General features: G+C 33.1%; 2 protein-coding genes across 3 annotated transcripts; one reads left to right on the top strand and one right to left on the bottom strand.

Moving 5' to 3' along the window:
- Positions 1–17,183: 17,183 nt before the first annotated feature.
- Positions 17,184–47,087, top strand: LOC105343610 (zinc finger protein 569). 2 transcript variants are annotated; one of them, XM_066071461.1, is made up of 2 exons: positions 17,184–17,377; positions 44,216–47,087. In XM_066071461.1, the coding sequence occupies exon 2, from the start codon at positions 44,262–44,264 to the stop codon at positions 46,833–46,835; it is 2,574 nt and encodes an 857-aa protein (XP_065927533.1). In that variant the 5' UTR covers positions 17,184–17,377; positions 44,216–44,261; the 3' UTR covers positions 46,836–47,087. The 2 variants fall into 2 exon arrangements, with proteins under 2 accessions (XP_065927533.1, XP_065927532.1); XM_066071460.1 differs by lacking the exon at positions 17,184–17,377 and adding an exon at positions 17,406–17,541.
- Positions 28,053–30,084, bottom strand: LOC136271506 (jerky protein homolog-like). The gene has a single exon (XM_066071640.1). The coding sequence runs from the start codon at positions 29,995–29,997 to the stop codon at positions 28,243–28,245; it is 1,755 nt and encodes a 584-aa protein (XP_065927712.1). The 5' UTR covers positions 29,998–30,084; the 3' UTR covers positions 28,053–28,242.
- Positions 47,088–52,713: the final 5,626 nt, after the last annotated feature.

Below are 52,713 nucleotides of genomic sequence, written 5' to 3'. Positions count from 1 at the left end.
ATCATGAATTGTCAATTACATAGTGTAATATCATATCCATAGACTATCTAACCCCTATGCTACACTTCGAGATAACCTGCTTAAACTAACCCAGTTACTAAAGCCCTCTCAAAGCGCCTGCCCATAGGATGTCATTGGGGCCGAGGTTTTCGTACAATTAAGGTGGTATAGGACACCGAACGATAATAATGTGGATAAAAATATATACTAGTTAACTAATTAGAATACATTTACCATTTTAGAATTTTTGAATATTGCAATATTTTACCAATAAAATTGGTTTTAAATTTTTTTTGAAAGGTGAAAAGTATACAACAGAAAAACGTGACATGACAATTTTACCAAAAAAGACCATTAAAAATAAGACTTCACCAAAACATCAGACTAGAATCATATAATCATAGATATTATGAAGAAAGGCTTATCTAGACACAAGATATATATAGAGGTCAAATACAATATGAAGAAAAGTATAATGAAAAATAACACAAGAGGTCCATGGGCTACATTGCTCACATGAACTACAGTTCCTTGTATCATTTTATATTAGTATTTTTGAACATTACCGATACATGTGTATTTCTATGTTAAACTTTAAACACTTAGGGCCCAAGTATTAGTCCAAGGGCCAGAATTTTAACAATATAGAATCTACATCATCTTAGGATGCTTGCATTGTAATGGCACAATTTATACCATTGTAGTTCTTGAGAAGAAGATTTGTAAACTTTTTACAGATAGATATCTACGTTCCACCTTGACCCCTTCTTGGGACGTCAGTAATAGTCCTACCGTCACGATTTTAACAATTTGAAATCTACATCATTTAAAGATGCTTGCACAGAAATATCACAAATAAGAGCATTGTAGTTCTTGAGGAGAAGATAATTAAACATTTTCCTATATCTTTCTATGTTAAACTTGAACCCCTTTTGAGGCCTCAGTATTGGTCGAGGGGGGTGGGGGGCGGATGTATCAATTTCAACAATTTAGAATCTTTATTATAAGAGGATGCCTGCTTAGTAATCTCACAAATTGTAACATTGTAGTTCATGAAAAATATTTTTAAATATTTCCCCTATATATTTTTATGTTATTCAATTTCGTGGAAACACATATTGATTCTTTTTTCTAGGAAGCCCCTAATGGAAAAGATGTCTCCTGTTCCGAATAGAAAAACTCATACATTTCATACGCAATGATTTGCCGTTTTAAATATACTTGTTATGCTTTTGACGAACACATAGATTAAGCAAAATTCCTAACTATGCTGTGTACAAAAACGTAGATTAAGTCAGGTCTCAAATACACGTGATCTTTTTCAGTTTCTCAAAAACAAATTAATTCTCTGTAAGGGTCAATATATTACTGAAGTGTTCGCGTTTAGAGAGTTACTCTGTAAACTTACAAGATTAATTTAAAAGGAAACAACATAAACTAGCTTATAAAGGGGCATGATTACAACTTTTAGCTATAATTTTTCAAATATTATTTTAAGGTCTTCCGTTTGCAACGAAATATCTTATTGTGATTTTTAGTGTTTTTTCTTTCTTTCTTTTTTCTACTATCTTACCAGAATTTTGAAAAGATGAAAGGATACATTTTCTTGAATCATTTAAGGGATTACAGATAATTCAAATATCTCGAGATGTCCTTTTTTATCTTTACAAAATTCATTTCCGTTCGTCCGTTTTCGGCCCCGAGCCAAAAATCCTTGTCCAAACGAGATCTCATGAACTTAAAGAACTAAACATTGTGGGATAAGAAACCTGTGTATGTGAATATTTGTAAATTGTTTTCTTTGATTCGGTGTAACTTCCGGCTGGCACAGAAAGTTCTCCAGAAACGGATTTTTTAAATTATTGTTATTTTACGTGGAATCCTTTTTAAGTTCAAAGGATTACATATGAATCTTTGCGATGTTAAATGAACAAAAAAATTCGCTTTCGGTGAGATATCTCAAGTATCTCAATTAGCTTTGTTTTTTCTAAGTTTGTCCTCGCGAGATCACATAAAATGTAAGTGATTAAGAAACACAGTTTTTATGGAGCAAAAACAATTATCCGAGGATTTAGATAATGTGTGGTTTATTTTTTTTTTCATGAGTTTATCTCAAATATTTCATGTATAGCTTTCTCCTTTTACAAATTTTGTACCTGCTAGATCTCAGAAACAAAAAGCGAACAAAGCACATTAATGGATTATAGTCATTTGATTGATGATGTGTATTTTGCCAACGTCATTTCCGGTTCTCGCTGTTTAGCTGTTTTTCTTTGACAGTTTTAGTTAGCCAATCATATACATCATATTTATATATAAATTTGTACAATAATTTCCTTCTTTTATTTTCATTGAGCAATTTCATGTGTCCGTTTCCGGTCCATGGACTTAAAACCTTGTCTCAACGAGATCTCCAATTTGACAGAGACTCTCAGAGACAAATTTTGAAGAAATATGGACTTATGTCTGTCGATATGTCTAAGATGTTTTGATTGAATCGGCGTCCAGTCGTCACAGGGAGTACTCCATTTTTGTTTTATTCATTTCCATTGATTTACATGGAAGTTAGCTCTTGAAATTTCCCTCACAATCAGTATTTTATCTATTATTTTTTTTTAAAGATACAGAAGAAATTTCTTCAAGATTCATACATGTATATAAGAACAGAATACCTTTTTGTTGCTGTAGGACTAAAATATATGCTCAACCAAAATTGGAATGTCACTTGTAAAGTTAAAAGCGAGGTAAAGAACATATATAGTTGTGAAATCATTTACATTACATTTATTGTTCAAAACCTCGGCCCAAGGACTTCCTATTGACAAGCCCAATGAGGGGCCTGGTAAGTAGGTTAGTATAAGCAACATTTCTGCCGTCAAGGTTGTCTCGAAGTGTAGCTAAGAGGTTAGTAAGGATATGATATCATAATATGTATTAGTATTATTATGATACTTTGACATTATATCCAACATTTTAAAGAATGATTGATAACTGAGTGTTTAAACAGTTAAAAATAAAAGAATTTGTTGTTGAACATTCAATAAATTTCAACCTCATAAGGACTAGATTTGATTTGGACAGTAGTTCGAGCTCCATCCACAGCAGTCATCGGTAGAAAGTAATCTAAGCATTCAGCCTCTGTAGGACATATTGACATTCCTTCAGACAAGAAAACAAGAAGTATAGCATGAAGGCTAGATAGTCCTTGGAAATGATATTATAGAATACTTATATATAATGATGATTAATAAATGGGTTTTGAAGACTTCGAGATGTTAATATATGTTGTTAACATTCAATGAATTTCACTGTGATAAACACTTGACATGACAATGCTTGGAGAATCTTTAAAGAACAGGCATGTCCAAGCTCTTCTATATACTACTGATATAGATAAGATGAACTAACCCGATTAATACTATGATAAAGAAAGATGTTATAGTTTTAAAAGAACTATTGAAATAGAGTTAATAGTTTTACTTGAATATGCTGATGTACAAATTTACTGGTATACTGACGGACATGTTTGTGAATAATATCAATAACATCAATAACATCAATAACATTCTAAGCAGTAAATCTGTAAGAAACATCAAAGAAAAAATTGATACTTTTAAAGATCAAAATAAATAATGATTGTTTGATAATATAAAACGTTAAGAATTTTTTTAATTGGAAGGTGTCAAAATGACTTAATGCACTGTGGCCGATGTTAGATAAGGCCCAAATAAAATAGTAAGAATAAAGTTGGTATGGGTATGGTGTTGTCAAATTTAAGTCACCGCAGCATTTATAATTTGATAGACTTCCTCTATAACACAAAATGTTTTATTGCATAAGAAACTGGTTTTTATGACAATGATAATGTCATCTTTGCAGAATCTTATGTTTTATATATAATTTATATCTACTCAGTTAATGTCACATAGCTATTGGATACCTAACAATGGTACACTCAGATAATGACTATTATTACAGAAATGAATATTTCATCTAGAAATAAATATAACCGTGGTTTGAACTTATTCGAAAAGCAGTTCAGTTTGGTTTTGAAGGCTTTGATATTTCTTGTTCGACATAATTTTTTTTAAAGACGCAATTTTTGGAAGTTTAAAACCTTTAGAGAAAAGGACTATATATGATATGGGCCTAAAATGGCCCCTAAAATGAACATCATCATTTTACTGTAAATCTTCGTTTTCTTTGTACAGATGTTTAAAGTAATGTTCATTTTGATTCAACTGCCCACGATTGAGAGATATGACATCGTAAAGACAACCTTTTCTCGCCAGTTTTGCATTTTAAGCATAAAACAGCTTGTTTTCAAGCAGTTTTTCTTTCAGAAAACAAAGAGTGCATGTTGAAGACACAAAATTATTTTATTCACGGATTTATCTAGCAAAGGCTAATAAGTGACACATTTTTTTCCCTTGTTTTAGCATGCACTCTATATTTCCCATTCATAAAAAGATAAGAAAAATGTCAATTTTTGACAGAATTTGATTGAATTATAAAAAAAGCGTCACTTCTGACGTCATATACTGCCAATGAGTGCAAATAAATCAAATAAATAGGTGAAAAATATATTTTACATCAACTCTTCTAGAATATAGATTAACATTTTATTGCACTTAAAAAATGGCAAATTATGGGGGCCAAATTGACCTCATACAATATATAGTTCTTTGTAGATCTTATCAATACCAAATGGTCACTTGCTCATATGTGAATGCTATTTTATTCATGTACATGTAGTTTGTACGTCAGAAATTGTGTAATTTTGTTATGTTGTATCTATCACATGTTTATGTCAATATGCGGTGGATATCACTAATGGGATACATTTTTGTAACACTGTATATTCTTACGCGACATGACGTCATAATTGAGCATTAGGTAGGTTTATGGGGTTGATTGTCGTAGAATAAAAAAAGGATCATTAAATCAGTTGAAAAGTGTTTGGTTTAAAATGTGAAGCATTTTTAAAATGTTATTTCAATTGTTTTTCATGAATTCATTTAAAAAATGTTCGAAAATGAAATATTTGTTAAACATCAAGGAACTTTTTTTTTACATGCGTGAAGTTGTGGACGTCTTGAAGATAATGTGTTGTGCGGCTAGTACAACATGTGATAAAAAGAATATCTAGTGATTTGCGATGGTACATGGTTATTACCTGTTGGATTGTTATGACTAAACAAACGGAGCCTGAACTTGAACACATTGTCTTTGTTTCTAAATATGAAAATTCAGTTTTTGAGGGTATTAGAAGCTTTATAAAGATACTTTAATTATTAGTTCCAGAAATCGCTATAGATTGGTAAAATCAATCAACTAAGGAACAAATGTAATTTTTGGTGAAACTGAATGGAGGAAAGCTTATTCACAACTCTGTAAATATTGTTTTATGAATGCATAATAATGCATTAGAAACGTTTTATGAAATAAAGTGATGTCAGTTTTTTAAAATCTTTTAGGTTTCGTTATACAATGCACTCTGACACAGCAAACATTTTACAAAATGAACGACCCTTTTTCATCGAGTTGGAACGAACTTTAAAAATCGCTTGAATAAATAATTAGATTTTTCCCATTATGACCCTTCCAAAACTAAAGATATAAAGACTGTTTTTGCTTTTTCCACGAAATGGAACGATCACTGATTATTTATATCCGGTACGTGTTTATAGTTTCCCTGACCTTCTTCTGTATGCATTTATCAAATTATTGATTTTGCTCGAGTTCAACACAATAGATGCAAGCTGTTGGTATGATTACCATTATTGCATTTCGAAGAAAGCACAGTTTTTTTTATGTCATTTTAATATCAAAACTATCTTCAGACAATTTGCTACTCTGAATGTCGCTTTACTTGCCTCAAACTTTCTTAAACTGTTAAATCACTGTATTTCAGTAGCTATGCTAGACAAAAATATAGTTTGATAATTTTTTCCTGATGTTATCCTAGTATCCGGCCATTGAAAAATAGGCCAAAAAAAATCAACAAAACAAAGAAGCCAGCAAAACAACAACAAAATATAATTGATAAAAAAAAAGAAACAAAACAAACGAAGCACGCCGTTGCCTCGACAATGACACTCCATGGAGCTTATAGACAACGTTGTACATCCTGTTGTCTGGCGTCCACAAGTTCGTACAAATCTAATATAATCCAGGTATAAATAAGAAATAAGCAGCAGTTAAAACGTTCACCGGCATATAAACTTGTTTGTTTACGTCATCAAATCTTGAAAAGCCTGAACAGCCTCTCAATAGATTTGATCCGGTACCAAATAAGTTCAGAGTAATATCATTGACCACGCGGGTAGGTTAAGGCAAAAATGACAGGCAAAATTATGATCAATTTAAAAACTGTTTATTTTTATGAAAAATGTGCGGAATATGAATACCAAGTAAATGTTTTCACCAAGATTTTATTTTTCTACTTAGGAATCGACTCGATCTTTAAAGCTGCCGTACCATGGTATCACGTGACAGTTAAAAATAGATCACTTTTTTACCTTAACAAAATATCAAAAAGTGTAACACTACCCCGAAGTTCATTTGTATGTTTGCTACAATAATTCGATTGGCAATTACTTCATGTTTATTAGTATTACTGCTATAGAATCCTATTGTTAATCCCATAAAATAAATATTGGAAATATTTATCGGAAACCCCCTCAACTTCTATAATTTCATTGAAAATACGACGTATTTTTCATTTAAAACATCGAAGCACAGGATTCTAGCAGCACTTTTCAAGTAGTTTAGGTCATATACCGTTGATATTTACCAAAGTCATCTTTCATAATATCCGGGGTAGTGTTACACTTTTGTCTTTTTTTGTACACACTGACAGAGGAAAGGCTGGTCAAGCCATATAAATGTCGATCTGCTTACCTTATAAAACTTGCTGATTAAACAAAATATCAATGCCTGTATTATCCCGATTATATCCTAACTGACACTCATCTAAATCTAAGGTATCTGTATTAAATAAGTCTTATTTCGGCATTGTTTACACTGCATTCCGATGATTTGTCTCCCGACATGATCTGCTCTATTAAACATGCTTGTGACGTCATCAATGATTATTATACGTAATAGAGAGAAATCGAAGATATATTTAGTTAGAAGAGTTTCTAGTGGTATTTTATGCCTGCACTTTTTATAATTTAAACCAGAGATAAAGTTAAAATCGACAAGTTTCTGAGTTAATTATGACATCATGCTGCTTATTGTGACGTCATATCGATCAGAGGAATTTGATCGCTGAGAGTTGCCTTATCATACCCGCGCATGTGGATAACACTATAGCATTGAATCATGATTTTTTTAAGTATACACTCTCATAACTGCAGCGGTGTGTGCATACAAATTGAGTAACGCGCGTTAGCGCGTTATGAAAATTTGTATGCACACACCGCTGCAGTTATGAGAGTGTATACTTCAAAAAATCATGATTTAATGCTTATATTTACATTTTTTAACTTCTTGCCTCGTCTGCAAATGTGATTCATACCTTAAAATTCCTATCTTATCCTAAGGGTAAGTTAATATTAATGGAAGAGCCACAGTAACAGCCACCAGCGTGAACTTTGATTTTCGCTTGTGACGTTGCAGTTTACAACGGTCAACGTTTGTGACGTCATAATAAAATTCGTCAATTTGACCTTTGACTACTTGTTGCATTTAGAGGCATTTGAAGATCACAGAATTTAATGGAAAAACACAGTAGAATGTAAATATATCGTCATACACAGCAATGCATTATTGCAAAAACAGATCGAGTTTTTAGAATTTAAATAGTTTCAGAGGTCGCTTTATTTTACTCAAACAAACTTCATAAACCTCTACCTAACTATTCAACTTACCATTTCTGTGATATTTCTAAAGCTTTGGATAGAGTTTGGCATTCAGGTCTAAATAATAAACTAGAAAGGCTATGTTTAGGAGGAGACATATTTGCCAGAATCGATTATTTGACCCTTAGGCAACAGAGAGTAACATTAACAGGATTTATATCTATACTACTATATTAAAATAATAGACTCGAATTTTTAGTCTTTAATACCGAGAAATCGGAAGAATACTGTGTTTTGATTTATACATTTTAAACATCATTGGTACTTGAAGATAACCAATTTGTTTTTATTTTTTCTCAGGTAAGCTTCGCTAATTAACAATCAACGAAAATTCCTCAAAAAATCCCGGAAATCACCTTGATTTTTTGGAATTTATAATCTTGCGCTTGCGCAATGCGTTCATGCTAACGGGATCTTTTGTTTATGTTTCCACAATATCACATCCGCATGAATAAACTCAGAAATGATAAGTCAAATACGGGTAAATTTTCATTGGAATTTTACTATATATTCTGTTCATATATATTAATGATTTCTTATTCAAGAAAGTATAAAATAACAAATATACATTTCAACTCAGTACTTACTTTTATCTTCGCAATGACAAAAAATATTTGATTACATGCAAAAAAGTTGCATTATATTTGTTAGGAGAGTGAAGATATAATATGTTTTATCGTTAAAATGAATAATGTCCTACGGACCCAGTTTTACAAAGAAAATACGTGTACGTTGGTGAAAAGGTGTTGAATTCTTCCATTCTATGGATTAAAATTTTTAGTTGAAAGGTATTTGCAGTCTCAGAAAGATTTGTTATGATGAATTTTACTGTTATTTTCAAGGCAACTTCATAAACTTTCTCAAAAATCGTTCCGGAGCGATTCTGCAATTTTCTGCTACATTACGAGTTTAAGGGAGGCATTCTAACTGTGGTGAGGGCCTTTCCCGAGAGAGTTAGATTATTCAAACTAAGGAAATTGTAGTGAAATTAATAGCATTATTGTAGGCTTATATATAGCTTTGTTATGTAAATGTTAATAATTAGTTGTGTCGATGTACCTATTTCGTAAATGTACGATACGCAATGTCGACCCGTGAACGCACGGGTCAAAGTCTAGTTTACATTAAAAATGTTAGATGTTGGGTTCTCCAGGGTTCACTACTTGGTTATTTCCTATTCTGTTTTATATATGACACTACAAATGGTACTTTAAACATTATCAAGTTATTTGCAGATAATATTTTTTTATTTGCTATGATTGATGATAACGTCACAGAAAAAACTTTATCAATTTCAAATAAAATGTAAACTGGTGGGTTTGTTAATGTAGGTGTGAATACGTATAGCCAACAAATTGTGTTATGGTATGTGGTGATAACAAACGGTGTTCAAAATCAAAAGTCCAAAGGTCAAATACAAAACAGCAGCAAAGCAAACACGGACCTCTAGAAATTAGAGGTATGATCAGGTGACATGAAGAAGTGAGCGGTCAAACCCACGTGTGTCCATTGTCATAGTCGGAAAAACTGGGAAAATCTTAGACAATTGAGTGATTAATTAGGTTGTAACAATAAGTATGAAAAACTAAAATCAGCATGCGACTCAGTTGAAGATCGTATTTTCTCGCATTATTACTGATGTGAGATCGGTTTGTTCAGTGTGAGACAGCAGTGTGAGATTTTTCTGTCTTACACTGTGTATCACTACGCCGCTTTCAAACGTAAACAAACGTTGTCTGGTGTAGGAAAATGCAAAAGAATAGATTGAGATTATTCATTAAGTAACTGTTTTGCTTGATTGATTACAATTTATCATTTTTTTATTGAAAAAAAAACCAACTGTTGTATACTCTTATTTTGCTTGCACTATTGAAGCACGCGGATGGATAAACCGAGAGTAATATTTTAAACGTCAAAACAGAAAGTTGCCAGACATCGTTTTTAAGGTAAATTATGCAAGAAAAATTATCATTCATTATATACTCGTGTGACCCTCCTTAAATCCTGTCCCCTCGGTGGAATTTTACTATCCCACACTCGTAATAGTGAATGATTCTATTAGTATTCATATTGAGGAAAGATCAGATAATTTGTTGATATTCAATTCCCCCCCCCCCCCCCCATCTTATATACCAAAAATATAAAAAAAAAATATATAACTCTGTGAACTAGTAATACTATATTCTGGAGAATCATTTAGACACCACTTCTTGTCTTTGTATTTTGGAAAGTATTTATATATAGGCTGTTGCCCAATCCATTTGAATTTTCAATTGACTTTGTTTAGATTCGAATTTTAAAAAAGTGTCTCGGTGTTTTACAAAATGATCACATGGTGTAAAGAGGCGACCTAAGTAGGACATTGCAATTGGGGGTGCGAACTTAGTAGGACATTGCAATTGGGGGTGCTATTTTTGTATTTGAGTGATAAAAACCTGCCCTACATAGGTTATTATGTCTTGACGGTATTAGGTCGTTTACTGGTTCAATTTGAGGGTGTGATAGAACGCACGATTTATGCCGCACCGATTGTTTTCTTGTTTTCTTTTTTAATTCCTTCGAGTTTGAATTAAGTTAACATTACCGACATTTTGCAACATCATGCATGTGTGTAAGCCTTCTGTCTTACGGATCCTATTGAGGGTCAGCTCAAACTTAGTGATGACAAGTCCAGTATTTCTTTCTCAAGCGGTTTTATTAAGCGTGATCGTATAGTTACAATTACATCAGCTAATAGCAGCCCAAATCAGGAGTCTCTCTATAAGCGGAATCTATCTAAATCTCTTCAACATCATTTTACATGGGTATATATAACATTTTACTTATGATGGACAGTTCTGACTAGTTCGGCCCTTTTACGACGATCATGAGTGAACATTTAGTGTTCAAAATTAAGATTAATATTTTATTTCTAAATAAAGTAACAAAACTGTCAAAACTGCCAATCAAAGAGTCTGGATGCAGGATTTGAGTCTCCGAGTCCTGGGTCTCGGAGTCCCCCACCTAGTATGAGGCATCACTTACTCATAATACGTTCATTCATACACGGCATTAAAGGTTACAAAGGTTAATATATAGAATACACAATACATGACTCAATATAGAGTACTAGAGCTATCGTTGCAGACACAGAATCGCCAAATATGTCACTTGTTGTTAAACTCTCAATTTGGATATTATTATGCCCGTATTATGCACCTGGTTTCATAACATCATTTAGGAATACTACGCATTGCTACAAGAGTCACAGAGTTCATTCTGTTAATTATCATTAATACCATTCAGTGCGCAGTATTTAGGTACACATAAATATCATAGTGATCATTATGTAATACTAGCAATTCAAGGTCATAGCATGGCTATCTGTTTACATACGTCCCCCAAACAAAAGAAATATCCCGAAGGGAGATTTCTCATGCCTGGCGCCCGGAATAGGAAAGCGTCCTTGATCTACCCTTGATCAGACGAACTTCCTAGTGACATACCAGTCAGAACATCTATGTTAAGAGATAGTAACAAGTGACATGTTTCCACCTCCGGCTTGGAACATCATTCATCTATAAAAACAAATCTATAACCAGGATGTATACATGTTCATAAAATCATATAGCTTGATTATATCGCATTACAATCATGAAAACAATAATGAATAAAGTATGATAATAATGACAAAGATGAAATAACCATAGTTGAATATAATCGTAATTCATCATCAAAGTAATACTAAGTATGGTTAAGCTTGATGTCACATATATATACAAAGTCAGTGCATGCTTGTAAGTTCATAAAAATATCTCTTCCTTCCTAGGGGCGAGGTTAGCGTCATAAGTTCGGAGTCCATCGGTTTCTTCCTGAATTTCTCCAGAGTGAATCAACAAATACAAGTTTTACATTAGCATAAGATAACGCACATTTCTACTTTAACACATTTCACATTTTTTAATTTTCGCTAAATTTCACAATCCTTTTATAAGGTATACACAACTTCTTCGCGGCTGTAGCTTAATTATTCATCCATCATCGGCACCCGTGGATAGAGGGTCGGCGCGGATGGCGAGGCGACTTCTCGCGGAGCGTCTCCTGCGTTCCTCTGTTGCGTAGACATCGCGGCCTTCTCTTCCAGGTATTTACGTGCCAGCTCTGGGTCCGGTTGATAGTATTTGGTCCATGGATATTCTTCATTTTTCTCCTCTTCAAGTAATTGTTGTGCTAATTTGGTCGAAATTGTCCCCAAGTTACTGGTCAAGTTTCAAGTCTTCCGCTCCGTCGGGGTTTCTCTTGTATCCTAGTGTCTTTCGGGATTGGTTCAAGTTCAATAATGTCACTAGAGGTCCATTTCTCTGGATTCACACAACAAAATACAGTGTCTTTGGAAGAACCTTTCTTATCTCCGTCACTACCCCCTTTTCGACAACCTGTCCAGCAACCACCACAGCATATACCACCCCACTTTTAATAGTTTTCCGTTTCTTAATACAAAGTACTATCATTATTGTTACTGCCAAAGTTAAACACATAAAACCAGGGGCTTCCCACCCAAGATGAGAATTTCATGGGTTGCAAATTATTTAATGGCATTTCCAACATTAGTGCATTCATAGGGAAAATTTTAATATTAATATCTTTTGTCTTAAGACATGTACATTAAACCATGAAAACCTGAGCAACATTGTCCCATTTTCAAGATGTCGATAGTAATATTTTGATTGTTTTTACCAATAATCTTAAATCACATACAAAAATCACACTTTAAAAAAATAATTTCTTACTTAGTAGCTGTTTCATGTATTTCGAGTATATGTTAAATCTCTTAAAATTCACATATACATAATTTATTATAACCGAGGTGCTGTGTCCATGTTTGCTAGTCGGCGTATCTCATTACATGTTTTTATGTCACAGGGGGTCATCCTGTCATACCTTTTTAAAAGCGTGCGATATATACAAAGCTAAGCTTATTCAAGATTATTTACATCTACATTCGGTTTCGAGTGACGCCCTCCCTCCTAACGCTCGCGGAGGTGATTTCTCCTCTAATGATTAGCATAACCATATCAGAGTATGGCTCTGTATCACTCAAATAATGGTTGTATATGTTCAAGGTTGCTGTCAATGTGACTCTTCCAAACTTTATTTTGATATAAAGTTCACTAGGGGGCGTCAATCTCAGTTCCAATAACTCAGATTCTGACATCTGAAAATAAAGGATACTTTATCTACCCTATTACTAACTGTTTTAAGACAACTAAACAATCCTCTTTAAATTTTTGTTTATTAGATTTACGGGGTTTAGGGATTGGTTTGAAGCCTAGACCTACTTTAGGGGCTATTTCATCTATTTCCATATTTTCATCTAAGGGTACATTTGGGTTATCTAAGGGTATTTCATAGTCTTGACCACTTTTTTCACCACATTGATTTGACTCATGGGTCTCATCCGATTCTGAATCTACGGTCTGATCGTTCTCGTGTTTATACTGCTGATCATCCATGATCTTCTTAGCTCATATACGTTTTTGAAGTTCTGCTAGGGGAATATCCTCTTCGTCTGAAGATCCTTCTCTTTCCCATTGTTTGGACTGTATAGCTCTTTCCAATGGTTCTGGTTGCATGTCTTCATTGTCTGACGACGATTCATCTTCTGGTGGCACCACATAGTTAGTTTTTCTTAGAGTTCTTCCACCATCTTCAGTAGTTGATGAAAGGGGCCAGTGCGAAATGTCTGCCAGTCTTAATTGTCGTGCGTGGCATTTGGTGGTTAATCCAGTCAATTGATCTCTCACCACGAAACTAACTGGTCCTCTCTGCTCTATGATTCGATAATATGGTAGCCACTTTTTATCTAACTTATTTTGTCTTCTGTTGTTCTTAAGGTAGACAGGGTCACCTACCTGAAAATTTTCATGTTTGCTTCTCTTATTGGCCTGAGCTTTCTGTTTCTTCTTGGCTTCTTTCATATTACGATGTACTAGCAGGAAAGCTTTATGTTGTTCTTGAAGGGCGATCTTGTGTTGATCTTCTCCCGCATATCTCCTTCGAGGTTTCATTGACGTATCAAGAGGTAATACGACATCTCTGTTGTACATAAGGTAATATGGAGAAAACTTTGACGAATCGTTAGGATGGAAACGAATGGCTGCCAACGTCTGATTAAGATGAATATCCCATGTTTGAGCGTTGTCTGTTGTTTTCTTAGCCATCACGTCATGTAGAGTTCTATGAAATCGTTCTACTTTACCATTACCTTGAGGGCTGTAATAAGATGTTTTGATATGGTTGATATTCAATTCTTTTAAAGTTTCTTCCACTTTCTTATTCACATTTTCTGCTCCGTTGTCTGTGAGGATTTGAAGAGGACAGCCATATCTTGGATATATTTCTTCTAAGATAAGATGTACTATGTTGTCAGCTGACTTATCAGGAACGGGAAAAGCTTCTGGCCAACCAGAGTAAATGTCAATAAAAGAAACTATGTACTTGTTTCCCGACAAGGATGTTGGATATGGTCCTGATAGATCAAGTCCTACTTTAGCCATTGGAAAAGGTGGTATATCTGTCTCTTGAAGTGGAGGTTGATTTTTCTTATTGCTCCTCGTTTGGCATACTATACATCCTTCTATATAAGAGTATAACCTTTTGTACAAATTTGGTAAGTAGTATTTTTGTCTGATTACGTCATATGTTTTGTCCACTCCCATATGTCCAAGTCCGTCATGATACTGTTGCACTACTAAAAGTTCTAACTCACGTGGTACATACAGGCGAAATTTTGGGCCTTCTGAGTCTCCATCTGAAAGATAGTACATTAAACCATCAATTTCCAAAAACTTCTTTTCTTCGGTTGCTGTTGCTGTTCCTTTACTTAACCGATTCTTCAGTTTCTTGATCTGCTCGTCGTGTTGTTGACTTTCTTTGATGTTGATATCTTGTGGTAGATCAATAAAGGGTTTGACCAATTCGTCGTGTTGATTAACTTCACATCTGGCCAATCTCTTAGGCGAAAAGGCATTGGAGTTAAGTACGTTCACTTCAAAGAAATTGTCCTTAAAATCTGGCTCATCATGCTCTGATTGTTCTTCCTCTTCACACTCCAGGTTGACTGTCGGTAATCTGGATAGGAGATCTGCGCAGCAGTTAAATCTTCCTTCTATGTACTCTACCTTACAGTTATATCCTGCAATACTTAATGCCCATAGTTGAATTTTCTGATTTTGCATTGGAGATTCTAAGATATACTTGAGCGGCTTATGGTCTGTTCTTATAGTAAACTGAGCACCGTGTAAATAATGGTCTAACTTCTGAAGGGCGTAATGGATTGCAAATGCCTCCTTTTCTATGGTTGACCACTTTTCTTGAGTTTTACTCAGCTTGTGGGATAAGTAATATATTGGCTTATCTTCTCCCTCCTCTGTCTTTTGAGTAAGGCACGCTCCAATACAATTGTCGCTGGCATCGGTGTACAGGATGTACGGCTTATTAGTATCTGGATATGCTAGTAAAGGCACTACCGTTAAACTTTCTTTAATAAAGTCAAACACCTTTTGGCAACATGGTGTCCATTTGAACCTTGCATATTTTCTGGTTAAGTCAATCAATGGTTCTGCAATCTTAGAGAAGTTCGGTATAAATCTCCTGTAATAACTACACATACCTATAAAGCCACGAACTTCTCGGACTGTAGTGGGCGCTGGTAACTTTCTTATAGTTTCGACTTTCTTTGGGTCAGGTGTAACGCCATGTTCATCAATGATGAAACCAAGATATTCAGTCTGTTCCTTGAAGAAACTACATTTCTTTAGCTTCATTTTAAGTCCATGCTTTCTTAGGCGGTTGAAAACGTCTTAAATATGACGAAGATGATCTTCCGGTGTCTCTGAGAATATAAGAATGTCATCCAAGTATGCGATAGCAAACTCTTCTTGTCCTTGAAGAACTATGTTCATCAGCTCCTGAAAAACTGCTGGTGCATTACTCAACCCAAATAGCATACGGTTGAATTGAAATAGTCCTTTGTGTCATGCAAAGGCCGTTTTTTCTTTACTTGAATCTTCTAATTTCACTTGCCAATACCCACTCTTTAAGTCTAGTGCAGTGAAATATTTTGCCTTACCTAGTAAACATAGGATGTCATCAATCAACGGTAGCGGGAATGATACGGGTTTCACTATCTTATTCAAGCTTCTAAAGTCAACGCACATCCGGTCTGATCCGTCCTTTTTTTTCACCACTACTAAGGGAAATGACCAAGGTGATTGTGATCTCTCAATAATCTTTGCGTCCATCATTTCCAGTATGGCCTTGTCAATTATCTGTCTTTTATTTAAGGGTACACGGTCGGGTCTGTTCTTTATTGGGTGGTGATCTCCAGTTTCTATCTTCATTTTAACAGTATCAGTCACTCCAAGATCACTGTCTTTCTTTGCAAATAAATCATTGTTTTTGCTCACAAGTCTTTTGATTGAGTGTTCAAATCTCTTCGGTACATCAATTTCTTCTTTTGTGTCTTGAGTAGTCTGTATTTCTGAGATTTCCTTCTGTTTTAATGCGGTAATTCGTCCTACAATGTAGCCTCTTGGAATTTTATAATTTTTGTTAGTTTGGTTAACGAAGATCATTGGAACTTTCTTATCTTTCCGAACTATGCAAACGGCGTCTTTTAAATATAGTCCTGGGTCTTCCATAATGCAGTTATTGTCTATGCTGTTCACTTCAACCAAGTCATTTTTTTCCAGAGGAAAATTGTTATTTATTTTTCCATAGAATACAGTCACCGTGTTTGGTCTCATAATAAGTTTCTTAGGAGTTCTTACAATAGTTGAGATGTGTAAATCTTCTTTAAGTTCCGCGTATACTTTGTGCCATCAATACGCATGAGTCCAAGATCAAAGTATAAACGAACATTGTTTTTCTTGAGCCAATCACGACCGAGAATCATGTTTCGGTTGAGTCCGTTTGTCACATAAAGTTTGTGGTCTAAAGTTAACCCTGAAATCTTAAAGGAAATATTTACATACCCTATCGCAATTAAAGAATTACCATTTGCTGCTTGTAAAGAGGGGATGTCATTATTAAACAACTTGGGGCGGGGAAATAGATTATCATACATTTTCTTACTAATTAAAGATACGGCTGCACCTGTATCTACCAAAGCTCTAAATTTATTTTTACCTACTTTTAATAAGCAGCTACTGGGGTTGTTAGTAAAATTAATTTCATATGTAGGTCTTTGTTTAAAGTTCTTTCTTCGGGCTGAAACGAAGGAAGAACGTCTTAGTTTTCCTGTTTTTGTTTGTCAAAATAAGAGCGCGATTTGAAATTTTGAGACGATCCCCTATTTACTTGGTCGCTAAATTTATATGTTCGGCCTTGACGATTTGATGGTCTGCCCCGATTTTGCTGCACTCTTTGATACATATGCGAGCCCCAACAATCTGCACGCACATGACCTACTTTACCACAATTCCAACATTCAACAGGCGAACGGGATTTCTGCTCTAAATTATGGACAGGTTTGTTTTGACTGGGTCGTTTATTTATTTGAGGACGGGACCTGACTTAGGGTTTATTTTGAGTACAAAATCGAGCCCTATGACCCGTCTGTTTGCATTTAAAACACCAACTATTACGCGCATGATCAATTTCCATTGGTTCTACATGCCTTGTTTCTACTGAGGTAAGATCATCTGCTCTATCCTTTAATAAGGGAAAAGTAGTATCAACATTTGAAAGAGTTCGTCTGTTGTCATTACTTTGTACATGGTATTTTTATTTACAGTAGCCGGATACTTAGATAACAGCAAGGGAATTTTACCAAAATATATTGTTTAGCAAATCTGCTGAAATGCAGTGTTCTAACAGTTTACCATTCGAGTTTTGTTAGCGTGTTTATGGCAAGTTTGCGGCGAGTTAAGCGACATTAAAAGTTCTATTTGTCTGAATATACCTAAGGCATTACATATTTTCACAATAGTAATAAAACTTTATACAAGATTTGGCTGTTAGGTAAAATATATTTTTTAATTCTATCATTTGATTTTCTGCAGTTACCGTCTAACCTATTAATATAACAGTGACCAATTCATCTACCATTTCATTAATATTCTAATTCATATAATGTATTCATGATATTATAGTTTAAAAGTTATAAACAGTAATCAGTGTAGCTCAAGAACACATTATAATGTTTTCCGAGAATATATAAGGAATATAGAATCATTCTTTATTTGGTCGGGTCGTGATCAAATACAATAAAGCCCTTCGGGCTTTATGATAGATTTGATCACGCTCCGACCGAAATTGTCATTTCATGATATTTGAAGAATGATTCCTGTTTATATTATATATATATATAATTTTATACTATAAATATGATATATATATATATATATATATATATATATATATATATATATATATATATATATATATATATATATATATATATATATATATATATATATATATATTATATCATAATATTTTATATTATGAAATAAAAATATTAATTAAGCAAACCCCGCTGGCGCTTTAACAATACGTTAATTGAATTCATTGGACTGAATAGTACAAAATCGATTCGTAGTGTTATAACAGACAAACAGACTGGAAAGTGTTGATATTTTGTCATAACCCAACATAGCTCTCGACCATAGAAAATGATACATAAATGTATATCTACAAAAATATTACTAAATGTTTCTTGGCAGAAAACATTTGTGTTTTCATCGAAATGCGATTAGGATAATCATTTTCACAGCTTTCATCTATCGTGTTCAACGCCAGGAAAATCCATAATTTGAAAAAGAAGGAGGTCAATAACCTATAGGGCTATAAACAGGTACCGGGTATGAATAATACGGCAATCGTTCCATTTGGTGGAAAACGCTAAAACAATTTTTATATCTTTAGTTTTGGAAGGCTCATTATGAGAGCAATTTAAATTTTTTATTTATTTATAAATGATTTTTAAAGTTCGTTCCAACTCGTTGAAAAAGAAAAGGGTCGTTCATTTTGTAAAATGTTTGCTCTGCAAAAGTACATTATATACTGAAACCCTAATGGGTTTTAACAAACTGACAACACTTAATTTCCTTAAACGTTTCTTGTGCATTTATAGAACATATTTACAGAGTTCGGATTATGCTTTCTGGCGTCCAGTTTCACCAAATTTTACATTTGTTCTTTAATCTATGAACTCTACAAATTTCTTGAGCCATATAAAGTTTGTAATGTAATAACATCAATTATGTTTTTTGTGAGAGATTCTTTTGGATTCTCATATCAAGAAACAAGTTCAACCGTCTTAAAGACAAAGTTCAGGTTGTAGCTACGTTTGTTTAGTCAAAGCAATCGAATAGGTAAACGTTGAATATATACAGCAATAACATCAACATATATATATAAGCATGTGCTTATTTAACATTGATAAAGATCCATGAATCTTCTGTAAAGGCTCTTAACATCCAAAACGTGCCTCTTTTTTAAAAAAAGAATTGTTAAGACAGACATATTAACGTCTTATCAACTAGGTTGAAATTTTTTCAAATACATTCAAACCACTATTTTCTTCAATTTTACTAAATACAAATAATTCAATTAATTTTTCATTAAATCATTGTCCTATTCTTGTATATCAACATCGAGTGTTCAGTAAGTATAGCATTTACAGATTAGATATAAATGAAGGTCAGACGATACGTTCCACGTGTTTATTTAACCTTTTCCAGGAATTTGATATTGATTTACTTCTACTTTGACAAGCTTTCCTGCAAAAAATCAGGGTACCTTACCAGGCATTCGTGCAAGATACTAGAGTATGCAATTTCCTATATAATATATTATTGAAAAACACTTGAATTGCGGATATATATATATATATATATATATATATATATATATATATATATATATATATATATATATATATATATATATATATATATATATATAATAATAATAATAATAATAATAATTTTATTTCGTATTTTATTAGGCCGTTTAAAAATTTGAAAAATAATCATCATTTTCGAGGAACGCGTCATATTACCTTAACAGAAAATCTGCCATGATGACAATATCATAATGAATTTTTTATGCAATGATACATTTGTTTTTATAGGGGAAGTATATCCAAATATAAATACAGTGACTTAAATTTTACTACACGTTTCAAACTGGGTTAGATGTGTAAACTATCACATTATCAATCAGTAATCTATGTATGCTACATAAATGGAAAAGTCGGTAGGCATCAGCTCTATGAAGCTTCTCAAATTCTGATCAGGTATTTCGCTTAATTCTGTTATACATGAAATGCATTCTGACATACAATACGATATTGCCTATTGTTTTTGTTTACACTTTTATGCAACCATTTGATTGTATTTGGAAATGTACGAACATATCTCCTGACAATATACGATATACGGTAGATATAAACCATGTGAATTATATTAAGAAAGTGATTGGATTTTGTTGTTTGACCTTCTACTTAAATTGCTTCTCTGATGCAGAGGCGCCACCAGATAACATTATAAAGTTTCATATAGATACTTATCATTGAACTATGAGGTTTCGTTCTTGTCGGATGGAATGTCAACCTGTCCTACATTGAGTGTCATACAACGAATCCTGATACATTGAACTGTCCAAACACTCAATCATTTATCTTTGTTTTATAAAAGGGTAGGAAATAATATCAAAGTAGCATTATCATGAATTGTCAATTACATAGTGTAATATCATATCCATAGACTATCTAACCTCTACACTACACTTCGAGATAATCTTTGCAGCAGAAATCCTGCTTAAACTAACCCAGTTACTAAAGCCCTCTCAAAGCGCCTGCCCAAAGGATGCGGTGGGGCCGAGGTTTTCGTACAATTAAGGTGGTATGGGACACCGAACGATAATAATGTGGATAAAAATATATACTTATTAGAATACATTCATCATTTTAGAATTTTTGAATATTGCAATTTTGACCAATAAAATTGTTTTAAAATTTTTTTTGGAAGTGTGAAAAGTATACAACAGAATAACGTGACATGACAATTTTACCAAAAAAGACTATTAAAAATACGACTTCACCAAAACATCAGACTAGAATCATATAATCATAGATATTATGAAGAAAGGCTTATTTAGACACAAGATATATATAGAGGTCAAATACAATAAGAAGTAAAGTATAATGAAAAATAACACAAGAGGTCAATGGGCCACATTGCCCACCTGAACTACAGTTCCTTGTATCATTTTGTATTAGTATTTTTGAACATTTAACCAATACATGTATATTTCTATGTTAAACTTTAAACACTTAGGGCCCAAGTATTAGTCCAAGGGCCAGAATTTTAACAATATAGAATCTAAATCATTTTAGGATGCTTGCATTGTAATGGCACAATTTATACCATTGTAGTTCTTGAGAAGAAGATTTTTAAACTTTTTACAGATAAATATCTACGTTCCACCTTGACCCCTTCTTGGGGCGTCAGTAATAGTCCTGCCGTCACGATTTTAACAATTTAAAATCTACATCATTTAAAGATGCTTGCACATAAATATCACAAATTAGAGCATTGTAGTTCTTGAGGAGAAGATAATTAAACATTTTCCTATATCTTTCTATGTTAAACTTGAACCCCTTTTGAGGCCTCAGTATAGGTCGGGGGGGGGGGGGTATCAATTTCAACAATTTAGAATCTTTATTATATGAGGATGCCTGCTTAGTAATCTCACAAATTGTAACATTGTAGTTCATGAAAAATATTTTTAAATATTTCCCCTATATATTTTTATGCTATGCTTCGAACCCCTCTTGGGGCCCAAGAATTCGTCCCGTCGTCACTTTTTTCATTATTTATCACCTACATTATTTGAGGATGCTTGCATAGTAATATCTCAAAAGGGAGCGTTGAAGTTTAACATTTTCCCTACATATTTCTATATTAAACTTTGAACTACTCTTTTGGCCCCAGTATTAGTCCGAGGGTAACAATTCTAACAATTATTAATCTTCAAACTATTTACAAGCTTTGGTGTTGCAGTGGTTCTCAAGAAGATTTTTTAAGACATTCACCCTATTTTAACTGTTTCGCAATTATTTACCTTTTAAAAAGGGATTTGCTTTTTATTGTAACAATTTAGAATCCCCTTCCCATAAAGATGCTTTGCACCTAGTTTGGTTAAAATCTTGATGGTTCTAGAGAAGAAGTAAAAAATGTGAACAGTTTACAGACAGGCGGTCGGACGACGTACAGCAAGTGATTCAAGTGAGCTAAAACAAAACAAAAGAGGAATCAAAGTTGACTATTGAGAATGCCAAGCAGATAAAACGTAACAAGACTAGATAAAAGAACAGTCAGATCACGTCGAACTTAGCAGGAAAGAAGACAAACACAAATAAATCGTAAAGGGACTAACTTAGAATTGAAATATTGTGATCATTCTAGAAGAAAAACAGGTGAGTTGGGAAAAATTGTAACAGCCTAAATATGAAAAAAAAATCCCTAGATATTTTCCCTTGGGAAGACTAAGTCAATGCAACAACACCAATCAGGCGAAACCATGCCAGTCATAAACGTTCACAGGATTCCACTTATTCTCCAGACAACCTGTCACGATCCCAAGGACCAATGTCAATTTTACACCAAAAATTTTGTATATCATGACGGACGAATTTGAAGAGCAATGATGCAGCAAAAGCAAAGGTGACACTAAATTTAAAAAAAAAGAGAGAGAGAGAGAGAGAGAGAGAGAGAGATATAGAAGAGAGGTGTTGAGAGATATCTTTTGGTGTAATTTAATGGATACCTCAGTTTGATGTCATAGTTTTGCCACCACTTGTAGGATAATCATGTTGATTTCTTAATATCGATAATCTAGGCATGAAATCATAATCAAAATAGAAAAATGGGTGCTAGTTTGAAGAATATCGTCATTCAAATTAATAAGTCGACTCTTCACATGTAATATCATCTTGTCAGGAAATTGTATCGACCTGTAAGATAAATATGTCAGCTTGTCGAATATTTATTCTGATTTGCCAGAAAGGCATGTCATCTTAATTATTTTGACTAGTCAGATCCTTATGTCGACATATCAAAAACATTTTTCAACTTAATGGCACACCTCGTTGTGAATTTTTTAACAAGATTATATGTGACAAGTCTACAAAAAGATCTTAGTTGACATAAATATCTGACAAGTCGACATAAAGATCTGACAAGTTGATATAATTATCCGAATAGTCAACATAAATTTCTGTATGTATTAAGTATTCTGTATATGTGCACCTTTTATTTGATAAACATAAACAACATCAACATAAACAACAAATAAAACCTGTTGATTTCAACCCAAGAAAATGTAATGTTTGAATACATTGCCCCTACATTCACAAAAAATATTGCGTCTTGCGTTAAGGAAAAATTGTGTTTTCTTCGAAATGCAATTAGATGTTTGTTTATCATACCCAAAGTTTACATCTGTGTGGAACGCAAGCACAATCAATAATTTCAATGATGCATATAGAAGAAGCCTGGCAAAAAATAAAGAGATTAACATATTGAGGATTTCATTAACACAACTCAATTTCGTGGAAACACATATTGATTCTTTTTTCTAGGAAGCCCCTAATGAAAAGGATGTCTCCTGTTCCGAATCGAAAAACTCATACATTTCATACGCAATGATTTGCCGTTTTAAATATACTTGTTATGCTTTTGACAAACACATAGATTAAGCAAAATTTCTAAATATGCTGTGTAGATCAAATCAGGTCTCAAATACACGTGATCTTTTTCAGTTTCTCAAAATCAAATTAATTCTCTGTAAGGGTCAATATATAATATATGATTGAAGTGTTCGCGTTAAGAGAGTTACTCTGTAAACTTACAAGATTAATTTAAAAAGGAAACAACATAAACTAGCTTATAAAGGGGCATGATTACAACTTTTAGCTATAATTTTTCAAATATTATTTTAAGGTCTTCCGTTTCCAACGACATATCTTATAGTGATTTTTAGTGGTTTTTGTTCTTTCTTTTTTCCACTATATTCGGCAGAATTTTTCACAGATGAAAGGATACATTTTCTTGAATTATTTAAGGGATTACAGATAATTCAAATATCTCGAGATGTCTTTTTTCATCTTTACAAAATTAATTTCCGTTCGTCCGTTTTCGACCCCGAGACAAAAATCCTTGTCAAAACGAGATCTCATGAACTTGAAAAACTAAACATTGTGGGATAAGAAACCTGTGTATGTGAATATGTGTTAATTGTTTTCTTTGATTCGGCGTAACTTCCGGCTGGCACAGAAAGTTATCCAGAAACGGATTTTTTAAAATTATTTTTATTTTACATGGAATCCTTTTTAAGTTCAAAGGATTACATATGAATCTTTGCGATATTAAATTAACAAAAACAAAATCCGCTTTCGGTGAGATATCTCAAGTATCTCAATTAGCTTTGTTTTTTTTAAGTATGTCCTCGCGAGATCACATAAAATGTAAGTGATTAAGAAACAAAGTTTTTATGGAGCAAAAACAATTATCTGAGGATTTAGATAATGTGTGGTACATTTTTTTACATGAATTTATCTCAAATATCTCATGTAGCTTTCTCCTTTTACAAATTTTGTACACATTAATGGATGATAGTCATTTGATTGATGATGTGTATTTTGCCAACGTCATTTCCGGTTCTCGCTGTTTAGCTGTTTTTCTTTGACAGTTTTAGTTAGCCAATCATATACCTCATATTTACATGCACATATAAATTTGTACAATAATTTCCTTCTTTTATTTTCATTGAGCAATTTCATTTGTCCGTTTCCGGTCCATGGACTTAAAACCTTGTCTCAACGAGATCTCCGATTTTACAGAGACTCTCACAGACAAATTTTGAAGAAATATGGACTTATGTCTGTCGATATGTCTAAGATGTTTTGATTGAATCGGTGTCCAGTCGTCACTGGGAGTACTCCATTTTTGTTTTATTCATTTCCATTGATTTACATGGAAGTTAGCTCTTGAAATTTCCCTCACAATCAGTATTTTATCTATTATTTTTTTAAAGATACAGAAGAAATTTCTTAAAGATTCATACATGTATATAAGAACAGAATACCTTTTTGTTGCTGTAGGACTAAAATATATGCTCAACCAAAATTGGAATGTCACTTGTAAAGTTAAAAGCGAGGTAAAGAACATATATAGTTGTGAAATCATTTACATTACATTTATTGTTCAAAACCTCGGCCCAAGGACTTCCTATTGACAAGCCCAATGAGGGGCCTGGTAAGTAGGTTAGTATAAGCAGCATTTCTGCCGTCAAGGTTGTCTTGAAGTGTAGCTAAGAGGTTAGTAAGGATATGATATCATAATATGTATTAGTATTATTATGATGCTTTGACATTATATCCAACATTTTAAACAATGATTGATAACTGAGTGTTTAAACAGTTAAAAATAAAAGAATTTGTTGTTGAACATTCAATAAATTTCAACCTCATAAGGACTAGATTTGATTTGGACAGTAGTTCGAGTTCCATCCACAGCAGTCATCGGTAGAAAGTAATCTAAGCATTCAGCCTCTGTAGGACATATTGACATTCCTTCAAGCAAGAAAACAAGAAGTATAGCATGGAGGCTAGACAGTCCTTGGAAATGATATTATAGAATACTTATATATAATGATGATTAATAAATGGGTTTTGAACACTTGAAGATGTTAACACATGTTGTTAACATTCAATGAATTTCACTTTGATAAATACTTGACATGACAATGCCTGGAAAATCTTTAAAGAACAGGCATGTCCAAGTTCTTCTATGCACTACTGATATTGATAAGATTATAACTAACCCGATTAATACTATGATAAAGAAAGATGTAATAGTTTTAAAAGTTTTATACTTCCTCTATAACACAACATGTTTTATTGCATAAGAAGCTGGTTTTTATGACAATGATGTTGTCATCTTGGCAGAATCTTATGTTTGATATATGATTTATATCTACACAGTAAATGTCACATAGCTATTGGATACCTAACAATGATAAACTCAGGTAATGACTATTGTTACAGAAATGAATATGAATAATTATTTCAACTAGAAATAAATATAACCGCGATTTGAACTTATTCGAAAAGCATTTCAGTTTGGTTTTGAAGGCTTTGATATTTCTGGTTCGACGTAATGTTTTTTAAAGACGCAATTTTCGGAAGTTTAAAACCTAGGGTAGAACGGGGTAATTTCGACCACTTTTACTGATGCGTAACTTTCATTTCAGAAATCTTTATGATATTCCCATGTGCTTGTTGCAAATCATTTAGGATAAATCGAATAGCTTTTTTGTCACGTAATTTTCTTCTTCCAAGTACAATATATCAATGTATACAGGAATAAGACGAAAAGTAAATAAACATGTCATGCGGGTTAATTTCGACCGGTCTCGGGGTAATTTCGACCACATGAAGGATCGAATTCGACCACGCACTTTTTTCCCCACTAAGTACGACAACGCCGAATATGAAATCACAGTATTTGGAAATTGAAAAATGGAATAATCCACCCCCCGAACAACAATAGATTAATCCAGGTCGACCCACTTGTTGATGACATAGGCATCAGCGCAATGGAAAAGGAATGTCGGTAAGCGTTCAAAAAGAATAGAAGATGGGTAGTCTTTTTAGTATGCTGATATCATCGGAATGCATAAAGGTATATATATATACATATAAATCTATACGTTTTTTTATGTCAGCGATTCTGCAGAAGTGATCATACAGCTGCACAGGTTTGTTGACAGTTGGCTACAAAATATACCACGTGCGTGTCTTTTCTCTGTTGTTGTTTTGAGATTATTTTTTTTTTCAACAAGTGCCCGAATTTTTCATTTCATCATTGATTCATTTTCATATTATTATAACCTCTGCATTCAACTATTAACAAGAACTCAATGTTTTCACGGCACGGGGGGGGGGGGGGGGTTTAAGTAGGTCAGTGTAAATCTTCTTGCGCATATCTTCTTGTGTTGTAGTCATGTAGCAGTGTCAGTCACTCTGTAGTTACCAAAAGAGTCAACTTTAAAGGCATGTTTAAGCGGGGCTTTTTAAATGTTCGCATAATAGACAGTTTTTCGTTCACCCCTAATACATGTAAATGCATTAAGCACTATGTCCTATTTAATAATTAAAATACCTCTTATAATTTTTAAGACACTACGTCACAAGATGGTGATTTAAATGTTTTGTTAAACTGTTTATATTATTCGATTGGGTTGTATATCGTCATAGCTCAGTGGTTAAAGTATTGGGCTTCTGAACCGCAGATCATTAGTTCGAATCTGCCTGGAGCTTTTCATGTTCATGTTAACTAAATTAAATTTTAAAAAATGTAATTTTTCATTCAAAATTGCACCCATTTTGCTTATTAGACTTAAAAACTTCTTTTCCATTATGATAACTATCATAATCGAGTAGTTTTCTGCTGATTTGAGAAAATATTTCACAGTGTAGTGAGCTACCTTAACAAAAACAAAGCACACACCAATGCACAGGGTCATTTACCAGCAAGGTAGGAGAAATTCTTTCAGGGGCGTTTGGGAGGCAAATTAAGAGGCTTAAAGAAACCTGGCTCCACCTCTCTTATCTTAGGGGGAAGGGGGTTATTTAAAAGCTTCTAAATCTACTAAAATTTTGAAGAAATATTTCAAGGAATTAAATTGTTAAATTTTGATTACCTACTAGTATTGTAAGTGCCTATAAACTGGTAATTGTTTTATTTTTGCATTCAGAATGTTGCTGTGACAAGATGCTGCGGATATCAATTCCGAAGAACTTTAGCAGCAGAATAGAAAATTAAAGAGCATCATAGAGAATGTAGAGACTTCAGATACAGTGTCATATCTGGAGACGTCAACCTCAGCGTGTAAGATTAGGCTATTCCAATTTATTTTTGTTTTGTTTTTTTTTTTTGATTTTTTTATATACAAAGAAAATACTCAAATAATGATGATAGATTTTATTAATGTAGAAAATAATATTGATGTGTTTTTTATGTTTAATGTGCAGGTTTTTTTTCTGATAGAAAGATGGACTTTTGAGTGAGTGAATACTTAACTTGGAATGGCCTTAGAATAAGGTATACTAGTATGTAAATAAATTTGAAAGATGATTTAAAACATGTTTAATACCTTTTATTTTATAACAAAATGCACCCCAAAAAAATCTTTGAAATAATGTTGAATTTAGAAACATAGTTTAAAATTTTTGAAATATATTATTCATTCATATAGAGGAGATCAGGAGATCAAAATCTGAGAAATATTTGAACTTTTAACTTTCTATGTAATTGTTCATTTAAGTTGACTTCTTCATTTTTTTCATCCTTCTTTCTTCCCTGAGCTTTTCTTTCCTTTCCTTTTCAGCCAATTTCTCTTGTTTACTTGTTATAACTTCTTTACTTGTCAATACTCTATGTGATGTAATCGATCTATTTGTCGTGCCGCTTTTTGTTTTTTTAGCACTGGAAGAAGGAATGCAGAAGATGCTCTCAACCTCCTGGTTCCATGAAGAAGATTGAACTGGCTCTTCCTCTGTCAAGATGAAATTTCCATTTCCCAAAGATGTCAGAAGGGAAAGGACATCAGGTGTAGGCAAGTCGATCTCTGGTGCATCGGCACCAACCTCTGGGTGCATTTCTGCAGCATCTGCCAGTAGAGAGAGATTCAGGTCAGAATTGGAGTCATCGAAAGCCTCAGAAGGAACTGCATAGCTGATTGGCTCTTTGAAGGTAGGAGACTCAGTCAAGCTGGGAGGCATCTCAGAATCTGTTAGAAGCTGTAAAACAGGGGTATTAGAAACTGCAGAAGAGGAGATGGTAGAAGAGGAAGAGCGATCTTGTGCTTTGTCATAAAGAAGAGAAGGGGCAAAAGCACTCTCAGGGATAGCAGAAGGATTTGGAGGCCATATTCCTGTAGCTCTGAACCCACTGACTATGTTCTCCTTGGTGAAGGCTGCTGTATAGGCTGTGTTGAAAACTCTTGGCCATGTTGTCTTGTTTATCAACAGGTCTGGGTGTTCTGAAAGGAGGTCAGTACACGCCTTGTCATAGGCATGGGAAAATGGACCAAAGACGCATTTGTCCAGAGGTTGAAGATGATGAGAGGTGTGAGGAGGCATAGCCAGAATGATGATGTTTTCTCTGACTGCCTCCTGAAGAAGACCAAGAACCTCATGTGAAGAGTGGGAATCTAGGATGAGGAGTTGGGGACGTTTGGGACCAATGTTTGGTATAAACACCTGCGAAAACCACATCTCTCCTAAGAGGTCGCACATCCAAGCCCTCTCCTGGTATGTCCAAAGAGTGCCAGGGGGAGAATCCATAGTGGCGAAAGACTCGAGGCATCGCGGAGTCTTGCCTTTCGCAATGCACATTGGTGGGAGAGCTCCTCCCTGGGCATTGACGCAAGCAAGGATGGTGACATTTTCCTTTGAATTGCCTGTCCTTCCTGGAAGGGATTTAACCCCTTTCCTGGCAACAACTGTGGTTGGACGATGCTCGAACTGCTTCCCAGTTTCGTCCATGTTCCAGATGAGGTCTGGTGTGAGACTGTGGTGGGAAATCAGGTGAAGCAATTCTGAAAAATAGTTGGATACCACCACCCTATTCATCATCCTAGACCTCATTGTTGAAAGAGGTTCGGGCTTCCGCAGGGATATTTCTGGGTGGCGAGAACGAAACCCCCTCCACCAATCATCACTGGGGATGTTGTTCTTAAAAACATTCAACCCTAGTGACTTGCAGAGCCTTGAAACCTTTAAGATGAGCTGCTGCTTTGAGATTCCAAAACCCATTTCAGCTGCTTTTAGGGAGGAATCCACTATTTTCTGCTCGACTTCCATAGGAAGTGCAGGTCTACGGCCAGCCTTAATCCCGTCACCACTGTCTACAACGTCTCCATTAACCCTGTTTAAAACTGTTGTTTTGGGTACTTTGAATGTGTCGCAGGCCTTTCTGTACGACATAATGCCACTTTTGACAGCAACAACTGCCTTGTCCAGGTTCTCATCAGTGTAATTCTTGTAGATTTTTGGAGCTTTTTTTTTGGGCATTGTAAACTGAAAATTTTAATAAGTACTATTTATTTTTTAATCAATTATTTTACGTGAACTAACTTTTATTAAATATTTATTTAATTCAATCATGCATATTTATAGTGTCTCTCTGTGTGTATTTGTGTGTGCATATTTTTTTTTTTTACAAAAACCGTAATCCCTTTATTTAGCACTCTGGATGATTCTTGGTAAATGATAGAATTTGCTGTATTGTTTAAAAAGGGACAAGTCTACAATGTGTACTTTATTTACAGTTATTAATTGAAATGAAAGTATAAATCATACAAGACAAAAGTTAAATTATGGGTGCTAAATAGAGCAATTAGGGTTCCCGTTTCAGTTTTGACATTTTAATTTCCTTTAAAGTTAGATGAATTAATTTAACTTATTATTTTGCATAACACTCATAACCTCTGAAACACAAACAACGTTTGAAATGTTTAAGGTGGATTAACACACATGAAAAAAGTCACTCAAAAGATAAAATGGTAAATAAACTGTACATATGTCAAATAAGCGAAAAAATTTGCAGGTTGGGGATAAGAAAAGAATATCTTAAATAATTATTTCAATAAGTAACAACAAAGGCCCCTGCGGGATTCGAACTCGGGATGTACAGATCACAAGTCCGACACTTTATCCACTCATCTTTGAGTAAGTTACATGTTGCAGTCGCAGGCACGTAGCATCAGGGGGGAGGAGGGAGCCTGTCCCCCCCCCCCCACACTTTTTCTTGCAGCAACTAATTTTTTTTGAATTTACATATAAAAAATTGAAGTATCATGGAGTTGCCCCCCCCCCCCACTCTTTGGAAGTATGTAAAAAATAGGTATAAAAATGAGGGAATTAGGAGTGAAATTGAATTATAGATATACTACGCCAGCTCTCCCCCCCCCCCCCCCACGGATTAGGATTTTTAGAAATAAAAAAAAATTCCTTTTAAAAACGATGCTACGTGCCCGAGTCGATAAAATCCTTTTAATAAAAAGGATATCGTTTCGATCAGCGGTCAGTCATTTTGTGATGATGTGTTATTCCACCTTAAAATAATTCAGGTTTTGATGTTGGTGGATCCAGCAGAATGTTGAAAGCGCGATTTTAACGTTTATATTTAGACTAGCCTAGTACTGATAAACAAAACTGTAGTTTATCCATCTAAATCCACCAACTTCATATTTGTCAAACTGATAAATTTTGAACAAACAACTGTCAGACATGCAATAGGATAAAATATTGCTCAGATTGCAAAATTTGTTTTTTATTTGCCCCACGCCGGTCCCGTGCGATAACTGAAATATTCGGCCGACTGTCACCGACATTGTTCATTTGAAATATGTGTCTTTTTTTTATGTGTAATGTTTATAATAAAAAAAAACACATAACAAACTGACTTGCGAAATTAGGCTTAATTGAATATTTTTTTTTAATTCCATACCCTCCTTAAAAAACGTTCAACATGTCTTATTATGACAACCCCTACCTTACAACCCTTCGCCAAGTTATTGATATTGTTAGAATTTAAATTTGATTTAAACACCTTATACCATTGAATTTATTTCATAATGCAAATTAAGTGTTGTGTGTCTATAATTAAAACGCTGTTCCTGACGATTCCTCCAGATATGCGTAGAAGGCCCCCTGACACTGGGAAATTTAATATCCACTTGTCTGTCGCATCCTAGTATAGTCGTTCAATGAATTTGATAGCTTGGCTCTTCTGCATCGTCTTTTCAATTATTTTGATGGTGTAAGTATCTGATAACTAGCACCGACCAAGTTTGAGTTCCTGAAACCCCGGCAAAAACATCGAAATCATGGCATGGGCGGTGATGCATTCGTCATAGCCGGTCTTTAGATATTTTCAGTTATCATATATATTCATGTAAACATACTTAAAATACTATAGAACTTTAATGATAACACTATATATCTGATTTAGAGATAAAATAGTCTTCCAAAATTCGAAGATTATTGAATATATGATTCATAACATTGAGGCGCGATAGACCTAGGGTATCTTTTCATGCTGTACACATAACGTTACGTGGTCGAAATTGCCCCGCGTCATTAAATTCGACCGGGTCAATTTTGGACCAAACTTCTGCGGATAAATGTTGTGCTTTCTGAGAGAAATCGATGAAAAAACAACAACAAACTGTAACATGAAGTAATGCCAATAGAAAATAAACCAATTTCTATTCGATACGTACTTTTGAACTCTGACAGAAGTTAAATATCAACAAGGTTGTAAGAGTTGCCTCTCTTGTATTTTGCCGACGTGAAAGCAAGCGTTCGGAAGACGGGGATTTCAAACAAGAAAACATTATTCTTATCAAAAAAAAAAATTATAAGAAAAGCAACTTGGGGATTGACTTTCTCTAATTCCGGAAACATCATACTATTCTGGACACTTCCATGAGTCTTTATGATGAGTTTTACTAATTTGGTCGAAATTGACCGGTGGTCGAAATTACCCCGTTCTACCCTATAGAGAAAAGGACTATATATGATATGGGCTTAAAATGGCCCCTAAAATGAACATCATCATTTTACTGTAAATCTTCGTTTTCTTTGTACAGACATATATATGTGATATATAACGTTCATTTTGATTCAACTGCCCACAATTGAGAAATATGACATCGTAAAGACAACCTTTTCTCGCCATTTTTGCATTTTTAGCATAAAACAGCTTGTTTTCAAGCAGTTTTTCTTTCAGTAAACATAGAGTGCATGTTGAACAAACAAAATTATTTTATTCACAGATTTATCTAGCCAAGGCTAATAAGTGACAAAAATGTTTTCCTTGTTTTAGCATGTGCTCTATATTTCCCATTCATAAAAAGATAAGAAAAATGTCGATTTTTGACAGATTTTGATTGCGTCACTTCTGACGTCATATACTGCCAGTGAGTGCAAATAAATCAAATAATTAGGTGAAAAATATATTTTACATCAACTCTTCTAGAATATAAATAAACATTTTATTGCACTTAAAAAATGGCAAATTATGGGGGCCAAATTGACCTCATACAATATATAGTTCTTTGTAGATCTTATCAATACCAAATGGTCACATGCTCATATGTGAATGCTATTTTATTCATGTACATGTAGTTTGTACGTCAGAAATTGTGTAATTTTGTTATGTTGTATCTATCACATGTTTATCTCAATATGCGGTGGATATCACTAATGGGATACATTTTTGTAACACTGTAAATTCAGTTTTTGAGGGTATTTCAAGCTTTATAAAGATACTTTAATTATTAGTTCCAGAAATCGCTATAGATTGGTAAAATCAATCAACTAAGGAACAAATATAATTTTTGGTGAAACTGAATGGAGGAAAGCTAAGCTTATTAACAACTCTGCAAATACATGTATTGTTTTATGAATGCATAAGAATGCATTAAAAACGTTTTATGAACTGAAGTGATGTCAGTTTTTTTAAATCTTTTAGGTTTCATTATTCAATGCTCTCTGACACAGCAAACATTTTACAAAACGAACGACCCTTTTTCATCGAGTTGGAACGAACTTTAAAAATTGCTTGAATAAATAATTAGATTTTTCCCATTATGACCCTTCCAAAACTAAAGATATAAAGACTGTTTTTGCTTTTTCCACGAAATGGGACGATCACTGATTATTTATATCCGGTACGTGTTTATAGTTTCCCTGACCTTCTTCTGTATGCATTTATCAAATTATTGATTTTGCTCGAGTTCAACACGATAGATGCAAGCTGTTGGTATGATTACCATTATTGCATTTCGAAGAAAGCACAGTTTTTTTTATGTCATTTTAATATCAAAACTATCTTCAGACAATTTGCTACTCTGAATGTCGCTTTACTTGCCTCAAACTTTCTTAAACTGTTAAATCACCGTATTTCAGTAGATATGCTACTGTTTGTTAAACATCAAGGAACTTTTTTTTTTACATGCGTTAAGTTGTTGACGTCTTGAAGATAATTTGATGTGCGGCTAGTACAACATGTGATAAAAAGAATATCTAGTGATTTGCGATGGTACATGGTTATTACCTGTTGGATTGTTTTGACTAAACAAACGGAGCTTGAACTTGAACACATTGTCTTTGTTTCTAAATATGAAAATTCAGTTTTTGAGGGTATTACAAGCTTTATAAAGATACTTTAATTATTAGCTCCAGAAATCGCTATAGATTGGTAAAATCAATCAACTAAGGAACAAATGTAATTTTTGTTGAAACTGAATGGAGGAAAGCTAAGCTTATTCACAACTCTGTAAATATTGTTTTATGAATGCATAAGAATGCATTAGAAACGTTTTATGAAATAAAGTGATGTCAGTTTTTTAAAATCTTTTAGGTTTCGTTATACAATGCACTCTGACACAGCAAACATTTTACAAAATGAACGACCCTTTTTCATCGAGTTGGAACGAACTTTAAAAATTGCTTGAATAAATAATTAGATTTTTCCCATTATGACCCTTCCAAAACTAAAGATATAAAGACTGTTTTTGCTTTTTCCACGAAATGGAACGATCATTGATTATTTATATCCGGTACGTGTTTATAGTTTCCCTGACCTTCTTTTGTATGCATTTATCAAATTATTGATTTTGCTCGAGTTCAACACAATAGATGCAAGCTGTTGGTATGATTACCATTATTGCATTTCGAAGAAAACACATTTTTTAATGTTATGTTAATATCAAAGCTATCTTCAGACAATTTGCTACTCTGAATGTCGCTTTTCTTGCCTCAAACTGTCTTAAACTGTTAGATCACTGTATTTCAGTAGATATGCTAGACAAAAATATATTTTGATAATTTTTTCTTGATGTTATCCGAGTATCCGGCCATTGAAAAATAGGCCAAAAAATCAACAAAACAAAGAAGCCAGCAAAACAACAACAAAATATAATTTATAAAAAAAAAAAGAAACAAAACAAACGAAGTTCGCCGCGTTGCCTCGACAATGACACTCCATGGAGCTTAGACAACGTTGTACATCACGCTGTCTGGCGTCCACAAGTTCGTACAAATCTAATATAAACCAGGGATAACTAAGAGATAAGCAGCAGTTAAAACGTTCACCGGCATATAAACTTGTTTGTTTACGTCATCAAATCTTGAAAAGCCTGAACAGCCTCTCAATAGATTTGATCCGGTACCAAATAAGTTCAGAGTAATATCATTTACCATGTGGATAACACATCGTCATACACAGCAATGCAATATTGCAAAAACAGATCGAGTTTCTAGAATTTAAATAGTTTCAGAGGTCGCTTTATTTTACTCAAACAAACTTCTTTTACTATACATAAACCTCTACCCAACTATTCAACTTACCATTTCTGTGATATTTCTAAAGCTTTGGATAGAGTTTGGCATTCAGGTCTAAATAATTAAATAGAAAGGCTAGGTTTAGGAGGAGACATATTTGGCAAGATCGATTATTTGACCCATAGGCAACAGAGATTAACATTAAAAGGATTTATATTTACATTAAAAATGTTAGATGTTGGGTTCTCCAGGGTTCACTACTTGGTTCTTTCCTATTCTGTTTTATATATGACACTACAAATGGTATTTTAAACATTATCAAGTTATTTGCAGATACTATTTCTTTATTTGCTATGATTGATGATAACGTCACAGAAAAAACTTTATCAATTTCAAATAAAATGTAAACTGGTGGGTTTGTTAATGTAGGTGTGAATACGTATAACCAACAAATTGTGTTATGGTATGTGGTGATAACAAACGGTGTTCAAAATCAAAAGTCCAAAGGTCAAATACAAAACAGCCGCAAAGCAAACACGGACCTCTAGAAATTAGAGGTATGATCAGGTGACATGAAGAAGTGAGCGGTCAAACCCACGTGTGTCCATTGTCATAGTCGGAAAAACTGGGAAAATCTTAGACAATTGAGTGATTAATTAGGTTGTAACAATAAGTATGAAAAACTAAAGTCAGCATGCGACTCAGTTGAAGATCGTATTTTCTCGCATTATTACCAATGTGAGATCGGTTTGTTCAGTGTGAGACAGCAGTGTGAGATTTTTTTTATCATACACTGTGTATCACTACGCCGCTTTCAAACGTAAACAAACGTTGTCTGGTGTAGGAAAATGCAAAAGAATAGATTGAGATTATTCATTAGTAACTGTTTTGCTTGATTGATTACAATTTATCATATTTTTATTGAAAAAAAACCTGTTGTATATTCTTATTTTGCTTGCACTATTGAAACACGCGGATGGATTAACCGAAAGAAATATTTTAAACGTCATAACAGAAAGTTGCCAGACATCGTTTTTAATGTAAATCTATGCAAGAAAAATTATCATTCATTATATACTCGTGTGTCCCTCCTTAAATCCTGTCCCCTCGGTGGAATTTTACTATCCCACACTCGTAATAATGAATGATTCTATTAGTATTCATATTGATCAGATAATTTGTTGATATTCAATCCCCCCACCCATATTTTATACCAAAAATATAAAAAAGATATAACTCTGTGAACTAGTAATACTATATTCTGGAGAATCATTTTATGACACCACTTCTTGTCTTTGTATTTCGGAAAGTATTTACATAGGCTTTGTCTGTTGCCCAATCCCTTTGAATTTTAAATTGACTTTGTTTAGATTCGAATTTTAAAAAAAAATGTCTTGGTGTTTTACAAAATGATCACATGGTGTAAAGAGGCGACCTAAGTAGGACATTGCAATAGGGGGTGCTATTTTTGTATTTGAGTGATAAAAACATGCCCTACATAGGTTATTATGCCTTGACGGTATTAGGTATTAGGTCATTTACTGCTTTAATTCGTGGGTGTGATAGAACGCACGAATTATGCCGCACCAATTGTCATCTTGTTTTCTTTTTTAATTCCTCGGAGTTTGAATTAAGTCAACAATACTGACATTTTGCAACATCATGCATATGTAATTTGATGCATATATGGACTGGAGAATATAGAACGTGATGATGAAGTCTCTTGCAAGGAAATGCAATAGTAATGTAACAGCTTGTCAGAAACTAATAACAAAACGATAGTCAAACTACTGAAGAAATGTCAGCAATTATTGATTAAATTATTTACATTTGAAAAATAAAATTTATTTAATATTTAAATTGAAGATTATTTCTTTAAAAAGTTTTTTTCATTTGTTAACCTTTATCAAATTTTTGTGTATTGCTGTTAGGAAGAACAGTTTGTTCAAATAAAAACATCACAAACCGGGGACGACTTTATCCACCCTTCTTTCACCTTTAAATGCGTAAATTTGTAAAGCACTTATTAGTTACAGTATGCATTTTTAACTTAGATTTATCGATTAAAGCATTGCTAACGTGTCAGCGCCATATAAAAAAGTAGAAATATCTTAAAACGTTCTAGACTTTATTAATCCCAAGAACAAATTACATTTCCATAAGGGTAATGTTGAGTTAAAGGACAAATGACATTAGGAAAAACTATGAGAATGGAAAAAGTTCCTACACGGCACGTTTTAAATGTCTAATATTGGCAAACTATTAATTTTTTCTTACATTGTTTTCATGGAGTTTTTTTTAAACAAATTGCAGTTCGCTATACGTTGTGGTAGATTTTTACTTCAACGGGGAATTTTGGGTCAACGGAAAGAAGTGCTTCAGTGCCTCACTTACATAAAATCTGCAATCTATTGTGCACAGAATTTTGAGCTAACTTGGACTGGACAGTCTGTTGTAACACATTAAATGACCCCCCCCCCCCAAAAAAAAATATATTTAAAAAAAAAAAAAACTACCACCACTTCTTGTCTTTGTATTTTGGAAAGTATTTCCATAGTCCAATCCATTTAAATTTTCAATTGACTTTGTTTAGATTCGAATTTAAAGAAAAATGCCTCGGTGTTTTACAAAATGATCACAAGGTGTAAAGAGGCGACCTAAGTAGGTTATTGCAAATGGGGGTGCGACCTAAGTAGGACATTGCAATTGGGGGTGCGACCTAATAGGACATTGCAATTGGGTGTGCTATTTTTGTATTTGAGTGACATCAACATGCCATACATAGGTTATTATGCATAAAAAGGTCAAATTGTAGATAAAGCAGTACGAGACGAAACATGAACGTTATATCTTTACTGACACGTGTAATTATTGCAATGCTAATAAATGAACAATATACATGTAATAATATCAACCCCATTTTTATTTCTCGCATGTGTAAAGCTAGCAATGTCAAGACATGAACAGTAACTTGGCTGTATAAGATGTAAATAAAGCAATTATTAGCAATGTCATGACATTAACATGACTTTTTTTTTACTGGTGAGGTTGGATAAGGGGATATTGGAAGCGGTGACGTAGAAAGTAGATTTTTGGCTGAAGACTGTGAATTTTGTCAAACGATCGAAAACTGTGAATATATTTTATTTAGTTTTAAATTAGTAAAGCACATAATTATAGTAAGATGTTGTTGATTTTTTCTTAATTTTGAAATATCATGAAAAATATTGGTTTTAGGATTATATTATAAAAAGAATGTCAAAACAAGAAGATTAAATAATATCTACTTTTCAATTCATATTTTCAAAATTTTCAATAGTTTGTGATAAATAATTTAAGTGTTAAAAACTATGCTCTTAAAAACCTGTAAGTTTTAGATAACCTATAATATGTAATTTGATTTGAGTAATTATTTGTAACTACATGTATATGTTTGTTAACATACATATTTTCGTTCCAACTTCTGACGGGTGCAGTTCCTTGTTTAGAAGACAAACGGGGTGTTAAATGAACTCTGGGGGTGGACTATGTAGAATATCCCCGTCAGACTAGATAAGTGTACATGTATACTGTATATTTGTCTGTAAAACTGTAGTTTAGACTGTATTTAACCTTGTATTGCTGTTGAAAATTGTAATAAATTATGGAAATTCAAAACAAATTTAATTGATAAAAAGAACTCAACATATATTCATTTTATGCTACCATTATTGAATAATTCTGGCATTTATAATTACAGACAACTTCAAATAAATAGTCTAATATTTGGTAAAACACTTAACAAATTACTGTACGTATTATTTTGATATATGAGTTATTAAACTATATTGGGATTATTAATTATGCTTTTTGACAGTAAAATTGCAAAAACTTCTTTATTGTAAGGACCGAAGGTAGCAAGCACATTTTTAAAACATCCAGAAATTTTCACGTTAAGAAAAAAAATTACACGTGTAAATACTTGTTTAGGTGTTTATATAATGTTTTAAGAATTTTACGACCTTAATTACATATATGCAAATAAAGCAGTTAGATTTGACACGTTAAGCAACCGTTTTAATTTTCATCGTTTGTGTTATTGACGATCGTATCTTTACTACACACGCTATATCCCAACACGTTGAGTATGTAAATATGCCCATATGTATTGATCCTGCAATCGCTGTACTTCATGATATAGCGTAGATCGTGGGGCAACGACCTGATTGAGAGGTCGAACGAATGTAGGATCAACGAGCCGCTAGGTCGCTGTTAAACTGTGTCTAACGTACGACTCAGTATGGCGGGGTCACAAAGATGTATGCCATGTTTCCGCATCAATGATTATACTATACCTTCGGAAACATTCGATAAATTCTGTTTATTTCTTATTCACCGTGTGTCTGACAACACCTGATGTAGATATAATTTGCAGGTAGGATTTGTTTATTTTTTTCATTAAGATTGTGTTGTTTGTTAACATTTAATGATTTATGAAATATTTCTCTGTGCGTGAACGATAGGGCAATCGTTTCGTGACGTACCGTTCTTCACTGCGAGATACCTTCCAGGACGGGTGCGGTCTTTGATTATTTTATTAAACATCTATATATATATTTATCAACACAAAATTTTCCGTTAGTTGATATTATAAAACAATATTATAAAATAAAATGTAACTGTATTTAAGGAATATAATTTTTATAAAGGAATATTTTTTTATTTGAATAATATGTGCTTTATATTGAAATAGAAACACGGGTTTCGCTAGAAAGACAACTTTTCCTATAAATCACTTACAGTAACTTTATTACACAATTTAAATGTCAGAATATTTTTTAACGAACTTAAGTATTTCTTTTCTAATTTCCTGTGTTTTTTTTCATTTGAATATTAGCTATTTGTTTGTTTTCTGTAATAATATGGTCCATTTTCGTTGAATTTGAATTTCTTCGGTTGCCATTCCTGAAATAATCACTTTTGCATAAAGGTAGTCTTAATTTAATAGCTGCCTTTCGTTAACACGAAACACTTTCTATAATTAGAAAGTGTCCCACATGCACAACACCTTTAGTATAAATATTATGCATTTTTTTTCATAGACGGATGCTTTGACACCACATTTAGTCTTCACACCCCCCCCCCCCCGAAACAAAATATGACTGGGAGTAGAGACTGGGTGGCATAGAGATAGAGATAGATTTTATGAATATCATAGGTAGGTTTTATACCTGTTGGTAATTGTGGTCACTGAATTATATTCCAACAAAATTGCAAAATGGACAAATCATCCAAACTGTTCGTAAAGTTATAAGTTATTCGTCGCTTTTACATTGGAATCGTTGACTTCCTTAAATGAATTGGACAGCTGGCAGTTGGCCTATTACATTCGTTTTCCATAACGTACAAAATAGCGTGATTAATTGAGTTGGAAAGTCATGGCCTTGTTAAGACTTCATTAACATTCTTTAAAAGAAGACCTCTATATAATTCTCAAATTTTTAAAGCTCAACTATCTTAAATTTTCTTTACTCAATAAAGTAGAATATCAACAAGTTTTATGCATCTGAAAAGAGCTGATTCAACATTACTGATTTTACATGATAAATAGTTATATGCTTACCTAAAAAGTGAGAGCATTGGGTAATTATAAATTTTGATATGAGTGTTAAGTTATTTTCTCAGGACAACTTAACGTTTTTTACACACTGCTCCACTCATTTCACATTTATATTTTCCTTGCAAGTTGTGATCACACGCGTCAATACTTGATCTACTTGGCTTTGTTTCTCATCTGATCTAGTCATATTTGTTTCTGTTTCAAGGAACCTAAATTCATTCAGTTTTTTCAGAAAAAAAAAACAGACCAAAAAACCAAAAAAAAAACAGACCAAAAAAAAAAAAAAATAATAATAATTAAAAAAAAAAAAAAAGGAGGGTACTTCTTCAAATAAACGGTTTTCCAAAATTTTACACTTGTCGTTCAACAAATTTATTACATGGACAGTTCAATTCAGTCAAAGCTACAATAAGTTTTTAGATAGTAATGGTAGCTAATTGAATATGAATAATGTGACACTTGCATTTAGTAACCTCTAAGAAATAATCAGTTGCAAATCTGTAAAAGAAAATGAGTTAATAACCTTTCCCTCTGTTAGATAGAGACTCCTTATATGAATAGTAATAAAAACAGAAAAATGGATACAAATCATCATCAATTCACCCCGATAAATAACAAACTTGAAAAGAAAAACCAAAAAAAAAAACCCCAAAAAACATGAAAGACGATTTAAAAGTATTATTTACTGATAAGGCGAGGGGTCCTGATATTTTTCTATTCGTGAATGTGTTCTCCATGAGCAAACCTTTGATTTATTCATGACCGCTGGCGCAATCTATATCGCATTTTCTTATAACGCATTCCATATTTTTCACTAAAGATTAAACGTAAAAATAAAACTTCATTGCACAAGTGGATCAAAAAGATGCGAAATTTTCACTATGTTCAGCAGAGCATTAGTGCAATGACTACACCTTTTGAACGCAGTCACCAATGAAGTTTTTTAAATGGCTCTACTACAAAATGCTCGAAAAAGCTTAATTCCAAAATTCATTAACATTGTTTGTGTCTTGACAGTACTTTCTAAACATTCTCGAAAACCTGGTATGGCCACGTTGTCTTGGTTTGGGGCTTTTGGAGTTTAATCTTTACCTAGTTATTGATTTTCTGAATAACCACAAAAAGCTGAATAAAAACCTAAATCTTTCTAAGAAAAAAGGATTAAGTTTATATTTTTCTTATACAAAAAGCTTTATATAGATAGTGTTCATTTGACCTATTTCCGATGGAATCATTTCCCTATGGAATTTATTTCGCTACCATCTTTAAAGTCAAGTCGGTAAGTTTAGTAGGAATGTAGAGGGAAAATTTTAACGACCGTACAACATACGATTAACTCTTTACCATCTTTTTAATTGAATGTGACCCCTATGTGATCTTTTTATCAAGTTTTTTATATTTGTAATTCTCAGAACCTCCATAGCTATGTAATAAAAACAGTTTATGTTCATTCTCCTTAAAATTTAAACCACATTTGGTTGGCGCTTCATCAGCTTTTTGCATCTAATGAGCTGTAAAAAAAAGATAAATCAATGAATATTTATAACCATATCATTATTGAATTATTATGTTTAACCATATTATCATTGAATGGTTATGTATAACAACATCATTATTGAATGATAATGTATAACCATATCATTATTGAATGATAATGTATAACCATATCATTATTGAATGAGTATGTATAACAATATCATTTTTGAAAGATTATGTATAACAATATCATTATTGAATGATAATGTATAACCATATCATTATTGAATGATTATGTATAACAATATCATTATTGAATGAACATTTATAAGAATATTATTAATGAATATGTATAACCAAATCACTATTAAATATGATGGTTTTCATCTGATTTCATCTTAAGAACTAGTGTGTAAAAATATATCCATCAATTTCTATTTCTTGATCAATGCTATAGTTGATAACTTCATTTCCAATTGAGTTTTGATAAGTTGTTTGTATTATGCATAGCAAAAAGGTGTCATAGATTATAAATGGAACATAAAATGTATGATATATAGCGATTTAAATCCATGTTAGAGCAGGGATGAATATTAGTGATGATTTAACTTATCTAATTACTAGTAAGTTTAGAAAGGTTAAATCGTTTTGGTAATTTTTTTAGACAATATTTATTTTTAGACAATATTTATTTCCTTAAAAAGATTTCTCTGTAAAGATATCAGATTTAGGAAAACGTTCAATTTTCAGGATGAAATTTATGATTTTTTTTTACGAAATAATAATTTATTGATTACTTAACAAATCATATATTTAAATCAAGTAGATCTGGTGACTATTCTTGTAGACTACCCATCCTAATAGATAGAACATTATCAATATGAGATACACGCTAAAAGGAAATTCCTAGAAACACTCTGATAAACAACTAGAACACTTAAAATGTCAACAAATTAAAAAGGTTTGGATACTCATCGATATTAATGTGGTTTGGTTACTTGTCGATATTAATGTGGAAAAAATAACGCTATGATTGAAATATTTTTGCCATTTAAGAATTTTTTTTAATTTTGCAATATTTGACCAAAACTTTTACAAAAGGTAAAATTTGTAAAATTCCCCGCAGGGAATTTTAGTCATGACTTACATATTTGGTATGTTGTTATGTAACAATTCTGGTAATGAAAAAAGGTTATGAAAATATACTAAAATTCATTTTTTAATTTCGGTAGGAAGTACTTAACAATATGGAGGTGTCCCTTACCACCGAAAATATCTATCTATCTATCTATCTATCTATCTATCTATCTATCTATCTATCTATCTATCTAGATTCAGCTGAAAAGGCCTGTTCTTACCTAAGTCTTATAATTCCTCTAAGCGGTGCACAAAATTACAAGTAAATACATATATAGTTACCAAATCCATCTTGTTTATATAATCATTGTTCGGTCGGCGACTAGGGTATTTCCCGTCAATGATTTATCACTTCCTTGGAATGTATACAGAGAGATTCCTCTACAGGCCGATGTTAGCCCCAGTGACAGGGTTTAAAAGGACTAAGTGGTGGTCAGAGTTAAATTAAGACTATAAATACCACTTTCATGCAAGCAAACAATTTTGTTTAGATAAAAAAAATGTGTACACCTCAATTTTAGAAAAACAAATTAAAGCCCATCCAAATTGTATAACAATGAAAATGTATATATAGTTAAATGCCTGTGATTCTTGAAAGGAAAATTTTGATTATGACTAGCAGAATATAGATATTCGATTTGTGACTTTGTTCCATGATTACATATTGTGCTTCCATGATTTGTTTATATATTTTGATAATAAGGTTTTTCTTTTTATATATTTTAGAGTGATCTAAAATCTAAGAAATGGAGATGAAGAAAAAATCCGGAGAATGATTAAACAGCAATCAAGGATGAAAGGGATGTCATTCCATGAGTCTTTCTTAAACTCATCAAGAACACCAAAAACCGGGTTCTCAAGGTCGATTGAAAATTATATATCAACCACGGACTTTTCTTCAGAAATTTTCATCTGTTGTGGAATTTGTGGAGAGGAGTTCTATGGGAAATCTGATTATCAAATCCATGCAAAGACTTGCAGCACAACGAGGTGTGATTACAGAATATACAGCGACCCGTCCGCCGTACCATACAATGGCCTGTCGTTCCATAAAGATATGCTCATCAATTCAAACAACATTGATCTCTCGGACTCCCCTTTTAAATGCAAAGAATGTGGACAAACTTTTGGACATAAGATTTACTTACACTATCATAAGGTTCTTCATTTGAATGGCCATACAAATAAGAAAGAGAAAGCTCATGGTCATCCAACATACGAAGATGAATGTTTAGTACATGAGGTGAGAGAGTCTGATGAACACATTCATCCAAGTAACGGCCCAGAGGTTTGCAATGCAGAAGAGCTTAACAAGAATCAACGCCCATTCAGGGTTCGATATCGGGGACAGACGTTTTCTCTGATAACTGAAAATGCAAGATACCATGAAACAAAAGCTAACAGGAGGAAACCGAATCCAAATCAAAATTCAACTACCGCCCACGCAATGAAAGAGTCGCATTTATGTGAGAAATGTGGAGAATTTGTTTCTATAAATGTTTGTAGTTGTTCCAACAATCCTAAGCTGGCTGGAGATCAGCAGGGGCCAAGACATGCATATTTGCTTCCGAAAAATACAGATGATAAAATTAAGCCCAGAAAACGACGTCGAAAAGCAAAGCGCAATTTTAATGAAGGAGAGAATAAACCATCATATCTAAGTCTTAAAGAGGGGACACATGGTTCTTTTACACAGCATGATTCAGAAAAATTTGAAACAACCCCATTACCTTATCAAAAGAAGGTGTCTCTAGCGAAAAGAGCCATCTTAGGTTTTCCATTTCCAGAGCCAAAAGATTTCATACAACAGGATATGATCAATCACAATGCTCCAACAGCTATGGAAGTAAAGGTTCCAACAACATATCTACAAATTTACCTTTGCGAGTTTTGCGGGAATGAATTTAGAAGAAAAATTGATCTAGATAGACATTTACGTATTCATACAGGAGAAAGACCGTTCCAGTGTCCTACCTGTGGCCGTACGTTTATTCAAAAAGCGCATTTGAATATACATCGCAAAAGACATTCCCATGTCTCACAATCAGAATTGATTATTGATAAAACCCCTCAACCAACTCCCCAGTCTACTAATCGGGGTAATTTCTATGATAAAGATAGACGCCATGTTTGTCAGGTTTGTCGAAAGGCATTTTCTCAAAGAGGCCATCTCAATGTCCATATGTTAATTCACACGGGAGCGAAACCGTTTCGATGTGACATTTGCAACAGAAATTTTAATCAAAAGCAGACTTTGAAACGACACATGGTTACCCATGTCAGGAAAAACAGCGCAGGATACTATATTAAAAAGGAAAATATTGATATATCAGATGTTGCAGCTTCTAGTCAGGGTGCATCTCTCCAGACTTCCAGTAAAGTTGTTGTTGAATCTCTTGGAATAAATCTTTCCAATGTTCTAATGCAGAGCCAAAAGGATTGCAATGAAAAAGCCCAAGAACAATGTTCAATTTTAAATCTTAAAACAAAGTGCCATACAGCGGAAAACATGGTCGAGGCGACAGTAAAGAAGCCACGAAAAGAACACATATGCGAGTACTGTGGAAAAGAATTCAGACAAAAGGGACACCTTAACGTTCATTTACTGATCCACACTGGGGCAAGACCATTCAAATGTGATGTATGTTTGAAAGAGTTTAACCAGAAGCAAATATTAAAACGCCACCTGGTGACTCATCGCCAGAATCCTAATAATGAGCGACAAAAGTCAATTCATTTTCTCCCAAAAGCATCGTATGAAGAACTTATGTGCGAGTCGTGCGGGAAAATCTTCACCAATAAGTATAACTTTCAAAAACACCGACTCATTCACTCTGGGCAGAAACCGTTTCTTTGTGGTGAATGCGGGAAATCGTTTCGGCAAAAGAACCATTTGGTTGACCATCAGCGGATTCATAGCGGAAATAGGCCTTTTGTTTGCGATGTATGCTCAAAAACGTTCAGCCAGAAGCAAAACTTGAAAAAGCACCAACAGAGACACGAAAAGCAGGACAATAAGCAACCTACCGAACAGAAGATACATTCAAACAATGACTCTAATCTTTCTTCCGAAACAACGAACACAAACAACGATTCAAATAATACAGGTAAAACCCAAGTCCAAGCGAGAGAAAAGGTATTCTCGTGTAACATATTAGAAGCCATCGTGAAGAAGACTTTACAGACTTTTCAGTGCGATCATTGCGGCAAAGACTTCAAACGCAAGGAGTACCTCAAAGTGCACCTCCGTACACACACCGGGGAGAAACCTTACCACTGTAGCCAATGCTCGGCTCGATTCTCCCAAAGAGGTCATTTATGGGTCCACATGTCAAAGCATAAATAAGTTGTTCTCAAGTCACAAAATACCTTATGCTCAGTATATTTTTATTTATTATTATGATTTTGTTGTTGTGTTTATTAATCTTTAAATTATATTACTGTTAGAATTAATTTTCTCTGTTATCAGAAGGGCATTGTTTCTTAAGTGGTATGAAATAATGTGAACACGAGTCATTTTTGCAGGGAATCAACGTTTAACTGTTACGAACAAAACGATGATGTATGGTGCAATTTTTAACTTTTATTAAAAGCCAAAATGATATTGTTACATTTGAATACATGTAACGAAATAAATATATTCTTATAAAATCTTACAACTGTGTTAGATTTTGAAAGAAACATATAATATGCAAATGATAAATGAATGCAAATAAGATTTGTTCCGTGCAATTAACGGCTTCTGCGAATAAGCAACAGATGCGTAGAGTCTCCTGTGTCGTATGGGTAAATATTCAAGTGGCTGTTTCTTACTCTGCGGTTGTAATGACACGATCGAATGCAAGTAAGACGAGAGAGTTGACGACATTGGTTATTAATTCTGGAAACTTCCGGGTTGTTAGTTTTCTCCGAAATATCTTCAGAGTCAAATCAGTGGCCTTTTGGTTGGTGTTATGGTAGCTACAGTCTTCCTTCTTTGGGTATATGATCCGCTGCAGTGAAATCATTATATTTTGTAGTGGCTCAATTTTCGCGGAGTTCGTGGGTATTCCTCTCATCCACGAATTGACATCCTTCATGAATTATTAAAGTTGGGTTATATTTACTTTTGTAGGAATAAAGAGAATACACGAAATTATGTCCCCACAAACCTGAAGAATTTAAGCAATCCACAAAAATTGGCACCCAGGAATTTTTATGATTCCACAGTATAGTGGATCGGAGAGATTCAACAATACGAGGGTCAATCAAAAAATACGAAGACAATGCGGCTGTCTATCGTATATTTTTCATGAAAGTCATACTTAAGGTACTTCACTACACCGAGACTTATACTTTTTAAGACACTACGTCACAAGATGGCGATTTAAATGTTTTGTTAAATTGTTTGTATCAATCGATTAAGATGTGTATCGTCATAGCTCAGTGGTTAAAGTATCAGGCTTGTGAACCGCAGGTCATGAGTTCGATTCCACCTGGGGCTTTTGTTTATGCTTACTGAATGAAATTTTTAAAAATACCATTTTTTAAATCTAAAATTGCACATTTTTTCGCCTATTTGATATATATACTTCTTATCCATCATGCTTTCTATCATAATCAAGTAATTTTCTGCTGATTTGGGAAACTATTTCAAGGTGTAGTGAGGCACCTTAACAGATTAATCTGTGCACCAACACTTACGTTATTGATATGCGAAGTTTTAGTCCATTTGATGAAACGGTATTTTTGTTATCCCTTTTTAAAAACATGTTTTGTCACCACGGCGCACGCTTACGTTCAAAACATGACGTCAAAATTAAACACGCACAGTTTATAGATATACTCCATCTATATATCACGTTTAGTCTTTTGTGCCTTTCTTCTTACAATTTAAAATGGCACTGAACCACTTAAAATCTTATTTGCACACATTTGCTCGAGAATCATAAGTTAGTTCTTCAATGTTTTCATTTTCTAACCATGTTTATCTTAGTTTACAGTAAGGATAACCCTGAACGTTGGTTGACGTTACTTCTTTTATGACCAAATATTTACAGATATTCTACTCTCTTTCGGACTGTTTCATATTCAAAATACAATGACCACCACCCCCAAAAAATTTATTACAGTTAAACACAAACTTGCAAATAATTGTTGACTTATTTTTTGCACAATTGAGCATTTTCACAGCTTGTATCGGCTTTTACCTGAGTTAAATCCATTTTATTTGTACTTCTCGTTGCGCCGTGACGTCAGGCGACGTCGATGTTTTTAGTCAATTCTAAAGAGGACTATCTGACTTTAGTTACTAATATCTGTTCGACAAAACAATATATCCCGTCATTATTTGGGACAAAGAATACCATGACTATACTAAATTTGAAGTTTTAATATAATCTGGTTTTAAGCCCAATTTATAGAGATAATACGTTCAACATTTTATGGTTTATTGTTGACATAACACACACTTTGACCGTGCGCCGTGACCTCATTTTTGCAGGATTACATTCTAAATAATTCTTAGAAATAAAGAAATTTATTAACTTTTTTTCTTGCAAATTGTCTGAAACTATTGCTAAATTATGTCTGCCAAATTTAGTAATGATATGCCGTTAAGTAACATAGCTATGACAAAAGTCTTCGTATTTTTTGATTGACCCTCGTATTAACATTCTCTTGAACAGAAAAATATAAAACATTCGGTTTTGACACTCTGGTTTTTGTGCTTGTAATTTCTTGTTTAGGACAGGCATCTCAATGTTACAGTGTCGATCTACTGACCCCCCTGCCACTCCCCGATTTGAAATCCGGATGGACTGTTAATTTGGTTGCCTTTTAATCAAATTGTACAATAAGGACTTCTCTTTATTAATAAAAAATGAAACAATATCAAAAACTCATAATACTTATCGTTTGAATCCAATGGCGTCATCTTGTGGGGGGGGGGGGGGGGAGCAGATTTCTCACAGAGGCTTTTAATTTAGAGTTGTAGGGTTTGTTACTTGCCATTTAACACCAATTTTATATTTTGATTGACAAGGAGAAATTTTTAAACAATAGGCACGTACCAACAATTTTGATAGGGATAGACCATGAAATCCAAAATCTTGACAAGCAATAAAAAACAAACAAACAAAACCACAAACAAACTAAAAAATGTCACCTGGCAAATCTGCAAAATTCTAATCAGAAGATGGGAGGTTGTAAGTGGGAGTTTAATTTCACTATTTCTAGTCAATGGGGTTAAAATTCTTTTTTTTTGGTTAAAAGTAAGGTGTCATCCCCCCTTTCTGATGCTGTCCTTGACTGACCAAATACAAAGAGCATTCTTATTCTATCACAGGACGTCCAGATGTTTGGTAGCTTATAGAGGAATTATTCTCTCTCTCTCTCTCTCTCTCTCTCTCTCTCTCTCTCTCTCTCTCTCTCTCTCTCTCTCTCTCTCTCTCTCTCTCTCCAATTTCTCCCCCTTCTGATGCTACTACCTTGATTGACCAATTTCAAAGATTTTATCACAGGATGTTCAGATGTTTGAAAGCTTTTAGAGGAATTGTTTTTCTCTCTCTTTACTTTTTGGATTGGCAGTAAACCTTTAAGAATTAAAAACTTATCCGTTGGTTTAGCAAATGAAGTTGGTTGATTAATGAAGGAACCTTGGCATGTTGACCTTCCACGTGGCGGTCGACGGTAAATAACTATTGCTAAAATCCTTGCTAAAATTACATCACCGGAACAAGAGGCACATGAGCCACATCGCTCACCTGAGCAACACTTGGTAACTATTTTGACTTTAAACACATTAAATAATTAGAAATAAAAGAATTTAATATTTAGTAAAGTTAAGTACCTTAATTTTCTGATGTAAAATTTAATTTATATAGAGGGGTGGGAATAAAAATATATCGCATAATGTAAATTATAAGTATCACTTGTATGTTATTTCCTGCAGTTTTTCTGTACATATTAAAGAGTAATAGTTTTTTAAAGAAAACAAGTTTCACGCATTTTCTAAGATGTATGTTAGTTTCAAATTCAGCACTTATTGTTGGCCGACCTTATCACCTGTAATCATAATTCGAACAAGTTGAATCCACACCATTAAATAATGCCAATATTCTAGTTCATAGATTTTCATATCAGAGGTCATGCAATACATATCCAGTTTTTATAAGAAAAAAGTGGTTAACCATTTAAACTTTCTAGACCCTTAATTTTAGGGTTCATAGCATTCATGACATCGTATGATAGTACATGTTATTTTACGCAACCTTTGTTTTTTTCCATAAATTAATTTATAACAAGAAAAACATGTACACGCAAAATCAAAGGTAATTTGTAATCTAAATTGTGTCCGTTATAATCTAGCTTCGTTTATGCGCCGACTCGATATATCCCTGAATTTGAAATGTGCAGTGAAGCTTTAACATGCGTTTTGGCTAAATTGGCTTGAAAAATGGGCAACATTCTTTTTTATGTGAACCCTTAAAAATATGAAACCTGTTAAAATATGTTTCAACCTCAATGGGATGATTTAACATATCTACAATGAATACGATACATTTTATTTTAGAAAGCAGTTTTATTTAGATATAAACATCAATATAAGAACCTTATTAATATTGTTTATGTACATCCATACACAATCAAAAAGTAGTTATTGGTAATACATTAGTTTTAACAAAATGGGTAAATTACAAATGTTTCGTACATGTAAACATGTAGTTTTTCAGTGTCTTTAAGTTACGCATATTGTACATTAAATCCAATGAATAAAATGATGATAAATAATATTTTACTATCAGATATACACATGTATATATAATTATGAAAGACATACATATGCACAAAGTTTAAATAAATTTGCCGTTTTTACTGTTTTTTAATAACCTTTCTCCGAAATAGCGAAAATAGAAAGGCTGTAAACAGTATCGATTTTATAATATATAATGAAATGAAAAATATTTGTCGATAAAAATTTATACAAAAACTAGTAACATAACTATTCTTGTGACATTTACTCAAATGTAATAAAACAGTAAATAAATTTGATAAAAAATGATTTAAATATACGATTTTTTTTTAAATTTGCCATTTAGGGTTTGAAACATTTGCAGAAAATAATGCACTATATACATTAAAGTGAACATCATCGAAAATAATGAAATTTTAAATAACACATTTATGATACAAGATCAATATAATCATACTCAATGAAGACATCTTTTCTTTGCTATATGATACAAAATAATGTTTCGATCATAAAATACAGTTGCATAAAAATATAAATGCATGCACAGCCATATTAAAGCAATATGAGCTGTATTTTTAAGAATTTTATTTTGCTGCAAAACCCTGCTAGTATGATAAGTCCGCACATATAACCTAAACTTTTATGATAAATAAGATTTGAAAAAAGCATTAATCTTTGTCAAAGGAAATATTATCTTTTATGAAATATATAGCAAATCAATTTTTGTACAGGACGACAATAATTCAATTTGCTCCATTAAGACTTCTTAACAGCCTTTTCTACGAAAATATGGCTAACAGAAATTTAAAAACCATGATATTTTTGTCCTTTTAGTAGAAAAGATCATTTTATTAAAAAAAAAATTCAACATAAAAATGTAGCTCATATTGCTTTAAATATATATATATATCCCCGAGTACCCAAACTCCGTCACCATAAGCAGAAAACCTCCCGCGTTTCTCTGTAAATTATTTTTTGTGGTTTTTATCATTTGCAATCACTAAATATAATCTGAAACAATATAATTTATAAAATTATTAACAAAAATATTTTTATTTTTATTCAAATAAGCCCTCTGAATACGACGTTTATCACGCGTGCCTATTATATCTTATGAACCTAACTCCGTCACCCACATGCTCTATGATATGGCAGGGAATGAAGACACATTAACAATTTAGTTTAAACTCAATTCGTATCTAGGCCAAGTTATAATAAGTAAAAGTGGTGCATACAATTTAAATTGTATTTAATTTCATCGAAATGAAATGCTCACCAGAATAAAAAATGGGTCCATGTAACAACAATCACAATGGCCTTTTCAGAATGTATGGATGCCGTTTGATTTATGTCCTTACATATTTCAAATATTTTATATCATTAATTAATATATTACTTATTATATTATTTATTTATTACATTTTTAGAAATGTAGCATATTCTAAATAGCGATATAGCGGATATATATATACCCTGTATAAGGCAAAAATTA

Source organism: Magallana gigas, chromosome 9 (assembly GCF_963853765.1).
Source record: "Magallana gigas chromosome 9, xbMagGiga1.1, whole genome shotgun sequence".
In the NCBI taxonomy this organism is placed as follows: Eukaryota; Metazoa; Mollusca; class Bivalvia; order Ostreida; family Ostreidae; genus Magallana; species Magallana gigas.
Note: the sequence above shows the minus strand (reverse complement) of the source record. Positions and strands in the feature narration are given on the sequence as shown.

Excerpts from the sequence above, each read along its gene's own strand:
- LOC136271506 (XM_066071640.1), bottom strand. The coding sequence starts at position 29,997 with ATGCCCAAAAAAAAAGCTCCAAAAATCTACAAGAATTACACTGATGAG.
- LOC105343610 (XM_066071461.1), top strand. The coding sequence starts at position 44,262 with ATGATTAAACAGCAATCAAGGATGAAAGGGATGTCATTCCATGAGTCT.